Source organism: Pseudophryne corroboree, chromosome 12 (assembly GCF_028390025.1).
Source record: "Pseudophryne corroboree isolate aPseCor3 chromosome 12, aPseCor3.hap2, whole genome shotgun sequence".
In the NCBI taxonomy this organism is placed as follows: Eukaryota; Metazoa; Chordata; class Amphibia; order Anura; family Myobatrachidae; genus Pseudophryne; species Pseudophryne corroboree.
Genome location: NC_086455.1, coordinates 3912294 through 3984170, shown reverse-complemented (window position 1 = coordinate 3984170; position 71877 = coordinate 3912294). Strand labels below are relative to the sequence as shown.

Sequence of the window (71877 nt, the reverse complement as noted above, 5' to 3'; positions counted from 1 at the left end):
AGGGTGAGGAATTATTTGGGGATGGTCTCTGGGACCTCGTATCCACAGCAACTGCTGGGAAGAAATAATTTTACCTCAGGTTTCCTCACAGACAAAGGTACAGTCCTTTCGGCTTCAGAAAAGCAAGCGGGTCAAATGGCGCTTCCTTTCTGTACAGAGACAAGGGTAGAGGGAAAAAAGCTGCACCAGTCAGCCTGTTCCCAGAATCAAGATTCTTCCCCCGCCTCCTGTGAGGCCACACCATGACGCGGGTGCTCCACAGGTGTAGCCAGGTACGGTGGGGGGCCGTCTCAAAAATTTCAGCAATTAGTGGGCTCGCTCACAGGTGGATCCCTGTTTCTTTCAAGTAGTATTTCAGGGGTACAAGCTGAAATTCGAGATGTCTCCCCCCAGCCGTTTCCTAAAATATGCCTTGCTGACAACTCCCTCAGGCAGGGAGGCTGTGCTAGAGGCAATTAATAAGCGGTATTCCCAGCAGGTAATACTCAAGGTGCCCCTACTTCAACAAGGACGGGGTTACTATTCCACACGGGTTGGGGTACCGAAACCGCATGGTTCGGTGTGACCCATTTTATATTTAAAATCCTTGAACACAAAAATTCAAGTTCAAGATGGAATCGCTCAGGGCGGTTATTCCAAGCCTGGACGAGGGGGATTACATGGTATCCTGGGACATCAAGGATGCTTACCTGCATGTCCCCATTTACCATCCTCGCCAGGAGTACCTCAGATTTGTGGTACAGGATTACCATTACCAAGTCCAGACACTGCCGTTTGGACTGTACATGGCACCGAGGGTGTTTTATCAAGGTAATGGCCGAAATGTTGATACTCCTTAAAAAAAAAAAAGGGAGTTGTAATTATCCCGTACTTGGACAATCTCGTTATAAGGGCGAGGTCCAAGGAGCAGTTGGTAGTCGGGGTAGCACTATTTTGGAAAGTGCTACAACAGCATGGTTGGATTCTAAACAGTCCAAAGTCACAGCTGGTTCCTATGACACGTCTACTGTTCCTGGGGATGGTTCTGGACATAAACCAGAAATAGTGTTTCTCCCGGAGGAGAAAGCCAAGGAGTTGTCATCTCTAGTCAGAGACCTCCTGAAGCCAAAATAGGTAGCGGTGCATCATTGCACGCGAGTCCTGGGAAAAATGGTAGCTTCCTACGAAGCAATCCCATTAGGCAGGTTCCATACAAGAACTTTTCAGAGGGACCTGTTGGACAAGTGGTCCGGATCGCATCTTCCGATGCATAGGCTGATAACCCTGTCTCCAAGGACCAGGGTATCTCTACTGTGGTGGCTGCAGAGTGCCCATCTTCAAGAGGGCCGCAGGTTCGGCATACAGGACTAGGTCCTAGTGACCATGGATTCCAGCCTTTGAGGCTGGGAGGCAGTCACACAGGGAAGAAATTTCCAGGGACTTTGGTCAAGTCAGGTTATTTCCCTACACATAAATATTCTGGACCTGAGGGCCATTTACAATGCCCTGAGGCCGGCAAGGCCTCTGCTTCAAAACCAGCCGGTACTGATCCAATCAGACAACATCACGGCAGTCGCCCATGTAAACCAACAGGGCGGCACAAGAAGCAGGATGGCGATGGCAGAAGCCACAAGGATTCTCCGATAGGCGGAAAATCATGTGTTAGCACTGTCAGCAGTGTTCATTCCCGGAGTGGACAACTGGGAAGCAGATCTTCTCAACAGACACGACCTCCACCCGGGAGAATGGGGACTTCCTCCAGAAGTCTTCCAATAGGATTGTACACCATTGGGAAAGGCCACAGGTGGACATGATGGCGTCCCGCCTCAACAAAAAGCTATAAAAGATATTGCACCGGGTCAAGGGACCCTCAGGCGATAGCTATGGACGCTCTGGTAACACCGTGGGTGTACCAGTCGGTTTATGTGTTCTCCCCTCTGCCTCTCATACCAAAGGTACTGAGAATAATAAGAAGGCGAGGAGTAAGAACGATACTCGTGGATGGCCAAGAAGAGCTTGGTACCCAGAACTTCAAGAATTTATATCAGAGGATCCATGGCCTCTGCCACTCAGACAGGACCTGCGGCAGCAGGGGCCCTGTCTGTTCCAAGACTTACCGCGGCTGCGTTTGTCGGCATGGCGGTTGAACGCCGGATCCTGAAGGAAAAGGGCATTCCGGAGGAAGTCATTCCTACGCTTACTAAAGCCAGGAAAGAGGTTACAGCAACTCATTATCACCGCATATGGCGAAAATATGTTGCATGGTGTGAGGCCGAAAGGGCCCCAACAGAGGAATTTCAACTAGGTCGATTTCTGCATTTCCTGCAAGCAGGAGTGACTATGGGCCTTAAATTGGGTTCCATTAAGGTACAGATCTCGGCTCTGTCGATTTTCTTTCAAAAAGAACTAGCTTCAGTACCTGAAGTTCAGACATTTATAAAAGGAGTGCTGCAGAGTCAGCCCCCGTTTGTGCCTCCTGTGGCACCTTGGGATCTCAACGTGGTGTTGAGTTTCTTAAAATCACATTGGTTTGAACCACTAAAAACCGTGGATCTGAAATATCTCACGTGGAAGGTGGTTATGTTATTGGCCTTGGCTTCTGCCAGGCGAGTATCAAAGTTGGCGGCTTTGTCTTGTAAAAGCCCTTATTTGATTTTCCATATGGATAGGGCAGAATTGAGGACTCGTCCCCAGTTTCTCCCAAAGGTGGTGTCAGCGTTTCACCTGAACCAGCCTATTGTGGTGCCTAGGCTACTAGGGACTTGGAGGACTCCAAGTTGCTAGACGTTGTCAGGGCACTGAAAATATATGTTTCCAGAACGGCTAGAGTCAGAAAATCTGACTCGCTGTTTATCCTATATGCACCTAACAAGCTGGGTGCTCCTGCTTCTAAGCAGACTATTGCTCGTTGGAATTGTAGTACAATTCAGCTTGCACATACTGTGGCAGGCCTGCCACAGCCAAAATCTGTCAATGCCCATTCCACAAGGAAGGTGGGCTCATCTTGGGCGGCTGCCCGAGAGGTCTCGGCTTTACAATTTTGCCGAGCAGCTACTTGGTCAGGGGCAAACACGTTTGCAAAAATTCTACAAATTTGATACCCTGGCTGAGGAGGACCTGGAGTTCTCTCATTCAGTGCTGCAGAGTCATCCGCACTCTCCCGCCCGTTTGGGAGCTTTGGTATAATCCCCATGGTCCTTACGGAGTTCCCAGCATCCACTAGGACGTTAGAGAAAATAAGAATTTACTCACCGGTAATTCTATTTCTCGTAGTCCGTAGTGGATGCTGGGCGCCCATCCCAAGTGCGGTTTATCTGCAATACTTGTACATAGTTATGGTTAACTAAATCGGGTTATTGTTGAGCCATCTGTTGAGAGGCTCTATTGTTTCATACTGTTAACTGTGTTTCATATCACGAGTTGTACGGTGTGATTGGTGTGGCTGGTATGAGTCTTACCCGGGATTCAAAATCCTTCCTTATTGTGTACGCTCGTCCGGGCACAGTACCTAACTGAGGCTTGGAGGAGGGTCATGGTGGGAGGAGCCAGTGCACACCAGGTAGTCTAAGATCTTTCTAGAGTGCCCAGCCTCCTTCGGAGCCCGCTATTCCCCATGGTCCTTACGGAGTTCCCAGCATCCACTACGGACTACGAGAAATAGAATTACCGGTGAGTAAATTCTTATTTTTGGCTAAAAATACCTCACATATAGCCTCCGGGGGCTATATGGAGATATTTAACCCCTGCCAGAATCCGTTAAGAGCGGGAGACGAGGCCGCCGAAAAAGGGGCGGGGCCTATCTCCTCAGCACACAGCGCCATTTTCCCTCACAGAAAGGCTGGAGGGAAGGCTCCCAGGCTCTCCCCTGCACTGCACTACAGAAAGAGGGTTAAAACAGAGAGGGGGGGCACTAATTTGGCGTTAGAAATATATAAAAAAGATGCTATAAGGGAAAACACTTATATAAGGTTGTCCCTATATAATTATAGCGTTTTTGGTGTGTGCTGGCAAACTCTCCCTCTGTCTCTCCAAAGGGCTAGTGGGTCCTGTCCTCTATCAGAGCATTCCCTGTGTGTGTGCTGTGTGTCGGTACGTGTGTGTCGACATGTATGAGGACGATGTTGGTGAGGAGGCGGAGCAATTGCCTGTAATGGTGATGTCACTCTCTAGGGAGTCGACACCGGAATGGATGGCTTATTTAGGGAATTACGTGATAATGTCAACACGCGCCAAGGTCGGTTGACGACATGAGACGGCCGACAAACAATTAGTACCGGTCCAGACGTCTCAAAAACACCGTCAGGGGTTTTTAAAACGCCCGTTTACTTTAGTCGGTCGACACAGACAGGGACACTGAATCCAGTGTCGACGGTGAATAAACAAACGTATTCCTTATTAGGGCCACACGTTAAGGGCAATGAAGGAGGTGTTACATATTTCTGATACTACAAGTACCACAAAAGAGGGTATTATGTGGGATGTGAAAAAACTACCGTAGTTTTTCCTGAATCAGATAAATTAAATGAAGTGTGTGATGATGCGTGGGTTCCCCCCGATAGAAAATATGGGCGGTATACCCTTTCCCGCCAGAAGTTAGGGCGCGTTGGGAAACACCCCTTAGGGTGGATAAGGCGCTCACACGCTTATCAGAACAAGTGGCGGTACCGTCTATAGATAGGGCCGTCCTCAAGGAGCCAGCTGACAGGAGGCTGGAAAAATATCATAAAAAGTATATACACACATACTGGTGTTATACTGCGACCAGCGATCGCCTCAGCCTGGATGTGCAGAGCTGGGGTGGCTTGGTCGGATTCCCTGACTAAAAATATTGATACCCTTGACAGGGACAGTATTTTATTGACTATAGAGCATTTAAAGGATTATTTCTATATATGCGAGATGCACAGAGGGATATTTGCACTCTGGCATCAAGAGTAAGTGCGATGTCCATATCTGCCAGAAGATGTTTATGGACACGACAGTGGTCAGGTGATGCAGATTCCAAACGGCACAAAGGTGTATTGCCGTATAAAGGAAGAGGAGTTATTTGGGGTCGGTCCATCGGACCTGGTGGCCACGGCAACTGCTGGAAAATCCACCGTTTTTACCCTAAGTCACATCTCTGCAGAAAAAGACACCGTCTTTTCAGCCTCAGTCCTTTCGTCCCTATAAGATCATATCTGCCCAGGGATAGAGGAAAGGGAAGAAGACTGCAGCAGGCAGCCCATTCCCAGGAACAGAAGCGTTCCACCGCTTCTGACAAGCTCTCAGCATGACGCTGAGACCGTACAGGACCCCTGGATCCTACAAGTAGTATCCCAGGGGTACAGTTTGGAATGTCGAGACGTTTCCCCTGCGCAGGCTCCTGAAGTCTGCTTTACCAAGGTCTCCCTCCGACAAGGAGGCAGTATGGGAAAAAATTCACGAGCTGTATTCCCAGCAGGTGATAATTAAATTACCCCTCCTACAACAAGAAAAGGGGGTATTATTCCACACTATATTGTGGTACTGAAGCCAGAAGGCTAGGTGAGACCTATTCTAAATCTAAAAAAATTTGAACACTTACAAAGGTTCAAATCAAGATGGAGTCACTCAGAGCAGTGATAACGAACCGGGAAGAAGGGGACTATCTGGTGTCCCGAGACATCAGGGATGCTTACCTCCATGTCCAAAATTTGCCCTTATCACTAAGGGTACCTCAGGTTCGTGGTACAGAACTGTCACTATCAGTTTCAGACGCTGCCGTTTGGATTGTCTACGGCACCCCGGGTCTTTACCAAGGTAATGGCCGAAATGATGGTTCTTCTTCGAAGAAAAGGCGTCTTAATTATCCCTTACTTGGACGATCTCCTGATAAGGGCAAAGTCCAGGGAACAGTTGGAGGTCGGAGTAGCACTATCTCGGATACTGTTACAACAGCAGGAGTGGATTCTAAATATTCCAAAATCGCAGCTGATCCCGACAACAAGTCTCCTGTGCTTAGGGATGATTCTGGACACAGTCCAGAAAAAGGTGTTTCTCCCGGAAGAGAAAGCCAGGGAGTTATCCGAGCTAGTCAGGAACCTCCTAAAATCAGTGCATCATTGCACAAGGGCCATGGTAAAAAAAAAAATGGTGACTTCCTTCGAAGCAATTCCAGTCGGCAGATTTCATGCAAGAACTTTTCAGTGGGATCTGCTGGACAAATGGTCCGGATCGCATCTTCAGATGCATCAGCGGATAACCCTATATCCAAGGACAAGGGTGTCTCTCCTGTGGTGGTTACAGAGTGCTCATCTTCTAGAGGGCCGCAGATTCGGCATTCAGTTTTGGATGTTGGTGACCACGGAGGCCAGCCCGAGAGGCTGGGGAGCAGTCACACAAGGAAAAAATTTCCAGGGAGTGTGATCAAGTCTGGAGATTTTTCTCCACATAAATATAGCTAAGGGTAAATTTATAATGCTCTAAGCTTAGCAAGACCTCTGCTTCAAGGTCAGCCGGTATTGATCCAGTGGGATAAAACATCACGGCAGTCGCCCACGTAAATAGACAGGGCGGCACAAGAAGCAGGAGGGCAGTGGCAAAAACTGCAAGGACTTTTAGCTGGGCGGAAAATCATGTGATAACACTGTCAGCAGTGTTTCATTCCGGGAATGGAAACTGGGAAGCAGACTTCCTCAGTAGGCACGACCTCCACCCAGCAGAGTGGGAACTTCATGGGGAAGTTTTCCACATAATTGTAAACCGTTGGGAATTACCAAAGGTGGACATGATGGCGTCCCGTCTGAACAAAAAACGGGACAGGTATTGAGCCAGGTTAAGAGACCCTCAGGCAATAGCTGTGGACGTTCTGGTAACACCGTGGGTGTACCAGTCGGTGTATGTGTTCCATCCTGAAAGGATATGCCCCTATATTCTTTAACCCTCGATGTGATGGCCTCTCAGACGTCTGTGAGTGTAAACCTTTAGCCACAAGGAACATGCACAACACAAGCAGTAAAGATTCACACTGTTTATTGTTCGTTTAACATAAGTATATAAAAGAAAGGATTTAGGGCGTGTATATCCCAAGTCAATAACTAATTGGACAGAACACAAAAAGGGGCTAACATAACATGATTGGCTAGGAACTGCCGCAGTGGAAGGATATGCATATATGGGCAAGTTTGTATTTCAAATAGGGAGGTTGTTCACACGGTATAAGAAAAAGATAAGAGACAAGGACAGTAGCAAGGAATGTGCTGGAACATTAAGTTCTATAACACAAGCAATTCTATGACATTGAAGCAGAGACGAGCTTTAACCCTTTCAATCCCCTCTTAGAATCATTATTGTTATACTATATGATTCTTGCAAAGCTTACGTCTTTCTGCACACCAATGGCGCAATTTTTAGCCTGAGCGGGAGTTGCAGTAATTGTTGGGCATTTTAAGAAGGGTTAATCGTTGAGTTAATGATGTTCCGTGTTTACCCTTTTCATCTAAGGCTTCAGCGGGCTTATAGCCCCATGGGGTACCTGTGTTCCAGGCAGCCGCGGACCATGAGCTGCAATCATTTCCCCAGTTATGGCCTGTAACGCAAATATAGGGTACCTCGGGGCTTAGGTTGTCTGTGGTGTCAGCGCGGATCTGGTAGTCAACAGACTTTTGGACAGCAGCTAGTTGGGGGAATTGGAAATAATCTAGTATGTAGGTTGCGGTGTATGTGGTGGAAGAGTTATACCATAGTGTCAGTTTCCCTTATTCTGAGTTATATCAACCTCAGTCATTGAGAGGGGAAAATGGGCCAGTAGGGCTATCAAGATAGTCCCCAGGGTAAAGATAGGGGGCATTTTCTTCATCCTCCTCTGGTCTTCTGTCTTCGCTAGGTGGGAGGTCAGGGCTGTCCGCCCCGGTTCGTACCTCACTGGAATCACTTGCTTCCCTCTCTAGGTCTGGTCTAGGAACCTTTTTTTACTCGGGATGCATGGATCCAGGTAGGACTTTCCTCTGTCAGGACTGCTGTTCGGGTAACTGCTACGACTTCCGCCTCTGGGCCATAGGTGAAGTCTCCTGGGCTCTTGTTCCTGGGGAGCACCTTCACCACGACTCTGTCTCCGACTTTAAAGGGGTGTGTAGGTTCCTGTGGATTCAAAGGGTTTTTACAAACAACCTCATGTTCAATTTCATTCAGTTTTGTTATCAGGGACCTGACATACTCTTCCCTTATAAGTTCTGGATCTCCTTCCTGTATTACTAGTGGTTTCTTAGCCCAGGGTGTAGGAAAAGGCCTGCCCATTAGTATTTCAAAGGGTGAGTATCCTAGAGTTTTCTGTGGGGTCATTCTGATTTCTGCTAGGATAATGGGAAGGACCTGCTTCCACTTGTGGAAGGTACCTCCTGTGGCCTTCCTTAGTTTGTCTTATTCATTCTTCCTACGACCCCTGAACTCTGCAGGTGGTACGGGATGTGAAACTTCCACTCCACCTGCAGAGCTTTTACTAAGGCCTGTGTGATTTTGGCTGTAAAGGCTGAGCCTTTATCACTATTTATTTGCAGGGGGCACCCCCATCTAGGGATGATTTTCTGTGTTAGGATTCTTGCTACTGTCTTGGCATCCTCTGACTTAGTTAGGAATACTTCTGGCCAGCGAGAGAACATATCTACAATGACCAGGGCATATTCTTGTTTACCTGTACCAGGGATATGGGTAAAATCAATTTGTAAGTGTGTAAAAGGGGTGGTGGGGTATTCAAGATGCTGGTGTTTAGCTTTATTAGGGTTGTTCCTGAGGCAAGTGATGCATCTGCTAACATACTGGTCCACAAGTGATTTGGCATTAGTAACATAAAAATCATTGGTTAGTAGGAGGAGTGTTGTGGCTTCACCACGGTGACCAACACCACGGCAATGGGCAACGAGCAAAGGGGCACTGGACTGGGGTATACAGGGTTTCCCCTCTTTGCAGATTAATCCTGATTTAGGATTTTTTCTGCAGAATTGGGTAAGTCCAGTCGGAGAGATCAGTATTAGTCGCAGCAGCTTGAAGTTGAGTGAGCAGATGGACGTTGTCAAGGGAGGGACATGCTCTAGTGAGTGCAATGAGTTCTGCAGCTTGCGCGGACTGATAAGGTATTGGTAGGGTTTCCAACACAGTGTCAGGGAGGGTGACAATGGCATAGCCAGCCTGGTATGTATTGTCATTGGGCCTACTACAGGAGCCGTCAACAAAAACTATGTCTGCGCCTGGTATGGGAACGGGAGACATGTCAAGTCTGGGAGAAGTTTCAGCTTCAATGGAAGCAGCACAGCCATGTAGGTCGGGTGGTTCATCCTCGGGACCTTTCAAGCCTAAAAGGGCATTGAGAATGGGTGCAGGGCCAGAAGAACTAGCAGTGTACTTAATGGTAAGGGTAGGGTTACTCAAAAGGAGTACTTCATATCCACTAAGGCGTTGTGCTGACATGTGCTGTGTGTGCAAGCCTTTAAGTATTGCCAGGACATCATGTGTGGTGTGGAGTACTGTGATGTGGCCTAAAGTGAGGGTAGTGGCCATTTCTGCAACCATTGCACAGGCTACCAAAGCCCTGAGGCAGGCAGGCATACCTTGCACAGACACTGGCATGACTTTGGAAAAAAAATGCCACGGGGCGCAACTTCCCTCCATGAAACTGTGTGAGCACCCCCGCCATGGTTTTACAATTGTCCCTTGCATATAGATGGAAAGGTAGTACATAATTGGGGAGGCCAAGTGCCGGACTTTTCATCAACATACATTTTAAACTTTCATATGCAGTTAACATTTCTTGTGACCATTGTACAGTTTTAGGTTTGTCCTTCAGTGTGGCTTGTCTCAAAATGTTATCATAAGAAGAGCAATCAGAAATCCACTGTCTGCAGTAATTTACCATACCCAGGAAGGACAGTAGTTCCTTCTGGGTAGTTGGGGTGACCAGGCCCAATACAGACTGTATGCGTTGTGGACTGATTTTCCTCTCTCCCTGAGTGAGCACAAAACCTAAGTAATCAACATGCTTTTTACATCATTGCATTTTTGTTTTGGACACCTTGTGTCCACATTCACAAAGCCAGTTTAGTAATGAAACACCATCCTCTCGGCAGGCCTCCTCAGTTTTACTACAGAGCAGCAGATCATCTGCATACTGTAGCAGGACTGAACCATGGTGAGGTTGCCAGGGCCCCAATGTGGCCTGGAGACAACAGGTGCGTCAATAATCTGCACCAGGTAAGTTGTTTACCCTCAAAAGAAAAGGCAAAAAGTAATTGTGTCTGTGAATCTACAGGTATGCTGAAAAAAGGCATTCTTCAAATCAATTACAGAGAAGAACGCAGCATCTGCAGGGATTGCAGAAATGAGTGAGTTTACATCTGGAACAATTGGTGCAATTGGGACAATTAACTGATTGATCGCTCTGAGATCCTGTACAAATCTTATACTGCCATCAGCTTTGGCAACAGGGTTCACAGGAGTACAGTATGGTGATACAATATGTCTGAGAATACCCTGTTGTAAGAATTGCTGTATCATGGGGCGGAGACCTTCTATCTTTTCTGGTGAGAGGAGATACTGCATAGGTCAGAACACAAAACACTGGTTGTTGCACCGCTGTCCACTAAAAAGGGAATTTTACTTCCATTTATAATAAGTGGCAGCAGAGGTGAATCTTTACTATGATGGGTGAGTTGAATAAAGGCTGGGATACCCTCCTCCGGGCCCCGTCAGTGCGCGGGGTCTTTGGAATGTAAGGGGGAGGGAGAGGGTTTTCAAAGATTTTACAGTTTCTCACTTCTTCGCTTCTGTGCTGTTGGGAACTGACATTTTTGTAATCCTCCATATAGAAAGGGTAATTACTGCCTTCCCGTAGGAATGGGTCCTGTCCTGCTTTCTCTGTCCATCCCGCTAAATTATCCACCCAGGGGTTAACTAAGTAATACTCTGAGGTAGAGTTGCGGGCGACATACATCTTGCATGTCTCACCAGGGAGGGGCGGGGGATATGTAGTTTTTTTTACTCTGACTAGAGCCCATTGTCAGACAGTAATATAAATCAACAGTACAACTTTAAAAGAAAATATCTAAAATTTACAACACTCTACTTACTATATGCATCAGCTAACCAGTTAATTAGTCATTGACAATATCACAATATTATCTGTATAGTGAGAACATGAAATCTTTTGACGTGTACGATACTTACCATTCGTACAAGATGTCAGAAAAATACAGCGTTTTAAACAGGAAGCAGGAAAAGTGTTTGAGTAAAGATATCTGGCAGACGAAAACTTACCAGCCGTCTGGACCAAATATAAGAACTTATCTCACTACAAACATACAAGAATATATAGACGATCAAATCGAGGTATTCTCTACGTTACGTATAGACCCCAGGTCTATTTTTAAGTATCCCAGATACTAACGTCACGTTATGTATAGACTCCCAGGTCTATTTTAAGTATCCCAGATACTAACGTCTTTGGAGAATTGCGCTTGGACCCCTGGTCCCTTCTCAGACGTATCTTTAAGTCCCAGACATTAAAGATGTTTGGTCACGTGTTCCCAGAACACTGACACGGATTCAGCTTCAGTGTATGACCGCAATCCCGTATGGCAAAGACAGACAATAAATTCTCTATCTTTACCATCCAGGGACGATCACTGAATCGCGGACGTAGCCCCCACTTGAAAGGATATGCCCCTATATTCTTTAACCCTCGATGTGATGGCCTCTCAGACGTCTGTGAGTGTAAACCTTTAGCCACAAGGAACATGCACAACACAAGCAGTAAAGATTCACACTGTTTATTGTTCGTTTAACATAAGTATATAAAAGAAAGGATTTAGGGCGTGTATATCCCAAGTCAATAACTAATTGGACAGAACACAAAAAGGGGCTAACATAACATGATTGGCTAGGAACTGCCGCAGTGGAAGGATATGCATATATGGGCAAGTTTGTATTTCAAATAGGGAGGTTGTTCACACGGTATAAGAAAAAGATAAGAGACAAGGACAGTAGCAAGGAATGTGCTGGAACATTAAGTTCTATAACACAAGCAATTCTATGACATTGAAGCAGAGACGAGCTTTAACCCTTTCACATCCTCTGCTTTTCATACCTACGGTACTGAGAATTATAAGACGTAGAGGAGTAAGAACTATACTCATGGCTCCGGATTGGCCAAGAAGGACTTGGTACCCGGAACTTCAAGAGATGCTCACAGAGGACTTATGGCCTCTGCCGCTAAGAAGGGACTTGTTTCAGCAAGTACCATGTCTGTTCCAAGACTTACCGCAGCTGCGTTTGACGGCATGGCGGTGGAACGCCGGATCCTAAGGGAAAAGGCATTCAGGAAGAGGTCATTCCTACCCTGGTCAAAGCCAGAAAGGAGGTGACCGCACAACATTATCACCACATGTGGCGAAAATATGTTGCGTGGTGTGAGGCCAGGAAGGCCCCACGAAGAAATTTCAACTCGGTCGATTCCTGCTTTTCTTGCAAACAGGAGTGTCTATGGGCCTCAAATTGGGGTCCATTAAGGTTCAAATTTCGGCCCTGTCGATTTTTCTTCCAGAAAGAATTGGCTTCAGTTCCTGAAGTCCAGAAGTTTGTCAAGGGAGTATTGCATATACAACCCCCTTTTGTGCCTCCAGTGGCACTGTGGGATCTCAACGTAGTTCTGGGATTCCTCAAAACACATTGGTTTAAAACCAGTCAAATCTGTGGATTTGAAGCATCTCACATGAAAAGTGAACATGCCCTTGGACCTGGCCTGGACCAGGCGAGTGTCAAATTGGTGGTTTTTTTCTCAAAAAAGCCCATATCTGTTTGTCCATTCGGACAGGGCAGAGCTGCGGACTCGTCCCCAGTTCTCTCCCTAAGGTGGTGTTAGTGTTTCACCTGAACCAGCTTATTGTGGTGTCTTGCGCCTACTAGGGACTTGGAGGACTCCAAGTTGCTAGATGAGGTCAGGGCCCTGAAAATATAGGTTCCAGGACGGCTGGAGTCAGGAAAACTGACTTGCTGTTATCCTGTATGCACCCAACAAACTGGGTGCTCTTGCTTTTAAGCAGACTTTTGCTAGTTGGATGTGTAATACAATTCAGCTTGCACATTCTGTGGCAGGCCTGCCACAGCCAAAATATGTAAATGCCCATTCCACAAGGAAGGTGGGCTCATCTTGGGCGGCTGCCCGAGGGGTCTCGGCTTTACAACTTTGCCGAGCGGCTATTTAGTCAGGGGCAAACACGTTTGTAAAATCCTACAAATTTGATACCCTGGCTAAGGAGGACCTGGAGTTCTCTCATTCGGTGCTGCAGAGTCATCCGCACTCTCCCGCCCGTTTGGGAGCTTTGGTATAATCCCCATGGTCCTTTCAGGAACCCCAGCATCCACTAGGACGATAGAGAAAATAAGAATTTACTTACCGATAATTCTATTTCTCGGAGTCCGTAGTGGATGCTGGGCGCCCATCCCAAGTGCGGATTATCTGCATTACTTGTACATAGTTACAAAAATCGGGTTATTATTGTTGTGAGCCATCTTTTCAGAGGCTCCGCTGTTATCATACTGTTAACTGGGTTCAGATCACAGGTTGTACAGTGTGATTGGTGTGGCTGGTATGAGTCTTACCCGGGATTCATAAATCCTTCCTTATTGTGTACGCTCGTCCGGGCACAGTACCTAACTGAGGCTTGGAGGAGGGTCATAGGGGGAGGAGCCAGTGCACACCACCTGATCCTAAAGCTTTACTTTTTGTGCCCTGTCTCCTGCGGAGCCGCTATTCCCCATGGTCCTTTCAGGAACCCCAGCATCCACTACGGACTCCGAGAAATAGAATTATCGGTAAGTAAATTCTTATTATATGCTCCAAGCTGTATTCTCTGTACTTTCTAGAAGGAATGTTAGTTTCAATTATTGCAACATTTGATAGGCTATCCAACTGCACCAAAGTCGGTCCCACTATTATCACTCGGAATTCTAGCCTGGCGATTGCCATCACATGACTGTTAAGTATAAGACGTGCTGGTTACAGGCTAAGGGGTATATTCAATAAGTGTCGGATCCATTCCGACATGCAATTGTCGGAATGGCTCTGACAACCCCTATTCAATGAATGGCCAAATCCGACTGTCTGGGTCCTGTCCTGCCGCTGCTGTCAGCAGCTGTGGATGTGCTAACAGCAGCGGCAAGGGGATTCAGATGGCAGGGGTGAGCGGGACGGCGGCGGGTGTAAGCTGGATCGTGGCAGGGGAGTGACTGCATCTCTCTGTCCTCTCTGTATGCTGAGAGGAGGCGTGGCTGTGATCTGAGGATGTCCCAGCAGGTCCAGCACTGTGCTGACTGCATCACTCTGTCCTCTCTGTATGCTGGGAGGAGGCGTGGCTGTGGTCTGAGGATGTCCCAGCAGGTCCAGCACTGTGCTGACCGCATCACTCTGTCCTCTCTGTATGCTGGGAGGAGGCGTGGCTGTGGCCTGAGGATGTCCCAGCAGGTTTGGCACTGTGCTGACTGCATCACTCAGTCCTCTCTGTATGCTGGGAGGAGGCGTGGCTGTGGTCTGAGGATGTCCAAGCAGGTTCTGCACTGTGCTGACTGCATCACTCGGTCCTCTCTGTATGCTGGGAGGAGGCATGGCTGTGGCCTTAGGATGTCCCAGCAGGTTGAGCACTGCTGACTGCATCACTCTGTCCTCTCTGTGTGCTGGGAGGAGGCATGGCTGTGGTCTGAGGATGTCCCAGCAGGCTCAGCACTGTGCTGACTGCATCAGTCGGTCCTCTCTGTATGCTGGGAGGAGGCATGGCTGTGGTCTGAGGATGTCCCAGCAGTTTCGGCAATGTGCTGACTGCATCACTCGGTCCTTTCTGTATGCTGGGAGGAGGTGTGGCTGTGGTCTGAGGATGTCCCAGCAGGCTCAGCACTGTGCTGACTGCGTCACTCGGTCCTCTCTGTATGCTGGGAGGAGGCGTGGCTGTGGTCTGAGGATGTCCCAGCAGGTTCGGCACTGCTGACTGCGTCACTCGGTCCTCTCTGTATGCTGGGAGGAGGCGTGGCTGTGGTCTGAGGATGTCCCAGCAGGTTCAGCACTGTGCTGACTGCGTCACTCGGTCCTCTCTGTATGCTGGGAGGAGGCATGGCTGTGGTCTGAGGATGTCCCAGCAGGTTCAGCACTGTGCTGACTGCGTCACTCGGTCCTCTCTGTATGCTGGGAGGAGGCGTGGCTGTGGTCTGAGGATGTCCCAGCAGGTTTGGCACTGTGCTGACTGCGTCACTCTGTCCTCTCTGTATGCTGGGAGGAGGCGTGGCTGTGGTCTGAGGATGTCCCAGCAGGTTCGGCACTGCTGACTGCGTCACTCGGTCCTCTCTGTATGCTGGGAGGAGGCGTGGCTGTGGTCTGAGGATGTCCCAGCAGGTTTGGCACTGCTGACTGCGTCACTCGGTCCTCTCTGTATGCTGGGAGGAGGCGTGGCTGTGGTCTGAGGATGTCCCAGCAGGTTCAGCACTGTGCTGACTGCGTCACTCGGTCCTCTCTGTATGCTGGGAGGAGGCGTGGCTGTGGTCTGAGGATGTCCCAGCAGGCTCAGCACTGTGCTAACTGCGTCACTCGGTCCTCTCTGTATGCTGGGAGGAGGTGTGGCTGTGGTCTGAGGATGTCCCAGCAGGTTTGGCACTGTGCTGACTGCGTCACTCGGTCCTCTCTGTATGCTGGGAGGAGACGTGGCTGTGGTCTGAGGATGTCCCAGCAGGTTCGGCACTGTGCTGACTGCATCACTCTGTCCTCTCTGTATGCTGGGAGGAGGCATGGCTGTGGTATGAGGATGTCCTGGCAGGCTCAGCACTGTGCTGACTGCATCACTCTGTCCTCTCTGTATGCTGGGAGGAGGCGTGGCTGTGGTCTGAGGATGTCCCAGCAGGCTCAGCACTGTGCTGACTGCGTCACTCGGTCCTCTCTGTATGCTGGGAGGAGGCGTGGCTGTGGTCTGAGGATGTCCCAGCAGGCTCAGCACTGTGCTGACTGCGTCACTCGGTCCTCTCTGTATGCTGGGAGGAGGTGTGGCTGTGGTCTGAGGATGTCCCAGCAGGTTTGGCACTGTGCTGACTGCGTCACTCGGTCCTCTCTGTATGCTGGGAGGAGGCGTGGCTGTGGTCTGAGGATGTCCCAGCAGGTCCCTCCCAGCGTTAGTGAGGAGATATGAAGGTGTTATGTGTCTCAGGGTCTAATTCAGATCAAATTAGCAAATTTGTTACCATGTGCAGTGCAGGTGGGGCAGATGTAACGTGTGCAGAGAGAGTTAGATTTGGGTGGGGTGTGTTCAAACTGAAATCTAAATTGCAGTGTAAAAACGAAGTGGATTCTGTTAAGTAAAGTGACCTAGACTAGTAAGGTGCTTCAAATGGAGGAAATAATTACATTTTATAATTTAAAAAAACCTGAGCTGATTCACCTATAGCGAAGATCTAATGCGAAAATAAGACCCGCGAGTATTTGCAAAACGATCTTAAATTCTTGGCAACAAAAATAAAAATGTTTTTGTTCTCCAGTGTAAGATATAATGACTAGCGTACTCTCCCCCCCCCCCCCCCCCCCATGGACCGTAAGGACCATGGGGAATAGTCGGGCTCTGCAGGAGACAGGGCACTTTAAGAAAGAAGTTGGATTCTGGTGTGCTCTGGCTCCTTCCCCTATGTCCCTCCTCCAGACCTCAGTTTGAATCTGTGCCCGGACGAGCTGGGTGCTGTTCAGTGATCTCTCCTGAGCTTGCTGTGAGAAAGTATTTTGTTAGGTTTTTTATTTTCAGGGAGATCTGCTGGCAACAGACTCTCTGCTACGTGGGACTGAGGGGAGAGAAGCAGCCCTACTCTCTGAAGATAGGTCCTGCTTCTTAGGCTACTGGACACCATTAGCTCCAGAGGGATCGTACACAGGATCTCACCCTTTGTCGTCCGATCCCGGAGCCGCGCCGCCGTCCCCCTCGCAGAGCCGGAAGACAGAAGCCGGGTGAAAGAAGCAAGAAGACTTCAAAATTGGCGGCAGAAGACTCCAGTCTTCACTGAGGTAGCGCACAGCACTGCAGCTGTGCACCATTGCTCCCACACTACACCCACATACTCCGGTCACTGTAGGGTGCAGGGCGCAGGGGGGGGCGCCCTGGGCAGCAATTAGGACCTCTTGGCAAAAGTTGGACATATATACAGTTGGGCACTGTATATATGTATGAGCCCCCGCCATAATATTGTACAGAAACACGGGACAGAAGCCCGCCGCTGAGGGGGCGGGGCTTCTTCCTCAGCACTCACCAGCGCCATTTTTTCTCCACAGCTCCGCTGAGAGGAAGCTCCCCAGGCTCTCCCCTGCAGATTCACGGTAGAAGAGGGTAAAAAGAGAGGGGGGGCACATAAATTAGGCGCAAAAACATAATATACAGCAGCTACTGGGTTAACACTAAGTTACTGTGTGATTCCTGGGACATATAGCGCTGGGGTGTGTGCTGGCATACTCTCTCTCTGTCTCTCCAAAGGGCCTTGTGGGGGAACTGTCTTCAAAAAGAGCAACCCTGTGTGTGTGGTGTGTCGGTACGCTTGTGTCGACATGTTTGACGAGGAAGGCTATGTGGAAGCAGAGCGGGAGCAAATTAATGTGGTGTCTCCGCCGACACCTGATTGGATGGATATGTGGAAGGTTTTAAATGATAATGTTAATTCCTTGCATAAAAGGTTGGATAAAGTTGAAACCTCAGGACAGTCGGGGTCTCAGCCCATGCCTGATCCTATGTCGCAGAGGCCGTCAGGGTCTCAGAAGCGCCCACTATCCCAAATTGTTGACACAGATACCGACATGGATTCTGACTCCAGTGTCGATTATGATGATGCAAAGTTACAGCCTAAATTGGCTAAAGCCATCCGTTATATGATTATAGCAATAAAGGATGTGTTGCACATCACAGAGGAAACCCCAGTCCCTGACAAGAGGGTTCATATGTATGGGGAAAAAAGGCAGGAGGTGACCTTTCCCCCTTCACATGAGCTAAATGAGTTATGTGAAAAGGCTTGGGAATCTCCAGATAAAAAACTGCAGATTTCCAAACGGATGCTTATGGCGTATCCTTTCCCGCCAACGGACAGGTTACGCTGGGAATCCTCCCCTAGGGTGGACAAAGCTCTAACACGCTTATCCAAGAGGGTAGCCCTGCCGTCACAGGATACGGCCACCCTAAAAGATGCTGCGGATGGAAAGCAAGAGGGTACCCTGAAGTCCATTTATACACATTCAGGTACCTTAGTAAGGCCGGCAATTGCGTCGGCCTGGGTGTGTAGTGCTGTAGCAGCATGGACGGATACCTTATCTGAGGAACTTGATACCTTAGACAAGGATACTATATTAATGACCCTGGGGCATATAAAAGACGCTGTCCTATATATGAGAGATGCTCAAAGAGACATTAGCCTACTGGGCTCTAGAATAAATGCAATGTCGATTTCTGCCAGAAGGGTCCTGTGGACTCGGCAATGGACAGGTGATGCCGACTCAAAAAGGCACATGGAGGTTTTGGGTGTAGTATGGCTGACCGGCGGTCTCCTGACCGCCGGTCAGCTTACCGACGCCGGGATCCCGGCGGGGAGGGGCGAGGGCAGCAAGCCCCTTGCGGGCTCGCTGCGCTCGCCACGCTGCGGGCTCGGTGGCGACCTGCGGTCGCCACGGGTTCTATTCCCACTCTATGGGTGTCGTGGACACCCACGAGTGGAAATAGTCCCTGTTGGTCGGCATGCCAACCATCGGGAAAGTGAGCCGTCGGGCTCGTGGAGGAGGTCATGTGACTGTCGGTCAGCTGACCGGCGGTCACATGAATACCACCCGGAGGTTTTACCTTACAAGGGTGAGGAGTTGTTTGGGGAGGGTCTCTCGGACCTGGTCTCCACAGCTACTGCTGGAAAGTCAAATTTTTTGCCATATGTTCCCTCACAACCTAAGAAAGCACCGTATTCCCAAATGCAGTCCTTTCGATCACAAAAAGGCAAGAAAGTCCGAGGTGCATCCTTTCTTGCCAGAGGCAGGGGCAGAGGAAGGAAGCTGCACAACACAGCTAGTTCCCAGGAACAGAAGTCCTCCCCGGCCTCTACAAAATCCACCGCATGACGCTGGGGCTCCACAGGCGGAACTAGGCCCGGTGGGGGCGCGTCTCCGAAATTTCAGCCACAAGTGGGTTCACTCCCAGGTGGATCCCTGGGCAATAGAGATTGTGTCTCAGGGATACAAGCTGGAATTCGAAGAGATGCCCCCTCACCGATACCTCAAATCGGCCCTGCCAGCTTCCCCCTTAGAGAGGGAAATAGTGTTAGCTGCAATTCACAAATTGTATCTTCAGCAGGTGGTGGTCAAGGTTCCCCTCCTTCAACAAGGGAAGGGTTATTATTCGACCATGTTTGTGGTACCGAAACCGGACGGTTCGGTCCGACCCATATTGAATTTAAAATCCCTGAACATATACCTGAAAAGGTTCAAGTTCAAGATGGAATCGCTCAGAGCGGTCATCGCAAGCCTGGAAGGGGGGAATTTTATGGTGTCTCTGGACATAAAGGATGCATACCTTCATGTCCCCATTTATCCACCTCATCAGGCGTACCTCAGATTTGTGGTACAGGATTGTCATTACCAATTCCAGACGTTGCCGTTTGGTCTCTCCACGGCACCGAGAATATTTACCAAGGTAATGGCGGAAATGATGGTGCTCCTGCGAAAGCAAGGGGTCACAATTATCCCATACTTGGACGATCTCCTCATAAAGGCGAGGTCCAGAGAGCAGTTGCTGATCAGCGTAGCATGCTCTCGGGAAGTGTTACAAAAGCACGGCTGGATTCTAAATATTCCAAAGTCGCAGTTGATTCCTACGACTCATCTGCCCTTCCTGGGCATGATTCTGGACACAGACCAGAAAAGGGTTTATCTCCAGATGGAGAGGGCTCAGGAGCTCGTGACACTGGTCAGAGACCTATTAAAACCAAAACAGGTGACGGTGCATCACTGCACGCGAGTCCTGGGAAAGATGGTGGCATCATACGAGGCCATTCCCTTCGGCAGGTTCCATGCGAGGACCTTTTAATGGGATTTGTTGGACAAGTTGTCCAGATCACATCTTCAGATGCATCGGCTGATCACCCTATCCCCCAGGGCCAGGGTGTCTCTCCTGTGGTGCCTGCAGAGTGCTCACTTTCTCGAGGGCCGCAGATTCGGCATTCAGGACTGGGTCCTGGTGACCACGGATGCAAGCCTCCGAGGGTGGGGGGCAGTCACACAGGGAAGAAATTTCCAAGGGCTGTGGTCAAGTCAGGAGACTTGCCTTCACATCAACATCCTGGAACTAAGGGCCATATACAACGCCCTACGTCAAGCGGAGACCCTGCTTCGCGACCAATCGGTTCTGATTCAGTCAGACAACATCACCACAGTGGCTCATGTAAACCGCCAAGGCGGCACAAGGAGCAGGGTGGCGATGGCGGAAGCCACCAGAATTCTTCGCTGGGCGGAGAATCACGTAAGTGCACTGTCAGCAGGGTTCATTCCGGGAGTGGACAACTGGGAAGCAGACTTCCTCAGCAGGCACGACCTCCACCCGGGAGAGTGGGGACTTCATCAAGAAGTCTTCATGCAGATTGCAAGTCGGTGGGAACTGCCACAGGTGGACATGATGGCATCCCGCCTCAACAAAAAGCTACAGAGGTATTGCGCCAGGTCAAGAGACCCTTAGGCAATAGCTGTAGACGAACTAGTGACACCGTGGGTGTTCCAGTCGGTTTATGTATTTCCTCCTCTTCCTCTCATACCCAAGGTGCTGAGAATCATAAGAAAAAGAGGAGTGAGAACAATACTCATTGTTCCGGATTGGCCAAGAAGGACTTGGTATCCAGATCTGCAAGAAATGCTCACAGAGGACCCATGGCCTCTGCCTCTAAGACAGGACTTGTTGCAACAGGGGCCCTGTCTGTTCCAAGACTTACCGCGGATCCTAGCAGAAAAAGGCATTCCGGATGAGGTTATTCCTACGCTGATAAATGCTAGGAAGGACGTGACGGCTAAACATTATCACCGTATATGGCGAAAATATGTTGCTTGGTGTGAGGCCAGGAATGCCCCCACGGAGGAATTCCAGCTGGGCCGTTTCCTTCACTTCCTACAGTCGGGAGTGACTCTGGGCCTAAAATTGGGTTCCATTAAGGTCCAGATTTCGGCCCTGTCTATTTTATTTAAAAAAGAACTGGCTTCTCTGCCTGAAGTTCAGACGTTTGTAAAGGCATATTCAGCCCCCTTTTGTGCCTCCAGTGGCACCTTGGGATCTTAGGTGGTCATTCCGAGTTGTTCGCTCGCAAGCTGTTTTTAGCAGATTTACTCACGCTAAGCCGCCGCCTACTGGGAGTGAATCTTAGCATCTTAAAATTGCGAACGACGTATTCGCAATATTGCGATTACACCTCTCTTAGCAGTTTCTGAGTAGCTCCAGACTTACTCGGCATCTGCGATCAGTTCAGTGCTTGTCGTTCCTGGTTTGACGTCACAAACACACCCAGCGTTCGCCCAGACACTCCTCCGTTTCTCCAGCCACTCCCGCGTTTTTCCCAGAAACGGTAGCGTTTTTTCACACACTCCCATAAAACGGCCAGTTTCCGCCCAGAAACATCCACTTCCTGTCAATCACATTACGATCACCAGAACGATGAAAAAGCCGTGAGTAAAATTCCTAACTGCATAGCAAATTTACTTGGCGCAGTCGCAGTGCGAACATTGCACATGCGCACTAAGCGGAAAAACGCTGCGATGCGAAGAAATTTACCGAGCGAACAACTCGGAATGACCCTCTTAATGTGGTGTTGAGTTTCCTGAAGTCACACTGGTTTGAGCCACTAAAAACTGTGGAGTTAAAATATCTCACGTGGAAGGTGATCATGCTGTTAGCCTTGGCTTCGGCTAGGCGTGTGTCAGAATTAGCGGCTTTGTCACATAAAAGCCCCTATCTGGTTTTCCATATGGACAGGGCAGAATTGCGGACCCGTCCACAATTTCTGCCAAAAGTGGTGTCATCTTTTCATATGAACCAACCTATTGTGGTGCCTGCGGCTACTCGTGACTTGGAGGATTCCGAGTTACTAGATGTGGTCAGGGCTTTGAAGGTTTATGTAGCCAGAACGGCTAGAGTCAGGAAAACTGAGTCGCTGTTTATCCTGTATGCATCCAACAAGCTGGGTGCTCCTGCTTCAAAGCAAACTATTGCTCGCTGGATCTGTAATACGATTCAGCAGGCTCATTCTGCGGCTGGATTGCCGCATCATAAATCAGTAAAAGCCCACTCCACAAGGAAGGTGGGCTCTTCTTGGGCGGCTGCCCGAGGGGTCTCGTCATTACAGCTTTGCCGAGCAGCTACTTGATCAGGTTCGAACACTTTTGCAAAGTTCTACAAGTTTGATACCCTGGCTGAGGAGGACCTTGTGTTTGCTCATTCGGTGCTGCAGAGTCATCCGCACTCTCCCCGCCCGTTTGGGAGCTTTGGTATAAATCCCCATGGTCCTTACGGAGTCCCCAGCATCCACTAGGACGTTAGAGAAAATAAGATTTTACTTACCGGTAAATCTATTTCTCGTAGTCCGTAGTGGATGCTGGGCGCCCGTCCCAAGTGCGGATTGTCTGCAATACTTGTATATAGTTATTGCTTAAATAAGGGTTATGTTATAGTTGCATCAGGGTTGATCTGATGCTCTGTTGTTGTTCATACTGTTAACTGGGTAAGTTTATCACAAGTTATACGGTGTGATTGGTGTGGCTGGTATGAGTCTTGCCCTGGATTCCAAAATCCTTTCCTTGTACTGTCAGCTCTTCCGGGCACAGTTTCTCTAACTGAGGTCTGGAGGAGGGGCATAGAGGGAGGAGCCAGAGCACACCAGAATCCAAATTCTTTCTTAAAGTTCCCTGTCTCCTGCGGAGCCTGACTATTCCCCATGGTCCTTACGGAGTCCCCAGCATCCACTACGGACTACGAGAAATAGATTTACCGGTAAGTAAAATCTTATTTTATATCCACCGCTGGCCAGTAATTTGCCATTATAAAGGTGGCAACCTTGACTACGAGGTATGAGGTTATATAGCGGGCTGTGGACCCATTAGTGAGATGGCGTCCCTGGCTGGGAGGTATGAGGTTATATAGGGGGCTGAGAACCTGTTAGTGAGGTGGCGTCCCTGGCTGGGAGGTATGAGGTTACAGAAGGGGCTGAGGACCCACTAGTGAGGTGGCGTCCATGGCTGGGAGGTATGAGGTTATATAGGGGATGAGAACCTGTTAGTGAGGTGTTATCCCGGGCTGGGAGGTATGAGGTTATATAGGGGGCTGAGAACCTGTTAGTGAGGTGGCGTCCCTGGCAGGGAGGTATGAGGTTATATAGGGGGCTGAGGACCCATCAGTGAGGTGGCGTCCCTGGCTGGGAGGTATGAGGTTACAGAAGGGGCTGAGGACCCATTAGTGAGGTGGCGTCCCTGGTAGGGAGGTATGAGGTTATATAGGGGGCTGAGAACCTGTTAGTGAGGTGTTATCCCGGGCTGGGAGGTATGAGGTTATATAGGGGGCTGAGAACCTGTTAGTGAGATGGCGTCCCTGGCAGGGAGGTTTGAGGTTATGTAGTGGGACGCTGAGGACCCCAGCAGGGTGGGTTGCTGGTTGGTTCTATATTGGAGTGGGAGAAGGGACCTTCTGACGTACCTAGGGGAGGAGACCCGTCACCAGGTGGAGGAGCTGCGGCCGATCAAGGTACCCGAAAAGTACTCTCGCGGGCTCGCTTCGCTCGCCACCTAATTACTAAAGGTAATAGTTGGTGGTGTGGATACTAGACCAACTGTACCGCTGGCGTAGCTCCTCCCCCTTGTGTCGTGGCTCCTCCCCCTGACGGAAAGGGTCCCTTAGGCCACTTGGATCTAGCCTCTACCGTGGGTGCAGAGGTGGGTGGTGCCTCCGGTGGGCAGGGAATGACAGGCATGTGTAGCCGCTGTGATCTCGGATTATGTATAGGGAAGAGTGAGAAGCAGAGAGTGGGCGGGGCGCCGCCGGGGTGTGTCTCAATAGACGCGGCTGCCGGGCTGTGTCCCGTGGGATAGGGGGGGGCGGCTGCGCCGCCATGTTTGTGTAGACACGAGGCTCTCGGGGTACAAGATGGCGGCACTAGCTCCCTCTAGTGACGGCGGCGCCCGGATCTCCCTGTCGGTGGTGTGATGTCATTTCCGGTCCGGTGCAGGATGGCGGTGCCGGTGTCCCCGGGGCGGGATGTGTTCGCGGAGGGGCTGCTGGAGCTGCTGAAGCCGGCGGTGCAGCAGCTGGACTCCCATGTGCACGCTGTGAGGTGCGGGGAGCCCCGTGCCTCCACCTGGGGGTCCCGGTCCCCGGGGTATCATCTGCATGACGGGAGGGGGCGAGGCTGTAATGTGGGGGCAGGTCTGTGTCTCCCTGTAATGAAGGGCGGGGCTGTGCCCCCCCCCGTAATGTGGGGGCGGGGCTGTGTCCCCCTGTACTGCTGGGCGGGGGGGGGGGGGGCTGTGCCCCCCCTGTACTGGGGGAGGGGCATTGTTTCCCTGTAATGAGGGGAGGGTACGCGGTTGTGTACCCATGTAATAGGGGGCGGAGCTGTGGCCCTCTGTAATGTGGGGGTGGGGCGGTGTACCCCTGTAATAGGGGGCAGGGGTGGAGCTGTGTCCCCCTGTAATGGGGGGCGGAGCTGTGTCCCCCTGTAATGGGGGGTGGGGGCAGGGCTGTGTCCCCCTGTAATGAAAGGTGGGGGTGGAGCTGATTCCCCCTGTAATGAGGGGCGGGGGCAGGGCTGTGTCCCCCTGTAATGAGGGGCGGGGCTGTGTCCCCCTGTATTGAGGGGCAGGGCTGTGTCCCCCTGTAATGAGGGTGGGGGCGGGGCTGTGTCCCCCTATAATGAGGGGTGGGGCTGTGTCCCCCTATAACGAGGGTGGGGGCGGGGCTGTGTCCCCCTATAACGAGGGGCGGGGCTGGGCTGTGTCCCCCTGTAATGAGGGTGGGGGCGGGGCTGTGTCCTCCTGTAATGAGGGTGAGGGCAGGGCTGTGTCCCCCTGTAATGAGGGGTGATGGAGGCGTTGTGTAATGTATAATTAGGAGTTCTAGTTTCGTTGTGTCCCCCTATCTTTATACTTTCCACCTCTGGGGTCTCTCCCAGAGAGGTTGGGGTCTGCCAGTCACCCTCCCATAAGTACGTTTTGGTTGTATTATTACTATATTCCCTCTGTTTGCAGAGAGAGCCAGGTGGACCTGCGAGAGCACATTGACAGCCTAGCATCAGGTGAGTGTAAGCTCTGGGGGCACAGACTGACCACCACACAGGCTCTCACAGTGTGTCGCCTAGGGGGGACCTCTCACTGCACACTCAGTGCTGGTGGGGGGGTGACGGCGCGCACAGGTGGGGTAGCCGCTTGTCAGAATATACCTGTCTCCCTTCTTCTAGAGCTCTGCAAGATTAATGAGGACCAAAAGGTGGCTCTGGACCTGGACCCTTACGTGAAGAAGCTGCTGAACGCCCGTCGTCGGGTCGTCTTGGTGAATAACATCCTGCAGAACGCGCAGGTAAGGCTGATAGCGCCAGTCATGTTCTACTAATGCACGGTCAGATGGCAAGTACCTGAGCCTAAGAGAACGCTGGGCTAGCACTCATACAGGGCCACCCTACTGGGGTGTTCCGTCCCCTTCTGCTGCATGTTGGGGGGGCAGGTTGAAGACCTTGTCTAGGCAACCCCTTATATGGTCCATTTATTGGGGGAACGGCCCTGGCCAAACTAACTTCTGTTCCATTGACGTCTGTCCAGCATATACATTGCCAGTCGGACAGTGATATCTTTGATGAATGTGATATATACAGGTCTTGTGTGAAAGTCTCCTTAGATAGGGGAACACAGCGTGGACCCCCTGTGACCCTCTACCATTGTTCTTTTCTCTGTCCTCATAGGAGAGACTGAGGCGTCTCAATCACAGTGTGGCCAAAGAGACCGCCCGGAGAAGGGCAATGTTGGATTCCGGAGCCCACCACCCTCCAACATCCCCCAACAAATGAGGCTGAGAGAGGAATTGTGGAGCTGCGCCGTCTCTCTCCCTAATATCGGTGGATTAGATTTCTGCCAGCCCAGGTGTGTGTGTGCAGGCGGCCCTCTGTTACACCTGCCGGGGGGGGGCCAAACGCTTAGCAGCCCGGCGTGGGGGGCGACATCTGCTGACACGATCAACTGACTGCACTGGGAGAATTATATTCCGGTGTGATGCATGAAACCTAATATAGCAATCATCATCGTTCCCTGGTCCTCCGTTCTCCAGCTGCCGATCAGACGTTCCTGAGGATTGTGTCGTATTTCCCAGCATTCCATTTGTAGTTTGCCTTCAGCACGTGACCCGGCCACCGGGACTGGTGCGCCAGGCGCTTTCTGCCCTGCGCAGAGCAGTGCGTCATGTATGCACGCACGTTTGTCATGTTGCCGGGGGTCATAGCTATTACCAGAGGCCGAGTACCAGATGGGTTTACAGACTGCCAGGGGGGATATGTACGGTGTATATGCTATACATTGTATCCCCCATCTGCTGCACTGTGATATTCGGCTTGTGCCCGCTCTGCCTGACTTACGCTCTTGTATCTCAATAAATGTTACCCGCTGAACCGCTGCCTGGATTTGTTTGTGAAAACATATTTCTTTCTAATAAGTGGAAATCATTAACGTCGCAGTTTCCCCATTAGAGCAGATGGCCGTTCTGTACATACGCCCCCGGATTCATGCTGTGTCTATATCGGTGTACAGTGAGTACTGCAGCACAACAACATGGCTGCAAAGAATATGGGGCCTAATTAGGAGTTGATCGCAGCAGCAGATTTGTTAGCAGTTGGGCAAAACCATGTGCAGTGCAGGTGGGGCAGATGTAACATGTGCAGAGAGAGTTAGATTTGGGTGTGGTGTGTTCAATCTGCAATCTAAATTGCAGTGTAAAAATAAAGCAGCCAGTATTTACCCTGCACAGAAACTAAATAAGCCACCCAAATCTAACTCTCTCTGCACATGTTACATCTGCCCCACCTGCACTGCACATGGTTGTTCCCATTTGCTATCAAATTTGCTGCTGCAATCAGATCTGAGTTAGGCCCATTGGGGGTCATTCCGACCTGATCGCACGCTGCCGTTTTTCGCAGCAATCAGGTCACTACTGCGCATGTGTATGCACCGGCTCGTCGTACGGGTACAAAGTGGATCGTTGCTGGGCGATGGATTTAACGATTAATCCATTTGCACAGCCGATCACAAGGAGATGGACAGGAAGAGGGCGTTTATGGGTGTCGACTGACAGTTTTCTGGGAGTGGTTGGAAAAACGCAGGCGTGTCCAGGCGTTTGCAGGGCGGGTGTCTGCCGTCAATTCCAGGACCTGACAGGCTGAAGTGATCGCAGCGGCTGAGTAAGTTCTGGCCAACTGAGAAACTGCACAAACTATTTTTGTACCGCTCGGCTGCACATGCGTTCGCACACTTGCAAAGTGAAAATACACTCCCCTGTGGGCGGCGGCATATAGTTTACACGGCTGCTAAAAGTAGCTAGCGAGCGATCAACTCGGAATGACCCCCATTGTCTTTAAGATAGAGACGTGGCGCCCCCTTGTGGTGAAACACTCTCCAGGCTCATTCCTCTATGTCACTGGGTGGCGTCCCATGCTCTCTTCAAAGTTATACTGGGTCTTGTAGTTCCACAGTGAATGAATAGCTGCGCTCCCACTGACACTGTTCCGCTTGCATTCTAATGCAAGGGGAGGTAAATGAAAGCGTTAAGTCACAGAACGGATCACTGATGCCGGCCAGGGAACCCCATTCGCTGCAAATGAGTGTTTCTTCCGCACGGCTGCACCCATCTGTAGTCTGTATTCTCCTATTGTGCAGCACGTAATAACCCAGAGGAAATATTCATGAAGACGTATTGTGCCAAGCAACTCGAGCGCTACGCTCCTAACGCTGAGCGGACGTCTGTGGGTGACATCGCCACGCTGGTAGGAGTCAGAATATCTGCTTATTGTACAGTGTAACCTGGTGGGGCTATGGCCAGCAGTACAAAGTCATGTCACAGATTTCAGCAGAGAGGAGCGTGGTTTGGGTGCAACATATGTAGCCGGTGGTAACAACCTAATTTATATAGGGGCCCATTTATCAAGGATTGCATAATGAATGCGATCTAGGCAGGATCTTAATTCCCAGGATCCCATTGTAATATGCGTCCCCATCAGGTAAATGTATCACCCGGCACAGCCTGTCCCTGCGATATGCTCTCTGGGCTGCCAAGGGTCCTGCGAATGATGCACTGAGGCATTTCCGGCAGAGTGTTTCCAGCCGGATCTACTTTCTGTGATACGTAGCTCTTAGGCTATAATGGGCTACCACAATCAAAGGCTTGTGGTAGCTGCGGGGCACTATATTGATACATCGGCAGCATCGCATCCCTCATAGAATTCTATGGGGGGGCGAGCGAGCTGCGGGAGGAAATGGAGGGATTGGAGATACCCTCCTTTATACGTTCCAGAGATACTTAATATTTGCAGCTAACTCCTGAAAACGGGTGTGTTTCAGGAACATAGCCACAAATATTATTTGATAAATGGGCTCCTTATTCCTTAATGGGATCTCTGTGATGGGTCTGACTGGAATATTTCCCCGCAGTCCTCCCGGCTGATATACTGGAGTAACGGGGTTTGGTAACGGTTATAGGGCCTAATTCAGACCTGATCGTAGCCGTGCAGAATTTAGAACGGCTACGATCTGATACTCAGGCATGCGGGGTGACGCCCGGCGCAGGGCTAGTCTGCCCCGCATGTCAGGCCCTACTCTCCCCCCCCCCCCCCCCCCCCCCACACACACACACACACACACAAGTACAAAAGATTTGCACAGCGGCGATGCTTTTGTACTTGAAGAGTAGCTCCCTACCAGTGCGGCTCCTGTGCGCTGGCAGGGAGCTACTCGTCGCTGTGAGGGTCGCAGCGGCTGCGTGTGTTGTCACGCAGCCGCTGCGGCCCGCCCCTGCGTTGCCTGGACCGCACTCCCTAAACGGCAGCCTACCGCCGCCGGCCCGTCTCTGCCTGTCAATCAGGCAGAGGTGATCGCAGGGCTGAGACGACCGCCGGCTGTCTGGCATGCGCAGTTCAGACCAGTTAGGGCCATTGTGTAAGTAGTATTTTTTCACTATAAAAGAGGATGTCAGGAATATATTATAGTATATATTTGTCACAGAAACGTCTTTGTTCTTTCTGCATAGTGCGGCACTATCGCATACAGTGGGCCTTATTCATGTTTGTAAGTGAAGCAAAATAGCAAGCAACTGGGCAATACTATACTGCACTGCAGGTGGTGCATGTGAAACATGTGCAGAGAGAGGTAGATGTGGGTGGGGGGTGTCCAAACTGAAATCTAAACTGCAGTGTAAAAATAAATCAGACAGTATTTAACATGCACAGAATCAATACACCACCACCCAAATGTATTTCTCTCTGCACATGTTACATCAGCACCATATGCAGTGCAACATGGTTTTTTTTTTTGCCATCTGTTTCATATATGTATATTTATATATATATATATATATATATATATATATATATATATATATATATATATAAAATCTCTATGTATGCATCCATAGACAGTGGCTGCTTGAGAGAGGAGGGAACCCATGTGCAGACTCCTCTATTTGGCTCCCCTCCTCTTGGCGGGACTGTAGACTCTGCCTATGCACAGAACTCTGGAAACATGGCGCCCACTGTGCTCATGGAGATTAATCTTTACTGTGCATGCGCAAATCACTGGGAAAATGGCCACAGCGTCATTTTCCCACTGATTTATCCGGCATTCACAGCGCCGATGTGGGACTACAGAGAGGAAATATGGGCGTGTGGTGTGGGCCCCTCTAGACCCAGGCCAGGGGCCCATGTGTACTGCACCCATTATAGAAACGCCTGTGCCCCTGAATCTCTCTGCACGTTACATCTGCCCCACCTGCACAGCAGCAGAGTTTTCCCAAGGTGCAAATTTACTCTTTTTATTTTATTTTCTCTATCGTCCTAAGTGGATGCTGGGGTTCCTGAAAGGACCATGGGGAATAGCGGCTCCGCAGGAGACAGGGCACAAAAGTAAAGCTTTTACAGGTCAGGTGGTGTGTACTGGCTCCTCCCCCTATGACCCTCCTCCAGACTCCAGTTAGATTTTTGTGCCCGGCCGAGAAGGGTGCAATTCTAGGTGGCTCTCATAAAGAGCTGCTTAGAGAGTTTAGCTTAGGTTTTTTTATTTTACAGTGATTCCTGCTGGCAACAGGATCACTGCAACGAGGGACAGAGGGGAGAAGAAGTGAACTCACCTGCGTGCAGGATGGATTGGCTTCTTGGCTACTGGACATGAAGCTCCAGAGGGACGATCACAGGTACAGCCTGGATGGTCACCGGAGCCACGCCGCCGGCCCCCTCACAGATGCTGAAGCAAGAAGAGGTCCAGAATCGGCGGCTGAAGACTCCTGCAGTCTTCTTAAGGTAGCGCACAGCACTGCAGCTGTGCGCCATTTTCCTCTCAGCACACTTCACACGGCAGTCACTGAGGGTGCAGGGCGCTGGGAGGGGGGCGCCCTGGGAGGCAAATGAAAACCTTTAAAAAGGCTAAAAATACCTCACATATAGCCCCAGAGGCTATATGGAGATATTTACCCCTGCCTAAATGTACTAAATAGCGGGAGACGAGCCCGCCGGAAAAGGGGCGGGGCCTATCTCCTCAGCACACGGCGCCATTTTCTGTCACAGCTCCGCTGGTCAGGAAGGCTCCCAGGTCTCTCCCCTGCACTGCACTACAGAAACAGGGTATAACAGAGAGGGGGGCAAAATAAATGGCAATATATCAATATAAAAGCAGCTATAAGGGAGCACTTAATCATAAGGCTATCCCTGTCATATATAGCGCTTTTTGGTGTGTGCTGGCAGACTCTCCCTCTGTCTCCCCAAAGGGCTAGTGGGTCCTGTCTTCGTATAGAGCATTCCCTGTGTGTCTGCTGTGTGTCGGTACCTGTGTGTCGACATGTATGAGGACGTTATTGGTGTGGAGGCGGAGCAATTGCCAAATATGAGGATGTCACCTCCTAGGGGGTCGACACCAGAATGGATGCCTTTATTTGTGGAATTACGGGATAGCGTCAACTCGCTTAAGCAGTCGTTTGCCGACATGAGGCGGCCGGACACTCAATTAGTGCCTGTCCAGGCGCCTCAAACACCGTCAGGGGCTGTAAAACGCCCCTTGCCTCAGTCGGTCGACACAGACCCAGACACAGGCACTGATTCCGGTGGTGAAGGTGACGAATCAACCGTATTTTCCAGTAGGGCCACACGTTATATGATTTTGGCAATAAAGGAGATGTTACATTTAGCTGATACTACAGGTACCACTAAACAGGGTATTATGTGGGGTGTGAAAAAACTACCAGTAGTTTTTACCGAATCAGAAGAATTAAATGACGTGTGTGATGAAGCGTGGGGTGCCCCGATAAAAAACTGCTAATTTCAAAGAAGTTATTGGCTTTATACCCTTTCCCGCCAGAGGTTAGGGAGCGCTGGGAAACACCTTCTAGGGTGGACAAAGCGCTAACACGCTTATCAAAACAAGTGGCGTTACCCTCTCCTGAGACGGCCGCACTTAAAGATCCATCAGATAGGAGGATGGAAAATATCCAAAAAGGTATATACACACATGCAGGTGTTATACTACGACCAGCTATTGCGACTGCCTGGATGTGCAGTGCTGGGGTAGTTTGGTCAGAGTCCCTGATCGAAAATATTGATACCCTGGACGGGGACAATATTTTACTGTCGTTAGAACAAATAAAGGATGCATTTCTTTATATGCGTGATGCACAGAGAGATATCTGCACACTGGCATCACGGGTAAGTGCTATGTCCATTTCGGCCAGAAGAGCTTTATGGACACGACAGTGGACAGGCGATGCGTAGAGGAGTTATTTGGGGTCGGTCTATCGGATTTGGTGGCTACGGCCGGGAAATCCACCTTTCTACCTCAAGTCACTCCCCAACAGAAAAAGGCACCGACTTTTCAACAGCAGCCTTTTCGTTCCTTTAAAAATAAGAGAGCAAAGGGCTATTCATATCTGCCACGAGGCAGAGGACGAGGGAAGAGACAGCAACAGGCAGCTCCTTCCCAGGAACAGAAGCCCTCCCCGGCTTCTACAAAAGCCTCAGCATGACGCTGGGGCTTCGCAAGCGGACTTGGGGGCGGTAGGCGGTCGTCTCAAAAATTACAGCGCGCAGTGGGCTCACTCGCAGGTAAATCCCTGGATCCTGCAGATAATATCTCAGGGGTACAGGTTGAAATTAGAGACAGAGCCACCTCGCCGTTTCCTGAAGTCGGCTTTACCAACGTCCCCCTCAGAAAGGGAGACGGTTTTGGAAGCCATTCACAAGCTGTATTCTCAGCAGGTGATAGTCAAGGTACCTCTTCTACAACAAGGGAAGGGGTATTATTCCACTCTTTTTGTGGTACCGAAGCCGGATGGCTCGGTAAGGCCTATTCTAAATCTGAAGTCCTTGAACCTGTACATAAAGAAGTTCAAGTTCAAGATGGAGTCACTCAGAGCAGTGATAGCGAACCTGGAAGAAGGGGACTTTATGGTATCCTTGGACATCAAGGATGCGTATCTCCACGTTCCAATTACCCCTCACACCAGGGGTACCTCAGGTTCGTTGTACAAAACTGTCACTATCAGTTTCAGACGCTGCCGTTTGGTTTGTCCACGGCACCTCGGGTCTTTACAAAGGTAATGGCCGAGATAATATTTCTTCTTCGAAGAAAAGGCGTATTAATTATCCCATACTTGGACGATCTCCTAATAAGGACAAGGTCCAGAGAACAGCTAGAGATGGGTTTAGCACTATCTCAAGAGGTGCTAAAGCAGCACGGATGGATTCTGAATATTCCAAAATCCCAATTAATGCCGACAACTCGTCTGCTGTTCCTGGGGATGATTCTGGACACAGTTCAGAAAAAGGTTTTTCTTCCCGAAGAAAAAGCCAAGGAGTTATCTGACCTGGTCAGGAACCTCCTAAAACCAGGAAAGGTGTCTGTACATCAATGCACAAGAGTCCTGGGAAAAAATGGTAGCTTCTTACGAAGCAATCCCTTTCGGCAGATTCCATGCAAAGGGATCTGTTGGACAAATGGTCAGGGTCGCATCTTCAGATGCACCTGCGGATAACCCTGTCGCTGAGGACAAGGGTATCCCTTCTGTGGTGGTTGCAGGAGGCTCATCTATTGGAGGGCCGCAGATTCGGCATGCAGGATTGGATCCTGGTGACCACGGATGCCAGCCTGAGAGGCTGGGGAGCAGTCACACAGGGAAGAAATTTCCAGGGAGTGTGGTCGAGCCTGAAAAAGTCTCTTCACATAAGCATTCTGGAACTAAGAGCAATCTACAATGCTCTAAGCCAGGCGGAACCTCTGCTTCAAGGAAGACCGGTGTTGATCCAGTCGGACAACATCACGGCAGTCGCCCATGTAAACAGACAGGGCGGCACAAGAAACAGAATGGCAGAAGCTGCCAGGATCCTTCGCTGGGCGGAGAATCACGTGATAGCACTGTCAGCAGTATTCATCCCGGGCGTGGACAACTGGGAAGCAGACTTCCTCAGCAGACACGACCTTCACCCGGGAGAGTGGGTACTTCATCCAGAAGTTTTCCACATGCTATTAAACCGTTGGGTAAAACCAATGGTGGACATGATGGCGTCTCGCCTCAACAAGACACTGGACAGTTATTGCGCCAGGTCAAGAGATCCGCAGGCAATAGCTGTGGACGCGTTGGTAACACCTTGGGTGTACCAGTCCGTATATGTGTTTCCTCCTCTGCCTCTCATACCAAAGGTATTGAGGATTATACGGCAAAGAGGAGTAAGACTAGTGGCTCCGGATTGGCCAAGAAGGACTTGGTACCCGGAACTTCAAGAGATGGTCACGGACGATCCGTGGCCTCTACTTCTGAGAAGGGACCTGCTTCAGCAGGGTCCTTGTCTTTTTCAAGACTTACCGCGGCTGCGTTTGACGGCATGGCGTTTGAATGCCAGATCCTAAAAGGAAAAGGCATTCCAGAAGAAGTCATTCCTACCTTGATAAAGGCAAGGAAGGAAGTCACCGCGAAGCATTATCGCCGTATTTGGCGAAAATATGTTGCGTGGTGCGAGCAGCGGAGTGCTCCGATGGAGGAATTTCAACTGGGTCGTTTTCCTACATTTCCTGCAATCAGGATTGTCTATGGGTCTCAAATTGGGATCTATTAAGGTTCAAATTTCGGCCCTATCAATATTATTCCAAAAAGAATTGGCCTCAGTCCCTGAGGTCCAGATTTTTATCAAAGGAGTACTGCATATACAGCCTCCTGTGGTGCCTAAGGTGGCACCGTGGGATCTAAATGTAGTTTTAGATTTCCTCAAATCCAATTGGTTTGAACCACTAAAGAATGTGGATTTGAAATATCTCACATGGAAAGTGACTATGTTACTGGCCCTGGCTTCGGCCGGGAGAGTATCTGAACTGGCGGCTTTGTTTTATAAAAGCCCTTATTTAATTTTCCATTCGACATAGGGCAGAGCTGCGGACGCGTCCGCATTTTCTCCCTAAGGTGGTATCAGGGTTTCACCTGAACCAGCCTATTGTAGTGCCTGCGGCTACAGACGACTTGAAGGACTCCAAGTTGTTGGACGTTGTCAGAGCCTTAAAAATATACATTTAAAGGACGGCTGGAGTCAGAAAATCTGACTCGCTGTTTATACTGTATGCACCCAACAAGTTGGGTGCACCTGCTTCTAAGCAGTCGATTGCTCGTTGGATTTGTAACAAAATTCAACTTGTACATTCTGTGGCAGGCCTGCCACAGCCTAAATCTGTTAAGGCCCATTCCGCAAGGAAGGTGGGCTCATCTTGGGCGGCTGCCCGAGGGGTCTCGGCATTACAACTCTGCCGAGCAGCTACGTGGTCAGGGGAGAACACGTTTGTAAATTTTTACAAATTTGATACCCTGGCAAAGGAGGACCTGGAGTTCTCTCATTCGGTGCTGCAGAGTCATCCGCACTCTCCCGCCCGTTTGGGAGCTTTGGTATAATCCCCATGGTCCTTTCAGGAACCCCAGCATCCACTTAGGACGATAGAGAAAATAAGAATTTACTTACCGATAATTCTATTTCTCGGAGTCCGTAGTGGATGCTGGGCGCCCATCCCAAGTGCGGATTATCTGCAATACTTGTACATAGTTATTGTTAACTAATTCGGGTTATTGTTTAGGAAGCCATCTTTCAGAGGCTCCTCTGTTATCATACTGTTAACTGGGTTTAGATCACAAGTTGTACGGTGTGATTGGTGTGGCTGGTATGAGTCTTACCCGGGATTCAAAATCCTCCCTTATTGTGTACGCTCGTCCGGGCACAGTACCTAACTGGAGTCTGGAGGAGGGTCATAGGGGGAGGAGCCAGTACACACCACCTGACCTGTAAAAGCTTTACTTTTGTGCCCTGTCTCCTGCGGAGCCGCTATTCCCCATGGTCCTTTCAGGAACCCCAGCATCCACTACGGACTCCGAGAAATAGAATTATCGGTAAGTAAATTCTTATTATTTGCTCCAATCTGAATTGGGCCCATTGCGATCTATTCAGTCAGGCGGGGGAGGTGCGGAACTCCGGTGCAGAGAGAGATGACAAGGGGAAGGCGCTGGGAATACCGCCATTACGCAGCTGTGTGCGGCCTGTATCGGCGTGGGCCTTGTCCTGGGGTCTGTATGAGAGACCCTGTAACCCCCATTGCGCTATATAGGGAATAAGGGGCCTGTTTAGCAATCCCTATCCCTGCAATACAGAGTATGTCTTTGGGGGCCATGGTGGAGTGGCAGGGTATAGGGTGGAGAGGGCCAGCTCGGTGGAATAGGCCCCTGTGAGGAGAATAATACTATATAATAGTGTCAGGGCTGAGCAGGGGCCGCACTGAGGCAGCTGTACTTCATTATGCACAATCCTCCCCTGTTTATTCCATACAGAGCAGCAGTATGGAGGCTGAGGCCTGATGCAGGCTCAGCACATAACAGGCAGGGCTTGCTGGGACTTGTTGTCCCACATTATCACACATTGGGGATTGTTCGTGTACGCGCGCAGGGCGCTCAATAAAGTTTTTATTTACTTTTTCCTTCGCTGCTGCTGCTGCTGCTGCTGCTGCTGCATAACGTCGCAGCAACTGTGGAGCTCGTGTGGGCGGGGCTGCGTTGCCGCGACGTGATTGGACAGGCGCCTTGTCCGTTACAGGTTCCCGGTCGGCACCGTGCTCGCGATTGGTGGGGCGGAGTCAACGGGGCGGTGTCTCAACAAGAGCCGCTGCGATTGGGCGGCCACCCGGCGCTTATAGCCAATTGCGCGGCGGATTACTGTTCCAGTGTTGCTTCCTCGCGGGTAGAGCGGGTGTTCATTGTCCGGGAGCGTGCGTGGATCCGAAAGCGAGAAACATGAGGTAATGGAGGCCGGGGTCAGGGTGGGGGAGCTGGGCCGGCGTGTCTGCTGTACGTGGGCGGAGGAGAGGCCCGAGGACGCCTCTGTGTGGTGACTTGTAGCGGCCGCCGCTGCCTCGGAGCACGCTGAGGCCTACACCAACTCTCCCCGCTCAGTGATCATGTAACCTCCCCCCACTGATACTTACCTCACCCCCTCACTGATGCCCCCCCACCCCTTCACTTATACCTACCGCCCTCGCTGTTACCTACCTCTCTCCCCCACCCCCTCACTGATGCCTATCACCCCTTACTGATACTTGCCCCCCCCCCCCCCCCCCTCACCCCTTTATTATACTTACTCCCCCACCTCGCCTCACTGATGCATACGTCCTCTCCCCAGTGATCCATGTAACCCCCCCCCCCCCCCGGAACAATGGAGTCCCCTGATTGATGCTTACATCCCCCTATACTCAGTGACTGCCCCCCCCCCCCTCCCCCTCCCCCATAACAATGTAACCCCCTCACTGATGCCTGCAGCTCTGTCTCCTCAATAACTGCACCATCCACAACTCGTGTATTCTCCCCGCACTGATATCTGAACCCCCTCCCACCCATCTGATGCCTACACCCCCCCTCCCCCAGTGGCAATGGAACCCCCTGACTGGTGTCTCTAGTCTGCACACTAGGCTGGTTTAGCGGGATTTTGCACCCTGTGGAGGTTTTAAAGGGCAAATATTTGCTAAGACTGCTGCTGCATGAATAAATGGCGTGTATGTGCCATCTATTCCCGCTAATTGGGGAGCTTGTGCAGGTGCTGGCTGTGCCCCCATTGTGATGTCTATGCTGCGCACTACCTTGCCGGCTCAGCGGTGTCACTACTCTGTTCCCTCTCCACCTAATAACTTTCACCCCTCCAACGTCTGCACACCTCCTCTCTGACTATGCACTCCCCAGTAACCATGTGGACCACACACACACACACACACACACACACACGTCCGTACAACCCTCTCCCCAGTGACAATGTAACATCCACAGATACTGAATTGAACCACCCTCGCTGATCTATGCAGCCAGCTTGCTCACCAACAATGTAACTATCCCCAATTATTCTCCCCTCTCCTCAATCTACGGCAACAGTTTACTTTCCCCATATTCTCCTGGGACTTATAGGCCCTACACACATGCCGATATCACTGCACGATATGAACGATCTCGTTCATATCGTGCAGTGTGGAATCGCCAGCGATGAACGATGCGCGTCCCCGCGCTCGTTCATCGCTGGTCTCCTGTCGGCTGTGCATGCAGGCCAATATGGACGAGATCGTCCATATTTGCCTGCACGTCTATGGAGCCAGGTGACGGGGGGAGTGAAGAAACTTCACTGCCCCCGCCCGTCGGGCACTTCGGCGGCACATCGCCTAATGTGTAGGGCGCCTTACTCCACCACCCCTAATATCCTGTAATGCTCTGGTGATCTTATATAGAGGTATGTCTCTTATATAGGGTCTCAGTTGGACACCAGGGGCAGTTTGTGATGCAGAGTAAGCCAGTCTCACACTGATACTGTACATTAATGTGTCTTGAGTCTATACCCCCTGGCTGCAGTGTGTAGGGTGACTGCCTGTTCGTGTCGCAGACTGTAGAGACCTCTTAGTTGTCACATCCTGGTCCTTCCTGTAATCTCCAGCCACAGTCTATCGGATGCAGGAGTGTTCCCTGACAGGTGCCTGGTGCTGCACTAGGCCCAGTGCCTTGATGGTATTAGTTGTATCAGTCCCCTGGTCACTCTGGATCTGGGGATGACCTGTAACCAGTGTCCCAGGTGCCTCCCTGCTGTCTCTGTACAGATGCCTGATTCTTGTTTTTACTCCCAGGGGTGAACGAGGTCGCGGACGTGGACGCTTTGGTTCCAGAGTGGGCCTGGGCTCTGGGTAAGTATCTGTCTCCTGTGTATGTGTCCTCCCTCCTATAACAGGCCTATGTGTAATGTCTCTCTCTTCCATAGTTTCAGGCCCTTCGTCCCACACATTCCCTTTGACTTCCATGTGGTGAGTGATTAATCGATTACTCTTTCTGCGCTGTGCTTATGCTGCCGGCTCTTCCTGTGACTAATATATTAATTCCCTTAGTGTGAGATGGCGTTTCCACGCGTCAAGCCAGCCCCAGATGAGACGCCCTTCAGCGAAGCTCTGCTCAAACGTAACCAAGACCTTGCCCCAACATCGGCTGAGCAAGTAAGGCTGCGTAACTGCTGCTATATGTATAGTCCAGGTTACAGTACCACCGCCTGTACCTCACTCTGCTCAGACCTGTAATTGCTGCTATATGGATAGTCCAGGTTACAGTACCACCGCCTGTACCTCACTCTGCTCAGACCTGTAACTGCTGCTATATGTATAGTCCGGGTTACAGTACCACCGCCTGTACCTCACTCTGCTCAGACCTGTAATTGCTGCTATATGTATAGTCCAGGTTACAGTACCACCGCCTGTACCTCACTCTGCTCAGACCTGTAATTGCTGCTATATGGATAGTCCAGGTTACAGTACCACTGCCTGTACCTCGCTCTGCTCAGACCTGTAACTGCTGCTATATGTATAGTCCAGGTTACAGTACCACCGCCTGTACCTCACTCTGCTCAGACCTGTAACTGCTGCTATATGTATAGTCCAGGTTACAGTACCACCGCCTGTACCTCACTCTGCTCAGACCTGTAACTGCTGTTATATGTATAGTCCAGGTTACAGTACCACCGCCTGTACCTCACTCTGCTCAGACCTGTAATTTATGCTATATGTATAGTCCGGGTTACAGTACCACCGCTCAGACCTGTAACTGACGTAACAATAAGCAAGGTTAAAAATGTATCTGTACTATAGCTTCTACCAGAACGTCAGTGTTATTTATAAGAGATCTACTGTAAAGCAGTAGTGAGCTGGGCCCGCAGGTGACTGATGGAATCTTGTCTCTTTTTGTCCTAGGCCTCTATCCTATCACTAGTAACTAAGATAAACAACGTCATTGACAACCTGATCGTGGCACCAGGAACCTTTGAAGTAGTAAGTATTCTCCCGTCTAATATATAATTGTGTAAGATATGGGAAACTGCATTCTAACCTGTGGCTCTTCAGCTGTTGTCAAACTGCATGTCCCAGCATGCACTCCCACAGTTGCAATTACTGAATGCTAAAACTGTGGTAGGGCGTCCTTGGATGTGTGGTTTCACAGCTGGAGTGCCACAGGTTGGCCAGGCCTGACTTGCAGCATTTGAGATCTACAGCAATGTTTTGGAAGGCAAAGTATCATAGATATAGAGAGGTTCTCTATCTGGTCATGTGTGGCACTTGTGTCGTTCTGCAAAGGACTAAAAAACTTTGTAGTGTGTGAAGGTGAGGTGTGATTACTTGTTTTCAGTGACACTTGGCGTAACAAAGATCATGTGTCACAAACTAGCGGGCAATTTATGCTAAGAAGTGAGGAACTGCTGACATCATCCCCCTCCTGCAAAGTGACCACAATACGTGTTGCGGATATGAGAAAGGGATTTTAGGTCTGTGCATACCTTGTGAACAGTCCATAAATAAACTATAGATGCATAAAGAGGCCTTTCTTAAACTTTGAAGAGCTCTTTATACACGCTTCATAAGGTATGCGCTTATCTAAATTCCCTTTCTAGAGTCCGTAACAGTCGTTGTGGAATTGAGTAGTGATTCCACTGGGTTATTTAGCGGCAACCTGCAGCTTATGATTCTGAGCAATACATGTTGGCCTGGTAGACTTGTGGCGTGAATAAGAGGTGGGTAGCCAAACCTCGTACAATGCCTGAGGTGACTGCTAGCTGTTGTACTGGATTTGCCGTTGAGTAGTGATGAGGCTCCATAGTTCTCCAAGATTAGTCCCGTGTTCAGCACGGGGAAGGGATACAGGTGTTCACCAGTCTAGTGATGTATGACGGTCTACTCCTGCAGCAATTAGAAGAGGTTCGACAGGTTGGCTCCTACAAGAAGGGGACAATGACCGCTGGACACAACGTGGCAGATCTTGTAGTCATCCTGAAGATCCTCCCAACGGGTGAGTATATATTATCATTTATATGGCACCACAGGGGTCCCGCAGCACCCAGCAACTAAGTACATAAACAAGCAAAACTAGAAAAGGGTGACTTAAGTCAAGGGCATACTGGCAGACTTTTTTTTTTGTTTGTTGTTGTTGTTTTTTGTTCCACAATTGGACTGATCTAGAAGGGGGGGGGGGGAGAGAGAATCTGCTATACACTTTTTATTTTATCCCCTGAATAATCGTCCAATTTCTCTGGAAATTTTGAAATCAAGAGATGGAAAAATCAGCCTCAAGATCCAGTACCCGATTCACCCGCTTGGACCTATGGGCAGATTATTGGAAATGCATGCACTGGAACGACTGATCTGAAAACAGATTGTTCGTGTTTGCCCAATATTTACCCGGCTTATCAGCGACATGATTCTATACCAGTGATGGCTAACCTTGACACTCCGGCTGTTGAACTACACATCCCAGCATGCCCTGCTACAGTTTTGCTATTTGGCCATGCTAAAACGGATGCATGGCATGCTGGGATGTGTAGTTCAACAGCTGGAGTGTCAAGGTTAGTCATCACTGTCCTATACGCACTATACAATGAATTTGGCCTAACTCCCAATTATTGGTAAATCGACCCAAAAATGATAGTGTGTACCCAGCTTTACAGTACAAGGTAATATAGGAAAAGTATGAGGTACAGAACCATTGCTGCATTAGGGCGCATGGCACTGAAATGGGTATCGGGGTGGCAGAAACAGAGGGTTAGTAGCTATTGTAGGGAGTATGGGGGAGAAGGGTCCTGCTTGTTAGAGCTTACAATGTAAAGAGGGAGGGTAAACAGGCAGGGGTGACAGATGGGGTGGGTGTGGAGCAGGGTTAGGATGAGGTGGCTGGGTTTGGTGAAGTAGGTCTTGGAGAGGGAGAGAATTCCAGGTAAAGGGAGCAGCATGGGCAGAATCTTTTCAGTAAGATGAAGTAATAGGTTGGCAGATGTAAAAGGGAGAGGAATGGGTGAGAGCTTTGTGAGTAGCTTGAAGAGGCCAGTGTAGGTCTTGTAAGTGGCTGGTTATTTCTGGAAGCCTCTGGGTACTGAGTCCCTGTTTCTTTCAGTGGAAGCTGTCTCAGCCCTGGGTACGAAAGTGGTGGAGACGCTCAGAACACAAGATCCTGCTGAAGGTGAGTGTCTTCTGGTCTATTGTCCCTCCCCATACCAGATCTGTCTCCTCCCTATTGTGCTTGTGGCCTGGAATGTAGAGCATAACCAACCAGGTGTCTCCTCCTAGTTCTCACCATGCTCACCAATGAAGCTGGCTTTGAGATCAGCTCCGCCGACGACACCGTGAAGATTCTTATCACCACCATACCCCCTAACCTGCGCAAACTGGACCCGGAACTGCACTGTAAGTGTCGGCTCACCTGCTCTGCTTCCTGCTGCTCCCGCTTGGTCAGCTAATCCTTTTCTCTTATTGTAGTGGACATCAAGGTCCTGCAGAGTGCACTGGCCGCCATCAGACATGCCCGCTGGTTCGAGGAGAACGCTTCCCATTCCACGTAAGATTTTGCTTAAAGCGGATACTCCTGTTGCTGGGTACATGCCTGGTGTTTCTGTTTGGACTACAGTCAGTGCAGTATATGGTCTGTCTGACTGTCCAGTTTCTCTCCTTTCAGCGTCAAAGTTTTGATCCGCTTATTAAAAGATCTGAAAAGTCGGTTTGCTGGATTTGAGCCTTTGACCCCCTGGATTCTCGATCTCTTGGTAGGTCACTGCCAAGAAGTAGTTTGGTCTCCTATCTGGTATAGTTTGTGGCACTAACTATGTTGCCTTTTTAGGGACATTATGCGGTCATGAACAATCCCTCCAGGCAGCCGCTTGCACTGAATGTGGCCTACAGGTAAGGTGATGAGCACACAGTGGTGAGTTGTGACTGCTGTGTACGGTGTGATATAATGACCGCTCCCTCTCGTAGGCGATGCCTTCAGATCCTTGCAGCTGGCCTCTTCCTTCCAGGCTCTGTTGGGATTACAGACCCATGTGAGAGCGGAAATTTCCGAGTGCACACAGTGATGACCCTGGAACAGCAGGTAAGTGGCTGCTGTAACTTATCTCCCATGGTCTTACCATAAAGCTGCTATCCATGTTGTGTCTAATCTTGTAGCGGTGGAATTAATGTGGTTACCCACCCACTCCTCAGTATGAGGCAGTCTGCTGTGCAAGGCTCTTGTGGACACACAATAGGTGTCTTTATCCTTCATCGTGGGTTAGTGTCAGATTCCCCAGATGCCCCTTGTCCAGGCGTTACACTCCTGGTCATTCTATCTAATGAGTGTCTGCTCTCCCCTAGGATATGGTGTGTTACACTGCACAGACTCTGATTCGCATCCTGTCTCATGGAGGCTTCAGGAAGATCCTGGGCTTGGAAGGAGATGCAAGCGGTAAGTGGCTGACACGGCATGGATCCTGCTCTCGCTTGTCTGGTTCTGTAGTCTCATCTCTCCTTTATTCACAGCTCTCGCAACCGATATGTCCACCTGGGATGGTGTCATTGTGACTCCCTCAGAGAAGGCCTACGAGAGGCTGCCAGAGAGAGAAAAGGGTGAGGATGAGGAGAGTCCGGATATCCCAGAGGGAGCAGAGGAGGAGAGCATGGAGACGCAGGAGTGACCGGAACAGGTAATAAATGTTTCTCTGCGCTCAGACCGTCTTCCCAGTTCCACCATATTAATTACTGGAGGCTTCTTCATTTCCAGGTTTTGGCGTTTTTTGGTTCCCCAGCCCAAGGGCAGAAGTTACCGGGTCTAGTTCTGGACCAACCCCCCAGTGTTTGTGTTTCCAGCTTGTGTTGTGACTTATTTTATACTGTAGCCATTTTCATGAAGACAATAAATTTTTATTTCCACCGTTCAATTATTTGTCTCCGTCAGTGGGCGTGACATTAATGTTGGGTGATGTCACAGTGGATATAGCCAGCCCTAAGTGGTAGTGCGTACAGGGGGCCTGCGCAATTGTCTTGCTGTATGTAGTGATCTCATCTGCACCTTAGTGTAAGTTGGATGGAATAGCAGCCGCCATTTGTGTAGATATGGTTTCTAGCCCCGTAGCTGTAAGTACAATGACGCTCTAAGTCCAAGGGTGAAATGCGTTGGTATTCTAGTCGCTGTTACCAGGCATGTTGTTACTGCACTGGAGAGCCTAAACGTACAGGCAGATGGTACCAGGTTTGTACTTGGTAAGGGCCATTTCTTAAACTATACATACATTGGTAGACCCCGCTACCCTCGCACGCATACACCCAGCAGGATGCAGCAAAGTAGGACAGTCAGGGCCAGCAACATCATGGGCCCCTGTGGGTAAGTAGCCTCTGTCGTACAGTGCTGTAGTGTCTGACTGTGTATTGTTTCAGAGGTGGAGACATGGTGACCTCTACCAAAGCGAGGTCTCGGTGCATTGGAATAAGACCTTGTGTGATGGACTAATTGACGTTATTTATGATCACCCTGCCTAAAGGCTTTGCCTGCAGACCTAGTGGGATGAACATGTAGGTGCAACATATCAATTTACATATAAGAATCATGAAACCCCTTCAGATCCATAAACATAGAACGTCACTGCAGTTATAAAGCCGTCTGGCTCCTCTTTACCCAGCTTTGTTGGAGTACGATACTTAAGTCACCTGTGCTGAAGCCTAGGTATCACTAACACCTGCACTGTTAGTGTGCCTTGAGGACTGTGGTTGGGAATGCCTGGTGTAGATGGTGAAGACTGAATACTACTGGTTCCTATACCCCAGCCATCCTATCGGACTCCATACACTGTATCTATAGGGGTGATTCCAGGTAATGTTGCTCTGAATGAGGGTTGTGGAGGGAAGGTTGTCCTGGTAATGATGCTGTAGGGCAGCTGTACCTCCCCTGGATTCCTCCTGTTGCACTTATCCTGTGAGGGGGTTTCTCTGGCATTATGGATCATTACTGTGTATTACATATGGGGCTTGTTACCCACTGCTCTCCTGTATGCAGCTGATGCAAGTTACACAAAAGGGGGGTTCCTGTGTCCTTGGGTGGATTGCTTCCTGGGAGTAAATATATGGGACATGGGTGCTTCCTTTAGCTCCAGGCACTAGGTATATGAGCTCATTGTCCAGTGGTGAGGATGGCATAATGTGGTGTAGCTAGGAGTAGTTTATACACCTATGGGGCAGATATACTGTACTGCTTTTTATCAGTATGGTCCTCACAGGGTGTGACCACATTAGGACAAGTGTCTGAGGACTTGGAATCGTCTTAATAGGTTGCACACATCATCCCAGGAACCTGGAGTTATCATCATAAATCAATGACTCAGAACATTGTGCCAGCAGCTGTCTGCCAGGCGTGCGCTTACACCAGGTAACATCGGCGGCACGTCTTCATGATGGATCTGTGCTGGCAATTTGCATTTAGATTCAATTTGTATCTTGTGCTGGGAGTAGCGCTCGCAATCTCTCAGTACAGGTTCCTCTGTATCAGGAATTATCCTGATCAGTACACTTCAGTAACTGCTGTACACCGGGTCCTGGCCCTGTTACAGGGGCGCTCCATTATACCAAGGCCACATCTCTAACACCTAGTGCTTTCATCCCAAATTATAACCTCACCTTAATTGCATTCAGCAATGGTATCCAAACGTCCTTGAGTTATAGTGGTCTAGGCTTCTCAAACTCTGTCCTCAGAACCCCCAAACAGTTCACATTTACCAAGTCACTTGCCAGGTTCACTCACAGGTGGAGCTAATTATTCCACTTCTGATGCTTTGAGGAGACCTGGAAAACATGCACTGTTTGAAGGGCTGAGATTAAGACCCATTGCCCTAGAGCATGGGTCTTCAACCTGTGGCCCTCCAGCTGCTGTGAAACTACATGTCCCAGCATGCCCTGCCACAGTTTTGCTATTAAGGTATGCTAAAACTGAGGCAGGGCATGCTGGGATGTGTAGTTCCACAGCAGCTGGAGGGCCGCAGGTTGAAGACCCATGCCCTAGAGTACCTGCATTTATTTTATTTGATATTGTCTGACCATGAGGGATCACCTTTTATTAACCAATAAAGATGTATAACATGAGTAATGTGGCTGGTAGTAATTGTACGGATGTGGCTGCACAGACTCTTACAAGAGAAAAAGATCTTATATCAGGTCTCACCCAGTAGGTGGCGCTGCCGTATTGACACGGAAGCCTTAATGCTAGTCCTTGATTGCTGGGTGTGTTTGTCCTGGGCACCTGTTATTTCATCCACCCAGTAAAACTGCACCACCATCCTATAACGCTGTTACTTGCCCCAATGCTAGTAGTATTAACATGAACACATGGTCTCTGTGGGCCTCTACCCCCCCCTTAGGGGTATATGTGGGAGAGAAAGGAAACCCAGGACTCTTGCACTAGTTCCTCTGCTGGCTGCTTTCTACTACCCTGCAGTTAGTCTCATTGCCCCCTGTGCCAGCTGGGTACAATGTGTGTGAATGAGCCTGAATTGCATTTAGTGCCAGCTCTTCCTGGGCCAATGGTTTGGTTGTAGGAGCCATAAATTAGTGCCACAGCTTAAGAGTTTCTCCGTGACCCAAATCTGTTTTTCTCCCTAAGAATGGCCCCGTTTTATCTCGGGGGTAAGTTTCCGTAGGGGTTAATGAGAAGCTTCCACCCATCACCGCCGCTGCCCATTTTCCTGACTGCAATCTGTATTAGTTGCTGTGAGGAATAGAAAACCTTAATCTGTCTCCTCTCGTGCCCGGGAATGACCCTGCCTGGCCGTGAGCGCTATGCCAGACATTAATTCACCAGAGCTGTGGGTGGACTGCAGCTGAAATATTCATTTGTTATTTGCCCACGACCTGATCGCCATGGTAACGTGTCTGTGGTGGCCTGCAGGATTACACCACGTGTCCCGTAATGGCTGTGACCTTGCATATCACTAGACTAAAGCTCGGTCTACAGTTTCCTCTCGCAGTGGGACAAGTCGTGACTGTTGTGTAACTTTTTGCCCTTGTGCAAACTGAACGGTGCCAGCAACCAGTGCCCAGCATAACAGCAGGTTTTGCATGGCCTCATACGAGAGCTTGTGCATCAGCTTCGTCCACCACCCAGGAGGAGTTGGGACGTTCCTGCTTTTGCGCAGATACGTTCAGTTATGGTGAGTGTGGTTTTGCCAAGTGATGCCAGGATGCGTGGTTGACTATTACCGATGTTGGTATTTGAGGGATCGCATAAATTCACAGCTGACAGTTGCCAATGTTAACCAGCATGGGACAGACTTTCACAGAGATATGGCAGCATGTGGTGCTGACTGCAAATAGTACTGTTGAACACTTTAAATACAATAATGCATTCCAATTAGGTGGTTTGAAGTTGAAGCTGGGCACCAGATGCCATGTATGTGTATGAATAATGAGCATGTAATCCTTGGGTCCCTGCGATCTCCATCCGTTGGTGCTCACTCACAGCAGCGTTAATGGGGCTTGTGTTAGTGTCCCAGAGGTGTGGCTGCACTGTACTGTACCGGCCACATGATGGCGACGTCTTCGTATCCAGCCTGTGAATCAGGCCAGAAGTTTGGAAGGCAAATATTTGGTGAAAATGTATAATAAGTTTGGATAAACGTTTTTAGGGTCATAGGTGGTGACTGAGGATGATACCAGAGGGATATTGTTGATTGGAGGGCAGGGATCTCCCCCCCCCGAGTGATGGCCAATTAAGGTTACCTTTGTCCCTGTTCCCTATAATATAATATTGTGACCATTATAATACCCCATTTACTATCACAATGTAAAACACAGAAAATGTATATGAACCCTTAATTACATTTTAAATATTCCATATTAATATCAAACTTCAAATATTCTCCATGACCTCTGTAGGGAAAAAGAGATTCTTTGACAGCCAATGGAAAGATATTTTCAGAATAGGGACACATTCTGCCAACAAGACTTGGTGTTATTCCCAGTAATATCTATATCCCGCTGCTGTTTATTGTGCAATAAATGATGTGGCCACGGGAAGGAGACTCAATGGGTATGAACCAACATGGCGGAGGTATGACCGAATTCTGCACCGTCCCACTGTGGCCTGTCCATACATCAGCTAGAGGTGGGCATCTGATTACATACCAGCCAGCTGATGCACGTATAGGAGTTTATAGCAACCAGCCGAGGCTCGTATGTGAGTATATACTAGCAAGCAGAGACACCTATTGGAGTATATAGCAGCCAGCAGAGACACCTATAGGAGTGTATAACAGCCAGTAGGAGCGCCTTTGAGTGTAAACCAGCCAGCTGAGGCACCTATATAAGTGTTTACCAGCCAGTAGGAGCTCCTATAGGAGTGTGTTCCAGCCAGCCAAGGCACGTATATGAGTGTATTCCAGCCAGCCGGGGCACCTATAGGAGTGTATATTAGCCAGCAGACGCACCTATAGGAGTGTATACTAGCTGGGAACCCACATGATTCTAGGTGAATGCAGAGTTGTATCTGGAAGTAGATGTACTTGTTATACGCCCCCCCGTGGTTGGGTTCTGTATAACATCACCTGGTATTCCGGGTTTTCCATCCAGCCTCCACTTTGTGATTTTTTTTCCCTAAGTCGGAACGCAGTATAGTTCCATGAAACCATCATGTCTTTTCTCTGACGTCCTAAGTGGATGCTGGGACTCTGTAAGGACCATGGGGAATAGCGGCTCCGCAGGAGACTGGGCACAACTAAAGAAAGCTTTAGGACTACCTGGTGTGCACTGGCTCCTCCCACTATGACCCTCCTCCAGACCTCAGTTAGAATCTTGTGCCCGGCTGAGCTGGATGCACACTAGGGGCTCTCCTGAGCTCCTAGAAAGAAAGTATATTTAGGTTTTTTATTTTACAGTGAGATCTGCTGGCAACAGACTCACTGCAGCGAGGGACTAAGGGGAGAAGAAGCGAACCTACCAAACAGGTGGTAGTTTGGGCTTCTTAGGCTACTGGACACCATTAGCTCCCGAGGGATCGACCGCAGGACCCGACCTTGGTGTTCGTTCCCGGAGCCGCGCCGCTGTCCCCCTTACAGAGCCAGAAGCAAGAAGTGTTCTGGAAAATCGGCGGCAGAAGACTTCTGTCTTCAACAAGGTAGCGCACAGCACTGCAGCTGTGCGCCATTGCTCCTCATGCACACCTCACACTCCGGTCACTGATGGGTGCAGGGCGCTGGGGGGGGGGCGCCCTGAGGGCAATATAAGACACCTTGGCTGGCAAATCATCACAATATATAGTCCCAGGGCTATATATGTGATAAATTACCCCTGCCAGAATCCATAAAAAAGCGGGAGAAAAGTCAGCCGAAAAAGGGGCGGGGCTATCTCCCTCAGCACACTGGCGCCATTTTTTCTTCACAGTGCAGCTTGAAGACAGCTCCCCAGGCTCTCCCCTGTAGTTTTCAGGCTCAAAGGGTTAAAAAGAGAGGGGGGGCACTAAATTTAGGCACAATATATGTATACAAGCAGCTATTGGGGGGAAAAATCACTCAGTTATAGTGTTAATCCCTGCATTATATAGCGCTGTGGTGTGTGCTGGCATACTCTCTCTCTGTCTCCCCAAAGGACTTTGTTGGGTCCTGTCCTCAGTCAGAGCATTCCCTGTGTGTGTGCGGTGTGTCGGTACGACTGTGTCGACATGTTGGATGAGGAAGGTTACGTGGAGGCGGAGCAGAGGCCGACACCAGAGTGGATGGATAGGTGGAAGGTATTAACCGACAATGTCAACTCCTTACATAAAAGGCTGGATGACGTAACAGCTGTGGGACAGCCGGCTTCTCAGCCCGCGCCTGCCCAGGCGTCTCAAAGGCCATCAGGGGCTCAAAAAACGCCCGTTACCTCAGATGGCAGACACAGATGTCGACACGGAGTCTGACTCCAGTGTCGACGAGGTTGATATCTATACACAATCCACTAGGAACATCCGTTACATGATCTCGGCAATGAAAAATGTGTTACACATTTCTGACATTAACCCAAGTATCACATAAAAGGGGTTTTATTTTTGGGGAGAAAAAGCAGCCAGTGTTTTGTTCCCCCATCAGATGAATGAATGAAGTGTGTAAAGAAGCGTGGGTTCCCCCGATAAGAAACTGGTAATTTCTAAAAAGTTACTGATGGCGTACCCTTTCCCGCCAGAGGATAGGTCACGTTGGGAGATATCCCCTAGGGTGGATAAGGCGCTCACACGTTTGTCAAAAAAGGTGGCACTGCCGTCTTAGGATACGGCCACCTTGAAGGAGCCTGCTGATAAAAAGCAGGAGGCTATCCTGAAGTCTGTATATACACACTCAGGTTATATACTGAGACCTGCAATTGCCTCAGCATAAATAGTGCTGCTGCAGCGTGGTCGGATACCCTGTCAGATAATATTAATACCCTAGACAGGGATAATATTTTGCTAACATAGAGCATATTAAAGACGTCGTCTTATATATGAAGTATGCACAGAGGGATATTTGCCGGCTGGCATCCAGAATTAATGCAATGTCCATTCTGCCAGGAGGGTATTAGAAACCCGGCAGTGGACAGGTGATGCTGCCTTTAAAAGGCACATGTAGATTCTGCCTTATAAGGGTGAGGAATTGTTTGGGGAGGGTCTCTGGGACCTCGTATCCACAGCAACAGCTGGGAAGAAAAATTTTTACCTCAGGTTTCCTCACAGCCTAAGAAAGCACCGTATTTTCAGGTACAGTCCTTTCGGCTTCAGAAAAGCAAGCGGGTCAAAGGCGCTTCCTTTCTGCACAGAGGCAAGGGAAGAAGGAAAAAGCTGTACCAGACAGCCAGTTCCCAGGATCAAAAATCTTCCCCGGCTTCCTCTGAGTCCACCGCCTGACGCTGGGGCTCCGCAGGTGGAGACAGGTGCGGTGGGGGCGCGTCTCGGGAACTTCAGGGACCAGTGGGCTTGTCCACAGGTGGATCCCTAGGTTCTGCAAGTAGTATCACAGGGATACAGGCTGGAGTTCGAGGCGACTCCCCCTCGCCGTTGCCTCACATCAGCCTTGCCTGCTGCCCTCGGAGGTAGTACTGGCGGCAATTCACAAGCTGTACTTCCAGCAGGTGAAATCAAGGTACGCCTCCTTCAACAAGGCCGGGGTTACTATTCCAAAATGTTGTGGTACCGAAACCAGATTGTTCGGTGAGACCCATTCTAAAATTGAAATCCTTGAACACTTATATACGAAGGTTCAAGTTCAAAATGGAATCGCTCAGGGCGATTATTGCAAGCCTGGAGAATTTCATGGTATCACTGGACATCAAGGATGCTTACCTGCATGTCCCTATTTACCCTCTTCACCAGGAGTACCTCAAAATTGTGGTACAGGATTGTCATTACCATTTCCAGACATTGCCGTTGGTCTGTTCCCGGCACCGAGGTATTTACCAAGGTAATGGCCGAAATAATTATCCCGTACTTGGACGATCTCCTTATAAAGGCGAGGTCCAGGGAGCAGTTGTTCGTCGGAGTAGCACTATCTCAGGAAGTGCTACAACAGCACGGCTGGTTTCTGAATATTCCAAAGTCGCAGCTGGTTCCTACGACGCGTCTACTGTTCCTGGGTATGGTTCTGGACACAGAACAGGATAAAAAGGGTTTCTCCCGGAGGAGAAGTCCAAGGAGTTGTCGTCTCTAGACAGAGACCTCCTAATACAAATACAGGTGTCGGTGCATCAATGCACGCGAGCCCTGGGAAAGATGGTAGCTTCTTACGAAGAAATTCCATTCGCCAGGTCCCATGCAAGGATCTTCCTGTGGGACAAGTGGTCTGGGTCGCATCTTCAGATGCATCGGCGGATAACCCTGTCTCCAAGGGCCAGGGTGTCGCTGTTGTGGTGGCTGCAGAGTGCTCATCTTCTAGGGGGCCGCAGATTCGGCATACAGGACTGGGTCCTGGTGACCACGGATGCCAGCCTTCAAAGCTGGGGGGGCAGTCACACAGGGAAGAAACTTCCAAGGCTATGGAAAAGTCAGGAGACTTCCCTACACATAAATATTCTGGAACTAAGGGCCATTTACAATGCCCTAAGTCAGGCTAGACCCCTGCTTCAACACCGGCCGGTGCTGATCCAGTCAGACAACATCACGGCGGTCGCTCATGTAAACCGACAGGGCGGCCCAAGAAGCAGGATGGCGATGGCAGAAGCCACAAGGATTCTCCGATGGGCAGAAAATCATGTGTTAGCACTGTCAGCAGTGTTCATTCCCGGAGTGGACAACTGAGAAGCAGACTTTCTCAGAAGACACGACCTCCACCCGGGAGAGTGGGGACTTCATCCAGAAGTCTTCCAAATGATTGTACACCGTTGGGAAAGGCCACAGGTGGACATAATGGCGTCCCGCCTCAACAAACAGCTACAAAGATATTGCGCCAGGTCAAGGGACCCTCAGGCGATAGATGTGGACGCTCTGGTAACACCGTGGGTGTACCAGTCGGTGTATGTATTCCCTTCTCTGCCTCTCTTACCCAGGGTAATGAGAATAATAAGAAGGAGAGGAGTAAGAACTATACTCATTGTTCCGGGTTGGCCAAGAAGAGCTTGGTACCCAGAACTTCAAGAAATGATCTCAGAGGACCCATGGCCTCTGCCGCTCAGACAGGACCTGCTGTAGCAGGGGGCCTGTCTGTTCCAAGACGTACCGCGGCTGCGTTTGACGGCCTGGCGGTTGAACGCCGGATCCTGAAGGAAAAGGGCATTCCGGAGGAAGTTATCCCTACGCTATTTAAAGCTAGGACAGAAGTGAACGCAAACCATTATCACCGCATATGGCGGAAATATGTTGCGTGCTGTGAGGCCAGGAAGGCCCCAAAGGAGAAATTTCAGCTAGGTCGATTTCTGCACTTCCTACAGTCAGAGGTGACTATGGGCCTAAAATTGGGTTCCATTAAGGTCCAGATTTCGGCTCTATCGATTTTCTTCCAAAATAGAACTGGCTTCACTGCCTGAAGTTCAGACTTTTGTTAAGGGAGTGCTGCATAGTCAGCCCCCGTTTGTGCCTCAAGTGGCACCGTGGGATCTCAACGTGGTGTTGGATTTCCTGAAGTCGCATTGGGTTGAGCCACTTAAATCCGTGGAGCTACAATACCTCACGTGGAAAGTGGTCATGCTGTGGGCCTTGGCGTCGGCCAGACGTGTATCAGAATTGGCGGCTTTGTCATACAAAAGCCCTTATCTGTATTTTATATGGATAAGGCGGAATTGAGGACTCGTTCCCAATTCCTTCCTAAGGTGGTATCGGTTTTTCATGTGAACCAACCTGTTGTGGTGCCTGCGGCTACTTGGGACTTGGAGGATTCCAAGTTACTGGACGTAGTCAGGGCCCTGAAAAGTATATGTTTCCAGGATGGCTGGAGTCAGGAAAACTGACTCGCTATTTATCCTGTATGCACCCAACAAGCTGGGTGCTCCTGTTTCTAAGCAGACTATTGCTCGCTGGATCTGTAGCACGATTCAACTTGCACATGCTGCGGCTGGACTGCCGTACCCTAAATCTGTAAAAGCCCATTCCACGAGGAAAGAGGGCTCTTCTTGGGCGGCTGCCCGAGGGGTCTCGGCTTTACAACTTTGCCGAGCTGTTACTTGGTCGGGTTCAAACATTTTTGCAAGAGTCTACAAGTTTGATACCCTGGCTAAGGAGGACCTAGAGGTTGCTCATTCGGTGCTGCAGAGTCATCCGCACTCTCCCGCCCGTTTGGGAGCTTTGGTATAATCCCCATGGTCCTTACGGAGTCCCAGCATCCACTTAGGACGTCAGAGAAAATAAGATTTTACTCACCAGTAAATAAGAATTTACTTACCGATAATTCTATTTCTCGTAGTCCGTAGTGGATGCTGGGGTTCCTGAAAGGACCATGGGGAATAGCGGCTCCGCAGGAGACAGGGCACAAAAAAGTAAAGCTTTACTAGGTCAGGTGGTGTGCACTGGCTCCTCCCCCCATGACCCTCCTCCAGACTCCAGTTAGATTTTGTGCCCGAACGAGAAGGGTGCAATCTAGGTGGCTCTCCTAAAGAGCTGCTTAGAGAAAGTTTAGTTTAGGTTTTTTTCTTTACAGTGAGTCCTGCTGGCAACAGGATCACTGCAACGTGGGACTTAGGGGGAAAGTAGTAAACTCACCTGCATGCAGAGTGGATTTGCTGCTTGGCTACTGGACACCATTAGCTCCAGAGGGATCGAACACAGGCCCAGCCGTGGAGTCCGGTCCCGGAGCCGCGCCGCCGACCCCCTTGCAGATGCTGAAGCGTGAAGAGGTCCGGAAACCGGCGGCTGAAGACTCCTCAGTCTTCATAAGGTAGCGCACAGCACTGCAGCTGTGCGCCATTTTCCTCTCAGCACACTTCACTGGGCAGTCACTGAGGGTGCAGAGCGCTGGGGGGGGGCGCTCTGAGAGGCAAATATAAACCTTATACAAGGCTAAAAATACCTCACATATAGCCCATAGGGGCTATATGGAGATATTTAACCCCTGCCTGACTGGAAAAATAGCGGGAGAAGAACCCGCCGAAAAAGGGGCGGGGCCTATCTCCTCAGCACACGGCGCCATTTTCTGTCACAGCTCCGCTGGTCAGGACGGCTCCCAGGTCTCTCCCCTGCACTGCACTACAGAAACAGGGTAAAACAGAGAGGGGGGGCACATTAATGGCTATATATATATATATATTATATATTAAAGCAGCTATAAGGGAGCACTTAATATAAGGATATCCCTTGTATATATAGCGCTTTGTGGTGTGTGCTGGCAGACTCTCCCTCTGTCTCCCCAAAAGGGCTAGTGGGTCCTGTCTTCATTAGAGCATTCCCTGTGAGTTTGCGGTGTGTGTCGGTACGGGGTGTCGACATGTATGAGGACGATATTGGTGTGGAGGCGGAGCAATTGCCAAATATGCAGATGTCACCCCCCAGGGGGTCGACACCAGAATGGATGCCTTTATTTGTGGAATTACGTGATGGTTTATCTTCCCTTAAACAGTCAGTTGAGGACATGAGGCGGCCGGACAATCAATTAATGCCTGTCCAGGCGCCTCAAACACCGTCAGGGGCTGTAAAACGCCCTTTGCCTCAGTCGGTCGACACAGACCCAGACACAGGCACTGATTCCAGTGACGACGGTAGAAATTCAAACGTATTTTCCAGTAGGGCCACACGTTATATGATTTTGGCAATGAAGGAGACGTTACATTTAGCTGATACTACAGATACCGTAAAACAGGGTATTATGTATGGTGTGAAAAAACTACAAACAGTTTTTCCTGAATCAGAAGAATTAAATGACGTGTGTGATGAAGCGTGGGTTGCTCCTGATAAAAAGTTGATAATTTCAAAAAAGTTATTGGCATTATACCCTTTCCCGCCAGAGGTTAGGGCGCGCTGGGAAACACCCCCTAAGGTGGACAAGGCGCTCACACGCTTATCTAAACAAGTGGCGTTACCCTCTCCTGAGACGGCCGCACTTAAGGATCCATCAGATAGAAAGATGGAAGTTATTCAAAAGAATATATACACACATGCAGGTGTTATACTACGACCAGCTATAGCAACTGCCTGGATGTGCAGTGCTGGAGTAGTTTGGTCAGAATCCCTGATTGAAAATATTGATACCCTAGATAGGGACAATGTTTTACTGTCGTTAGAACAAATAAAGGATGCATTTATCTATATGCGTGATGCACAGAGGGATATTTGCACACTGGCATCTCGGGTGAGTGCTATGTCCATTTCAGCCAGAAGAGCCTTATGGACACGACAGTGGACAGGCGATGCGGATTCAAAACGTCACATGGAGGTTTTGCCGTATAAAGGGGAGGAGTTATTTGGAGTTGGTCTATCAGACTTGGTGGCCACGGCTACTGCCGGGAAATCCACTTTTTTACCTCAAGTCACTCCCCAACAGAGAAAGGCACCGACCTTTCAACCGCAGCCTTTTCGCTCCTACAAAAATAAGAGAGCAAAGGGTTTGTCGTACCTGCCACGAGGCAGAGGAAGAGGGAAGAGACACCAACAGGCAGCTCCTTCCCAGGAACAGAAGCCCTCCCCGGCTCCTGCAAAAACCTCAGCATGACGCTGGGGCCTCTCAAGCGGACTCGGGGACAGTGGGCGGCCGTCTCAAAAATTACAGCGCGCAGTGGGCTCACTCGCAGGTAGACCCCTGGATCCTGCAGATAATATCTCAGGGGTACAGGTTGGAATTAGAGACGGATCCTCCTCATCGTTTCCTGAAGTCTGCTTTACCAACCGTCTCTTCCGAAAGGGAGAGGGTGTTGGAAGCCATTCACAAGCTGTACGCTCAGCAGGTGATAGTCAAAGTACCCCTATTACAACAAGGAAAGGGGTATTATTCCACTCTATTTGTGGTACCGAAGCCGGATGGCTCGGTAAGGCCTATTCTAAATCTGAAGTCCTTGAACCTCTACATAAAAAAGTTCAAGTTCAAGATGGAGTCACTCAGAGCAGTGATAGCGAACCTGGAAGAAGGGGACTTTATGGTATCCTTGGACATCAAGGATGCGTATCTACACGTTCCGATTTACCCCGCACACCAGGGGTACCTCAGGTTCATTGTTCAAAACTGTCACTATCAGTTTCAGACGCTGCCGTTCGGATTGTCCACGGCGCCTCGGGTCTTTACCAAGGTAATGGCCGAGATGATGATTCTTCTTCGAAGAAAAGGCGTATTAGTTATCCCATACTTGGACGATCTCCTAATAAGGGCAAGGTCCAGAGAACAGCTGGAGACAGCTTTAGCACTATCTCAAGAGGTGCTAAGACAACACGGGTGGATTCTGAATATTCCAAAATCCCATTTAATCCCGACAACTCGTCTGCTGTTCCTAGGAATGATTCTGGACACGGTTCAGAAAAAGGTTTTCCTTCCAGAGGAAAAAGCCAAGGAGTTATCCGATCTGGTCAGGAACCTCCTAAAACCAGGAAAGGTGTCAGTACATCAATGCACAAGAGTCCTGGGAAAAATGGTGGCTTCTTACGAAGCAATTCCATTCGGCAGATTCCATGCAAGAATATTCCAAAGGGATCTGTTGGACAAATGGTCAGGGTCGCATCTGCAGATGCACCTGCGAATAACCCTGTCACCAAAGACAAGGGTGTCACTTCTGTGGTGGTTGCAGAAGGCTCACCTATTAGAAGGCCGCAGATTCGGCATTCAGGATTGGATCCTGGTGACCACGGACGCCAGCCTGAGAGGCTGGGGAGCAGTCACACAAGGAAGAAACTTCCAGGGAGTATGGACGAGTCTGGAAAAGTCTCTTCACATAAACATTCTGGAACTAAGAGCAATCTACAATGCTCTAAGCCAGGCGGAACTTCTCCTGAAAGGAAAGCCGGTGTTGATTCAGTCGGACAACATCACGGCGGTCGCCCATGTAAACAGGCAGGGCGGCACAAGAAGCAGGAGTGCAATGGCAGAAGCTGCCAAGATTCTTCGCTGGGCGGAGAATCACGTGATAGCACTGTCAGCAGTGTTCATCCCGGGCGTGGACAACTGGGAAGCAGACTTCCTCAGCAGACACGATCTTCATCCGGGAGAGTGGGGTCTACATCCAGAAGTCTTCAACATGTTAATAGACCGTTGGGAAAGACCAATTGTAGACATGATGGCGTCTCGCCTCAACAAGAAACTGGACAAATATTGCGCCAGGTCAAGAGATCCACAGGCAATAGCTGTGGACGCACTGGTAACTCTTTGGGTGTACCAGTCAGTGTATGTGTTTCCTCCTCTGCCGCTCATACCAAAGGTATTGAAGATCATACGGCAAAGAAGAGTAAGAACAATACTAGTGGTTCCGGATTGGCCGAGAAGGACTTGGTATCCGGAACTTCAAGAGATGCTCACGGACGAACCGTGGCCTCTACCTCTGAGAAGGGACCTGCTACAGCAGGGTCCCTGTCTTTTTCAAGACTTACCGCGGCTGCGTTTGACGGCATGGCGGTTGAACGCCAGATCCTAAAAGGGAAAGGCATTCCAGAAGAAGTCATTCCTACCTTGATTAAGGCACGGAAGGAAGTCACCGTGAAACATTATCACCGCATTTGGCGAAAATATGTAGCGTGGTGCGAGGATCGGAGTGTTCCGACGGAGGAATTCCAACTGGGTCGTTTCCTACATTTCCTGCAATCAGGATTATCTATGGGTCTCAAATTGGGATCCATTAAGGTTCAAATTTCGGCCCTGTCAATATTCTTCCAAAAAGAATTGGCCTCTGTCCCTGAGGTCCAGACTTTTGTCAAGGGAGTACTGCATATACAGCCTCCTGTGGTGCCTCCGGTGGCACCGTGGGATCTAAATGTAGTTTTAGATTTCCTCAAATCCCATTGGTTTGAACCATTGAAAAAGGTGGATTTGAAATATCTCACATTGAAAGTGACTATGTTACTAGCCCTGGCCTCTGCCAGGAGAGTATCTGAATTGGCGGCTTTATCTTATAAAAGTCCTTATCTAATCTTCCATTCGGATAGGGCAGAACTGCGGACTCGTCCGCATTTTCTCCCTAAAGTGGTATCAGCATTTCATCTGAACCAACCTATTGTGGTGCCTGCGGCCACTAGCGACTTGGAGGACTCCAAGTTGTTGGACGTTGTCAGAGCCTTAAAAATATACATTTCAAGGACGGCTGGAGTCAGAAAATCTGACTCGCTGTTTATATTGTATGCACCCAACAAGTTGGGCGCACCTGCTTCTAAGCAGTCGATTGCTCGTTGGATTTGTAACACAATTCAACTTGCACATTCTGTGGCAGGCCTGCCACAGCCTAAAACTGTAAAAGCCCACTCCACAAGGAAGGTGGGCTCATCTTGGGCGGCTGCCCGAGGGGTCTCGGCATTACAACTCTGCCGAGCAGCTACGTGGTCGGGGGAGAACACGTTTGTAAAATTTTACAAATTTGATACCCTGGCAAAGGAGGACCTGGAGTTCTCTCATTCGGTGCTGCAGAGTCATCCGCACTCTCCCGCCCGTTTGGGAGCTTTGGTATAATCCCCATGGTCCTTTCAGGAACCCCAGCATCCACTTAGGACGATAGAGAAAATAAGAATTTACTTACCGATAATTCTATTTCTCGGAGTCCGTAGTGGATGCTGGGCGCCCATCCCAAGTGCGGATTATCTGCAATACTTGTACATAGTTATTGTTAACTAATTCGGGTTATTGTTAAGGAGCCATCTTTAAGAGGCCCTTTCTGTTATCATACTGTTAACTGGGTTTAGATCACAAGTTGTACGGTGTGATTGGTGTGGCTGGTATGAGTCTTACCCGGGATTCAAAATGCCTCCCTTATTGTGTATGCTCGTCCGGGCACAGTACCTAACTGGAGTCTGGAGGAGGGTCATGGGGGGAGGAGCCAGTGCACACCACCTGACCTAGTAAAGCTTTACTTTTTTGTGCCCTGTCTCCTGCGGAGCCGCTATTCCCCATGGTCCTTTCAGGAACCCCAGCATCCACTACGGACTCCGAGAAATAGAATTATCGGTAAGTAAATTCTTATTTTCTCGTAGTCCGTAGTGGATGCTGGGGACTCCGTCAGGACCATGGGGGGATAGCGGCTCCGCAGGAGACAGGGCACAAAAATAAAGCTTTAGGATTAGGTGGTGTGTACTGGCTCCTCCCCCTATGACCCTCCTCCAAGCCTCAGTTAGGATACTGTGCCCGGACGAGCGTACACAATAAGGAAGGATATTGAATCCCGGGTAAGACTCATACCAGCCACACCAATCACACCGTATAACTTGTGATCTGAACCCAGTTAACAGTATGACAAACGTAGGAGCCTCTGAACAGACGGCTCACAACAATAACAACCCGAATTTGTTTGTAACAATAACTATGTACAAGTATTGCAGACAATCCGCACTTGGGATGGGCGCCCAGCATCCACTACGGACTACGAGAAATAGTATTATCGGTAAGTAAATTCTTATTTTCTCTAACGTCCTAAGTGGATGCTGGGGACTCCGTCAGGACCATGGGGATTATACCAAAGCTCCCAAACGGGCGGGAGAGTGCGGATGACTCTGCAGCACCGAATGAGAGAACTCAAGGTCCTCCTCAGCCAGGGTATCAAATTTGTAGAATTTTGCAAATGTGTTTGCCCCTGACCAAGTAGCAGCTCGGCAGAGTATTAATGCCGAGACCCCCCGGGCAGCCGCCCAGGATGAGCCCACTTTCCTTGTGGAATGGGCCTTGACAGATTTAGGTTGTGGCAAGCCTGCCACAGAATGTGCAAGTTGAATTGTGCTACAAATCCAACGAGCAATCGTCTGCTTAGAAGCAGGAGCACCCATCTTGTTGGGTGCATACAATATAAACAGTGAGTCAGACTTTCTGACTCCCGCCGTTCTTGAAATATATATTTTCAATGCCCGGACCACGTCCAACAACTTGGAATCCTCCAAATCGTTAGTAGCCGCAGGCACCACAATAGGCTGGTTCAGGTGAAACGCTGACACCACCTTAGGCAGAAAATGAGGACGTGTCCGCAGTTCTGCCCTGTCCGTATGGAAAATCAGATATGGGCTCTTATATGATAAAGCCGCCAATTCTGATACTCTCCTGGCTGAAGCCAGGGCCAGTAGCATGGTTACTTTCCATGTAAGATACTTCAACTCCACCGATTTGAGCGGCTCAAACCAATGGGATTTGAGAAAATCCAAGACTACATTAAGATCCCACGGTGCCACTGGGGGCACAACCGGGGGCTGTATATGTAGTACTCATTTTACAAAAGTCTGGACTTCAGGAACTGAAGCCAATTCTTTCTGGAAGAAAATCGACAGGGCCGAAATTTGAACCTTAATGGACCCCAATTTGAGGCCCATAGACAATCCTGTTTGCAGGAAATGTAGGAATCGACCCAGTTGAAATTCCTCCGTGGGGGCCTTCCTGGCCTCACACCACGCAACATATTTTCTCCAAATGCGGTGATAATGTTGTGCAGTCACCTCCTTCCTGGCTTTTACCAGTGTAGGAATGACCTCTTCCGGAATGCCTTTTTCCCTTAGAATTCGGCGTTCAACCGCCATGCCGTCAAGCGCAGCCGCGTTAAGTCTTGGAATAGACACGGTCCCTGCTGAAGCAGGTCCGGTCTTAGAGGTAGAGGCCACGGATCCTCCGTGAGCATCTCTTGAAGTTCCGGGTACCAAGTTCTTCTTGGCCAATCCGGAGCCACTAGTATCGTTCTTACTCCCTTTTGCCGTATAATTCTCAGTACCTTTGGTATGAGAGGCAGAGGAGAGAACACATACACTGACTGGAACACCCACGGTGTTACCAGAGCGTCCACAGCTATTGCCTGAGGGTCTCTTGACCTGGCGCAATACCTGTCCAGTTTTTTGTTGAGGCGGGACGCCATCATATCCACCATTGGTTTTTCCCAACGGTTCACAATCATGTGGAAGACTTCTGGATGAAGTCCCCACTCTCCCGGGTGTAGATCGTGTCTGCTGAGGAAGTCTGCTTCCCAGTTGTCCACTCCCGGAATGAATACTGTTGACAGTGCTATCATATGATCTTCCGCCCAGCGAAGAATCCTTGCAGCTTCTGCCATTGCTGTCCTGCTTCTTGTGCCGCCCTGTCTGTTTACGTGGGCGACTGCCGTGATGTTGTCCGACTGGATCAACACCGGCTGACCCTGAAGCAGGGGTTTTGCCAGACTTAGAGCATTGTAAATCGCTCTTAGCTCCAGTATATTTATGTGAAGAGACATCTCCAGGCTTGACCATACTCCCTGGAAGTTTCTTCCCTGTGTGACCGCTCCCCAGCCTCTCAGACTGGCATCCGTGGTCACCAGGACCCAGTCCTGTATGCCGAATCTGCGGCCCTCTAACAGATGAGCACTCTGCAACCACCACAGAAGAGACACCCTTGTCCGTGGCGATAAGGTTATCCGCTGATGCATCTGCAGATGCGATCCGGACCATTTGTCCAGCAGATCCCACTGAAAAGTTTGTGCGTGGAATCTGCCGAATGGAATCGCTTCGTAAGAAGCCACCATCTTTCCCAGGACTCTTGTGCATTGATGCACAGACACTTTCCCTGGTTTTAGGAGGTTCCTGACAAGTTCGGATAACTCCCTGGCTTTCTCCTCCGGAAGAAACACCTTTTTCTGAACCGTGTCCAGAATCATTCCCAGGAACAGCAGACGTGTCGTCGGGGTCAACTGAGATTTTGGAAAATTCAGAAATGTTTGGGCAACAGTATACCTGCACCGTGGGAGCTAGGGGGGAGGACGGTCACCGGCCTCTTGAGGTGCAGAGCCGCTTCCCTGCTGCAGGACCACCGACCTGAGGGGTTGTTTGTTCAGCGGGGCATGGCGCCTTGGCTATCGCAACCGCAGCATGCCGCACCCCCCTAATGCTGGCTGAAGGTGATCATCCTATTTTTTCATTGCAAGAATTCTGTTTCCGTTTCTTACCACCCTCATTACAGGCTAATCCTGGGTGCCGTACATGCCTGGTGCTGTCCTGTGGCATCGCTCCGCCATCCCTTACACCCCTGATGCTCAGGTGGCACGCCGGTGTGGACTGTAGTCTGTGCGCTGGGGTCCCTGTGCCTCCCCACCTTTCCCTGGAAGCTACCAGCTACCTGCTTTATATCCTATGCCTGGCTGGCTCTCATCTGGAACTGAGCCACGTCCAGCAATGTAAGTATGTTCTGCTCTGGAGCGAGCTATCTATACTGAAACTCCCCCCTTCCCCCCTGCATGCAAGCTGATGTCTGGATCTCACAACTGTCTCGCCGGGATACACGAGTCGACACACCTGATCTAATGCGCGCATTTATTACACGCTTGTAACCTGCCCGTTAACTCCCACCCTTCCTTTATACAACATTATCCCCACAAACTTCCGCTCTAAGGAAAAGTAAGAGGTCTCCTAAAATATAAAGTTCTCAGATCACGTTCCAATGTAAATGACGGTGGTAGTATCACCGAGTAACGTACAGAATAATATTGTGAGATATCATTGAAGATTACGGAGATCATCAACTACCTCAGGATTCACTTGGTTGCAGGCAGTGGATCTTGAGGGAGGTGAGGTGTCTGGCCGGGCCTGCTAGGAATTGGGGCCAACATGAAGATTTTGGACTTGTGCTGCCTAAGGTAGAACAGTGTTATGGTGTTTTTCCTTGAATATTCGTTGGTCTGAAGTTTTATGTTTGGTGTATTTCATGACCAACAACTCTGTTCCACCAATGTTTGGAATGGAGGTACTGGTGTGAGGACTCTTGATGGTACCAACTGTGACTAGAGGTTCCTCTGAGGCCATGCATGTTACCATCTCTTTTCCAGGAGTTTCTTATACCCTGAGAGCCTCTCGGGATGCACATTGCCACCTACATTCCCAGCACTTCTCTAAAATGGTATGGTTGTTGCTGTACTGAAGACGCATGGTCTTCCCATGCAAGTTTCTGGCCATGTCTAGAGCAAACGTTCACCGCATTCATTTGCGAGTGCAGAGTTTCTGCTCCTGCTTTCCTGATTACTCATCCATTCCTCGGACTGCTTATACATTTGAGTCTTGGATTCAGAGGACTATCAATGTTTGATCTTTGATTCGGGGGACTATCGTCATGGCCCTCTAGCCCTTGGCTTTGGACAAATACCCTACTGGTTCTCTGACTCTTGACATTGTGTTCCATTAATGCAGGTTACCGTAGGTTTAAACCCACAGGTGTGACTTTTTGCTATTCAGTTAGGAAAACTGCGTAACTTTGATGCCGCTCTCAGTGGACGTAAGCGCAGCTTTTAGTTCACAGACCCTGGGAAGGGCAAGAATGTTGGGACTTAGTGCAGAGCCTCTGGCATGCTCCTCCCAATGAATAACCACTACGGGGGGGGGATAAAGTACCAGCCAATCGGCTCCTAACCGCCATGTTAGAGGCTGGGTTTGAAAAATGACAGGAGCTGATTGGCTGATACTTTATCTCTCTACATTTTATATTTCTGCAACTTAGTACATAGACCCCAAAAAATCCAGTTTCGGGGTCATCGACCAACACAGGCTTCTATTAGTGCTGATAGTTTAGCTTCTCTTCCAAACTTTATTAGTGTTGTATTACTATTGTATTCTGTTATTGCGTTACGCACGTGTAGAAGGTGAAAGATAAACGTGATGCAATGACATCTCATGCACTGTAGGTGGCAGTGTATCATTTTGCTATTGAGAGCTGCACTTTAATGAGCCAATTTTTAAATTTATTTTTTTATTTTTTTTCATCTCTGAAAATAGTCGCAGGTGGTGAATGCACTGTTCTACAGACTTAAATACCTGTGACTAATTAGAGTTTCTCCTAAACTCGGTCACCCGTTACCAGCCAGCGATTTCTGCAGCCTTGATGTAGAACTCTGCAGCGCTAACAGTACTGTATCGCCTCCCATACAAGGTTTCTGCAGGGCGGCGGGGTCAGCATTGGCGGCAGATGTCCCCCAGGTATACAAGTGTGTCCAACTACGAGTACGGATGCAGATTCCGGCTTCTCAGATCCGCTGCCTGCGTCAGAAGGCGCAACATTGGATTCACAGAGTGAGCTTCAGCCGGCTCATTGGACAGCTGAGTGACCTTCGGGTTACTGGGGATGTCCAGCAAAACTCTGCTGACGAGTTCATCGACACAACATCTGAGGACACAGCCACTGGCTACGGTACGCCTCACATAATGGGCAGACATTCCCCGTTCTGTGCAAACGGCTGCAAACTGTCACTCACCCGACATCTGCGGCCGCACAGCGTCCGGCGACGCAGGGCCTGTTCCGCACTTTTGCAGCGCGGTTCCTGCGCAGATCCGAAACCAACGGAGAATAGCGAGATTATCGAAATAGCGTAATTCGCTGAAACCGCCCCTATGTCCCATTCACCACCGCACGAGGCACGCCTCCTAATGGGCAATTACATGACTCACTGTACACGGCTTGCGCCCGCCTGCCCCTGCTCCGTCGTGAGTCGTATCGGGCACAGGCTGACGCACTTGTGATGCGGACGCGCGGTACGAAAAAATACGTCTCTCATGAAAGATAAACAACGATTAGGAAAACCCGGCTGCAACTGATCCTCTTAATGTGTAACCACGTCGTGCTGGCCGAAACTGCTCTTGCAACAAACAGCCGGCCGGCGGCTACAGGCTCTGAAAGGAGAAGTACTGGCCATAGGCAGAGGGCTGCCTCGTCACTGCCGGGAATGAAAAGCGGCGGATGTGGACACAAAATAACATATTGGAGGTGATAAGGGAAATACTGCAAGGGACGGAAAACTCATTATGAAAAGGAGTGTAACTAAATATACAACGAGGAAACCAAAGTTAGCAAATATTGATGCTGAGAAACACATCACACAGCCGATAGGGATCTAATCCCCCAACCATCTCTAAGTACATATCCCGCCGGAGAAATGAGATTATAATACCCGGCTGCTAAATGATAAATGAGGAAAACTGGATGGGGCGGCTATTAATGGAACGTACTCAAACTGGGGTGAGATCCACAATGGGTCCTGTCCGTCGCAATATGGGAGAAGGATCTATTTATTACCAGCTATTTATATAGCGCACACATATTCCGCAGCGCTGTACAGATAATAACTCAGTCACATTAGCCCCTCCCCGGTGCCGCGTACACAATCTTTATTACCGATCACATGTATGTATGTATATATATATATATATATATATATATATATATATATACATTAGGATTCTTTCTTTTCTCTTTTTTTTTGTCAGGCTCCAACTAACTTACCAGTATGTTTTTGAAGCGTGAAAGAGGAAACTCACAGAGACACAGTGAGAACATACAAACTCCACACCAACAGGGCCTCAGCGCTACCCTGACCTAATAAAGTTGCAGATGACGGGCTGCAAAGCCAAATAAAATCCTGGGGCGAATAAAACGAGCATAAATGGCCTCGATGCGAACAGCCTAGTCACTAGGGGCAGCTGTGGGCGTCGTACGGTAAGTAGGGCGCAGCGGAGTCTCAGCGGGTTCAGCTTCATCAGTAAAGGGAAAGATAGATGTGAAAATCTTAGAATGGACAAGAGCTGCCTCAGGGGTGACCTCATTTAAAAGTCAAATTGTACTGGGTGGGCGATTGGGTGTGACTTTGAGGAAGACTATTCCATGTGAGCAATGTAAGGGTTCTTTACAGTAAAAGCAGTTAGTCTGTGAGACTGCTTACCTGGTCATTGCAAATTATCTGACAGGATTTATATTGTATTATATCCAGTTCCATTTTGTTCCTAGCGCTGCATCTGTTTGGGGTTATTCCGCCAGGACATATACGCGGGCTGGAAGCTGCTTTGCATGAAAAGGATCTAGGTATATAAGTTACGGAGTGGTTCATCCAGGAAAATGATCTGCTCTCCGGTTTAGGGACCATAAAGGGATGGTATCGGGGTATATCGGCATCTGTCACACTGGCCTCTTCTGTTTTGCCTTCCTCTTTGCCAGTGGTTCCCAAACTGGGTGCCACGGAGGACTTGCAGAGGTGCCACGGGCTGGTGGACCAGGTCCAAATCAAATTACTTATGGTCTATGTGATAGGCAAAACCAGTGCTGGTGGCTGACATTCATAAAGTGTGGACCATCAGAGGTCCAACCCCTGTCCCCACCTCATATCTGACTCTAAGGGTGACATACTTATAGTCACAACCCCTGTGCCCACCTCATATCTGACCCTAAGGGTGACATACTTATAGTCACAACCCCTGTGCCCACCTCATATCTGACCCTAAGGGTGACATACTTATAGTCACAACCCCTGTGCCCACCTCATATCTGACCCTAAGGGTGACATACTTATAGTCACAACCCCTGTGCCCACCTCATATCTGACCCTAAGGGTGACATACTTATAGTCACAACCCCTGTGCCCACCTCATATCTGACTCTAAGGGTGACATACGTATAGGCACAACCCCTGTCCCCACCTCATATCTGACCCTAAGGGTGACATACGTATAGGCACAACCCCTGTGCCCACCTCATATCTGACCCTAAGGGTGACATACGTATAGGCACAACCCCTGTCCCCACCTCATATCTGACCCTAAGGGTGACATACGTATAGGCACAACCCCTGTCCCCACCTCATATCTGACCCTAAGGGTGACATACTTATAGTCACAACCCCTGTCCCCACCTCATATCTGACCCTAAGGGTGACATACGTATAGTCACAACCCCTGTCCCCACCTCATATCTGACCCTAAGGGTGACATACTTATAGTCACAACCCCTGTCCCCACCTCATATCTGACCCTAAGGGTGACATACTTATAGTCACAACCCCTGTGCCCACCTCATATCTGACCCTAAGGGTGACACGTATAGGCACAACCCCTTTCCCCACCTCATATCTGACCCTAAGGGTGACATACGTATAGGCACAACCCCTGTCCCCACCTCATATCTGACCCTAAGGGTGACATACTTATAGTCACAACCCCTGTCCCCACCTCATATCTGACCCTAAGGGTGACATACTTATAGTCACAACCCCTGTGCCCACCTCATATCTGACCCTAAGGGTGACATACTTATAGTCACAACCCCTGTGCCCACCTCATATCTGACCCTAAGGGTGACATACTTATAGTCACAACCCCTGTGCCCACCTCATATCTGACCCTAAGGGTGACATACTTATAGTCACAACCCCTGTCCCCACCTCATATCTGACCCTAAGGGTGACATACGTATAGGCACAACCCCTGTCCCCACCTCATATCTGACCCTAAGGGTGACATACTTATAGTCACAACCCCTGTGCCCACCTCATATCTGACCCTAAGGGTGACATACTTATAGTCACAACCCCTGTCCCCACCTCATATCTGACCCTAAGGGTGACATACGTATAGGCACAACCCCTGTCCCCACCTCATATCTGACTCTAAGGGTGACACGTATAGGCACAACCCCTTTCCCCACCTCATATCTGACCCTAAGGGTGACATACTTATAGTCACAACCCCTGTCCCCACCTCATATCCGACCCTAAGGGTGACATACTTATAGTCACAACCCCTGTGCCCACCTCATATCTGACCCTAAGGGTGACATACTTATAGTCACAACCCCTGTCCCCACCTCATATCTGACCCTAAGGGTGACATACGTATAGGCACAACCCCTGTCCCCACCTCATATCTGACTCTAAGGGTGACACGTATAGGCACAACCCCTTTCCCCACCTCATATCTGACCCTAAGGGTGACATACGTATAGGCACAACCCCTGTCCCCACCTCATATCTGACCCTAAGGGTGACATACGTATAGGCACAACCCCTGTCCCCACCTCATATCTGACCCTAAGGGTGACACGTATAGGCACAACCCCTTTCCCCACCTCATATCTGACCCTAAGGGTGACATACGTATAGGCACAACCCCTGTCCCCACCTCATATCTGACCCTAAGGGTGACACGTATAGGCACAACCCCTTTCCCCACCTCATATCTGACCCTAAGGGTGACATACGTATAGGCACAACCCCTGTCCCCACCTCATATCTGACCCTAAGGGTGACATACGTATAGGCACAACCCCTGTCCCCACCTCATATCTGACCCTAAGGGTGACATACTTATAGTCACAACCCCTGTGCCCACCTCATATCTGACCCTAAGGGTGACACGTATAGGCACAACCCCTTTCCCCACCTCATATCTGACCCTAAGGGTGACATACGTATAGGCACAACCCCTGTCCCCACCTCATATCTGACCCTAAGGGTGACATACGTATAGGCACAACCCCTGTCCCCACCTCATATCTGACCCTAAGGGTGACATACTTATAGTCACAACCCCTGTCCCCACCTCATATCTGACCCTAAGGGTGACATACTTATAGTCACAACCCCTGTGCCCACCTCATATCTGACCCTAAGGGTGACATACTTATAGTCACAACCCCTGTGCCCACCTCATATCTGACCCTAAGGGTGACATACTTATAGTCACAACCCCTGTGCCCACCTCATATCTGACCCTAAGGGTGACATACTTATAGTCACAACCCCTGTCCCCACCTCATATCTGACCCTAAGGGTGACATACGTATAGGCACAACCCCTGTCCCCACCTCATATCTGACCCTAAGGGTGACATACTTATAGTCACAACCCCTGTGCCCACCTCATATCTGACCCTAAGGGTGACATACTTATAGTCACAACCCCTGTCCCCACCTCATATCTGACCCTAAGGGTGACATACGTATAGGCACAACCCCTGTCCCCACCTCATATCTGACTCTAAGGGTGACACGTATAGGCACAACCCCTTTCCCCACCTCATATCTGACCCTAAGGGTGACATACTTATAGTCACAACCCCTGTCCCCACCTCATATCCGACCCTAAGGGTGACATACTTATAGTCACAACCCCTGTGCCCACCTCATATCTGACCCTAAGGGTGACATACTTATAGTCACAACCCCTGTCCCCACCTCATATCTGACCCTAAGGGTGACATACGTATAGGCACAACCCCTGTCCCCACCTCATATCTGACTCTAAGGGTGACACGTATAGGCACAACCCCTTTCCCCACCTCATATCTGACCCTAAGGGTGACATACGTATAGGCACAACCCCTGTCCCCACCTCATATCTGACCCTAAGGGTGACATACTAATAGTCACAACCCCTGTCCCCACCTCATATCTGACCCTAAGGGTGACATACGTATAGGCACAACCCCTTTCCCCACCTCATATCTGACCCTAAGGGTGACATACGTATAGGCACAACCCCTGTCCCCACCTCATATCTGACCCTAAGGGTGACATACGTATAGGCACAACCCCTGTCCCCACCTCATATCTGACCCTAAGGGTGACACGTATAGGCACAACCCCTTTCCCCACCTCATATCTGACCCTAAGGGTGACATACGTATAGGCACAACCCCTGTCCCCACCTCATATCTGACCCTAAGGCTGACATATGTATAGGCACAACCCCTGTCCCCACCTCATATCTGACCCTAAGGGTGACATACGTATAGGCACAACCCCTGTCCCCACCTCATATCTGACCCTAAGGGTGACATACGTATAGGCACAACCCCTGTCCCCACCTCATATCTGACCCTAAGGGTGACACGTATAGGCACAACCCCTTTCCCCACCTCATATCTGACCCTAAGGGTGACATACGTATAGGCACAACCCCTGTCCCCACCTCATATCTGACCCTAAGGGTGACATACGTATAGGCACAACCCCTGTCCCCACCTCATATCTGACCCTAAGGGTGACATACTTATAGTCACAACCCCTGTGCCCACCTCATATCTGACCCTAAGGGTGACACGTATAGGCACAACCCCTTTCCCCACCTCATATCTGACCCTAAGGGTGACATACGTATAGGCACAACCCCTGTCCCCACCTCATATCTGACCCTAAGGGTGACATACGTATAGGCACAACCCCTGTCCCCACCTCATATCTGACCCTAAGGGTGACATACTTATAGTCACAACCCCTGTCCCCACCTCATATCTGACCCTAAGGGTGACATACTTATAGTCACAACCCCTGTGCCCACCTCATATCTGACCCTAAGGGTGACATACTTATAGTCACAACCCCTGTGCCCACCTCATATCTGACCCTAAGGGTGACATACTTATAGTCACAACCCCTGTGCCCACCTCATATCTGACCCTAAGGGTGACATACTTATAGTCACAACCCCTGTCCCCACCTCATATCTGACCCTAAGGGTGACATACGTATAGGCACAACCCCTGTCCCCACCTCATATCTGACCCTAAGGGTGACATACTTATAGTCACAACCCCTGTGCCCACCTCATATCTGACCCTAAGGGTGACATACTTATAGTCACAACCCCTGTCCCCACCTCATATCTGACCCTAAGGGTGACATACGTATAGGCACAACCCCTGTCCCCACCTCATATCTGACTCTAAGGGTGACACGTATAGGCACAACCCCTTTCCCCACCTCATATCTGACCCTAAGGGTGACATACTTATAGTCACAACCCCTGTCCCCACCTCATATCCGACCCTAAGGGTGACATACTTATAGTCACAACCCCTGTGCCCACCTCATATCTGACCCTAAGGGTGACATACTTATAGTCACAACCCCTTGTCCCCACCTCATATCTGACCCTAAGGGTGACATACGTATAGGCACAACCCCTGTCCCCACCTCATATCTGACTCTAAGGGTGACACGTATAGGCACAACCCCTTTCCCCACCTCATATCTGACCCTAAGGGTGACATACGTATAGGCACAACCCCTGTCCCCACCTCATATCTGACCCTAAGGGTGACATACTAATAGTCACAACCCCTGTCCCCACCTCATATCTGACCCTAAGGGTGACATACGTATAGGCACAACCCCTTTCCCCACCTCATATCTGACCCTAAGGGTGACATACGTATAGGCACAACCCCTGTCCCCACCTCATATCTGACCCTAAGGGTGACACGTATAGGCACAACCCCTTTCCCCACCTCATATCTGACCCTAAGGGTGACATACGTATAGGCACAACCCCTGTCCCCACCTCATATCTGACCCTAAGGCTGACATATGTATAGGCACAACCCCTGTCCCCACCTCATATCTGACCCTAAGGGTGACATACGTATAGGCACAACCCCTGTCCCCACCTCATATCTGACCCTAAGGGTGACACGTATAGGCACAACCCCTTTCCCCACCTCATATCTGACCCTAAGGGTGACATACGTATAGGCACAACCCCTGTCCCCACCTCATATCTGACCCTAAGGGTGACACGTATAGGCACAACCCCTTTCCCCACCTCATATCTGACCCTAAGGGTGACATACGTATAGGCACAACCCCTGTCCCCACCTCATATCTGACCCTAAGGGTGACATACGTATAGGCACAACCCCTGTCCCCACCTCATATCTGACCCTAAGGGTGACATACTTATAGTCACAACCCCTGTGCCCACCTCATATCTGACCCTAAGGGTGACATACTTATAGTCACAACCCCTGTGCCCACCTCATATCTGACCCTAAGGGTGACATACGTATAGGCACAACCCCTGTCCCCACCTCATATCTGACCCTAAGTGTGACATACGTATAGGCACAACCCCTGTCCCCACCTCATATCTGACCCTAAGGGTGACATACGTATAGGCACAACCCCTGTCCCCACCTCATATCTGACCCTAAGGGTGACATACGTATAGGCACAACCCCTGTGCCCACCTCATATCTGACCCTAAGGGTG

At 49.8% G+C, this 71877-nt stretch overlaps 2 protein-coding genes across 2 annotated transcripts; both read left to right on the top strand.

Moving 5' to 3' along the window:
• The first annotated feature begins 24065 nt into the window (after positions 1-24065).
• On the top strand, positions 24066-26646 carry SNAPIN (SNAP associated protein). Its single transcript, XM_063946706.1, has 4 exons — positions 24066-24327; positions 25241-25287; positions 25450-25568; positions 25948-26646. The coding sequence occupies exons 1-4, from the start codon at positions 24200-24202 to the stop codon at positions 26050-26052; spliced, it is 399 nt and encodes a 132-aa protein (XP_063802776.1). The 5' UTR covers positions 24066-24199; the 3' UTR covers positions 26053-26646.
• Positions 26647-36435: 9789 nt separating this feature from the next.
• Positions 36436-43491, top strand: ILF2 (interleukin enhancer binding factor 2). The gene is made up of 15 exons (XM_063946705.1): positions 36436-36544; positions 38402-38458; positions 38533-38575; positions 38657-38761; positions 39509-39586; positions 40496-40598; positions 41697-41762; positions 41870-41986; positions 42059-42137; positions 42255-42342; positions 42417-42478; positions 42554-42668; positions 42929-43019; positions 43094-43257; positions 43335-43491. The coding sequence occupies exons 1-14, from the start codon at positions 36540-36542 to the stop codon at positions 43246-43248; spliced, it is 1164 nt and encodes a 387-aa protein (XP_063802775.1). The 5' UTR covers positions 36436-36539; the 3' UTR covers positions 43249-43257; positions 43335-43491.
• The last annotated feature ends 28386 nt before the right edge of the window (positions 43492-71877 follow it).

Coding starts and splice junctions, on each gene's coding strand:
- ILF2 (XM_063946705.1), top strand. Junction 42,343..42,416: donor CCTGGATTCTCGATCTCTTG/GTAGGTCACTGC, acceptor TTGCCTTTTTAG/GGACATTATGCGGTCATGAA. Junction 43,020..43,093: donor CTTGGAAGGAGATGCAAGCG/GTAAGTGGCTGA, acceptor CTTTATTCACAG/CTCTCGCAACCGATATGTCC.
- SNAPIN (XM_063946706.1), top strand. CDS start 24,200: ATGTCATTTCCGGTCCGGTGCAGGATGGCGGTGCCGGTGTCCCCGGGG. Junction 24,328..25,240: donor TCCCATGTGCACGCTGTGAG/GTGCGGGGAGCC, acceptor CTCTGTTTGCAG/AGAGAGCCAGGTGGACCTGC. Junction 25,288..25,449: donor CATTGACAGCCTAGCATCAG/GTGAGTGTAAGC, acceptor CCCTTCTTCTAG/AGCTCTGCAAGATTAATGAG.